We start from the raw sequence: 67409 nt of genomic DNA, 5'->3' as shown, positions 1-67409 counted from the left end.
ATCTGAATGCCTTTCTTCCCTTCTCCTTCACTCTCCCTCTTTCTCATCCCCCCCCTCTTGTTCCTCTCCTCATCCTAATCTCTTTCTCTCTCCCTTCTGTCTCCCACTCTCAGTCTCTCTCCCAATCTCTCCTTCTCTCTCTCTCCCTCCCTCTCTCTCTCTTTTCCTTCCTCTCTCCCTCCTTCCCCTCGACAGCCCAGACCTATATCCATCACACCCAACCGAGGCTGCTGCCAGGGGGAGCGGGAGCTAACAGGGTGTTAGCCGACTGAGCGATGTGTTCAGAAATCACTAAGCCTTTGAGCCTGCAGATTTCGCCAGTTAATTAAAGTACCCCAGACCCAAGGATATATGCGCTGGCACATTCTATCAACCACTTCCTTCTATTTATTTATTATTTCCTTCTTTTTTATTATTTTTCCATTTGGAACATCCCTTGATGTTTTTTTATGCGCTGTATGGGATCTGTTAGACACCACTCACAGGTTTTTGAAAAGATTAGTAGTTTCTTTTTTCTTTTCAATGACTACTGTTTCGATTCGCTGCAATTTAATAAAACTCTGTGCATAATACAGGTTTAAAAGGTGCCGCCACACCGCTCACCTCCCCAGTAATGCACTGGAAAATATTAAAGCAGACGCAAGCCGCCACTATTCACTCAGCTCCTACACAGCCACAGAGGGCCCCGGTGTTTCTTATGGGAAGAAAAAGAAACATTCTGAGCGTCTGAGAGAACTAATTTATCCGCAGGCCATCGGTAATGAAATGGGTGGGCAGGAAACAATCATCCTCATCTTCTGAGTCACAAAATGAGATCGAGTCACTAAAAGCTTTCTAGTGGGAGACAGGGACCACAGCAAATTTGCACCCATGCCTTTGAAAAATTGATGTATTTTTCTTTTTTTTTTTTTTGCACAATTTATTTTTATAATTCACCTGAGTAGTGCTTTTTTCACGCAATCCTTCCTCCTGTGTGTAGTTCACTTCTGAGGAGTGTGGAAGTTTTACTGCTGAGGTGTGTTGCCTATAACTGGATGAAACCTTCTGATATTGTGTGCCATATTGCAATATGCTGAGAGTGATGCTCGAGTGCACTGTGATGACTGGATTGAACTGGAATGCAATATATAGTGGCCTCTACATGTATTGGCATTCTTAGTAATGTTGACTATAACAGATATAAAAAAAGCATATTTTTAGTGACTTATTCTAATCACACAATGAAAACAATGAGAAAAAATCTAACCTTGTACTTGTAGGGAAATACATTTACTATGAGAGAAAAAATATATATATATATATATATCTCATAAAGAAATAAATATTTTCAACAAAAACATGTGCCACAATAATTGGCACCTCTAGAAAATCGTATAAATAAAATGTGACAGAAATGTTTTTCCAATTATATTCAGCATGTATAGGTCATCTGTGAGTGTCTGTGGACTTTCAGCATTAATCCATGACTTCCTGTTTCTCTAAGGTATTAAAGTTCATGACTTACTTTCTTTTCACTAAAGTATGAAAATAAAGTGACACATACAGTAGATCAAATGCCCTAGTCATGTTTCAACATGGGACAAGAGAATACGAGACAAGAGAATACAAGACAAGAGAATACGCTCAAGTTAAATAAAAGGAAAGTACAGTATGTGTACTGTAAGTCATGGAATGGCTATAAAAAGGTACTTGGTTGAAAATGCCCAAAATGCCCTTGGTTGAAAAATTAGTTAAATTTACAATTAAAACAATAATCAAAACATTCCACTCAACTGGAATGTGACAAACTTTGAAACTGAAACATGCACAGTGAGTCAACAATCTGTAAAAGAATATGTCATCTTGTGGTCACCGAAATCTCCAAAACAAATCTTCAAAAGTGACCTACCGTATGTGCTGATAGATTATTTAGAGGGCATGCCAGGTAGCCTCTCCTGCCAATTAATTACACATCTAAATGGAAGGAGTAAGGTGGGTTTACCGTACATAGAAGAATGACTATACTGAAAAGAACCCCATGCCTAATGATAAGTATAGTGGAAGGTCTGTAATACTGAATAGTGGGGTACAAATTGTATTTCCGTAGGATTTTTTTGCTTGATATTTTTGTTTTATTTGCTTTATTTGGGGTCATACTGTTGAAAAATGACGGGGTGCAAATTTTCTGACCCCGTTTGGCCAGGATACTGACCACACACGACATCTACTAATAATGATCACATTTTCACAATCTTGGTGTCAATTTAGGGGTTATTGAGGATGCTGAGTCCATTTATGACAGTTTCATTGTGATCAGAAATTGTTATGACTCATTTTTGCAGTAATGAAGGCAAATCTAATGGGGCAAAGTTGCCAAACAGTAAGTGAGCTCATATTTTGGGAACACTTTGATGTATCTTAACGAAACTTGGTCACATGACAACTGACCCCCTCCCAAGGGTACACAACAAATGTGTAATTCGGCCACTGGGGGCGCTATAATTAGCGAACCTGCGTTTAGGGGTTACAGTATATCATGATGACGTAGGTTTAGCAAAAAAATTCCAATGGCTAGTCATACTCTTCATTCTATTATTGATGATCATTCCAATTCATTTTCCCCACTCATTATAAACAATTGGCCATTTTGGATTTTCCTTAAAGAGAAACTAAATCATCAGCAGTCACAACTTTATTTGGCCCCCTCATTGCTGCTTGCCCATTTTTGTCAAAGATAACTATTTCAACACAAGATATATGTGTTTTAATTCTGTCTAATGACACAAAGCTGAGAATCACATTGCTAAGATACAGACAGAAGATACAAGAAGACAAAATTATTATTACTTGGACCAGTCTTTAAAGGACAAAACACGCAAGAAGAGGGCAGCAACATCAAGGAAGTTTGAAATTCATCTGGAGATGAAACTCACAATGTCTCTAAAGGAACTTTTGAAGAGGCAGATACACTTATTGCTCATCAAGCAATGGTGTGTTCAGCTGAGACTGGCTAGAGTGAAGTTAGAGTTTGGTCACCAGATACTGATGTCCTAATCCTTCTGCTTGATCTTGTTGCTGGTAAGCACCTTGGACCTCACACTCATCTCAAGTTTCTTACTGGTAAGGGCACAAAATATAGAGAAATTGATGTGGTAGAAAGAGTGCAGATTAAAATAAAAAATGTCAAGGCCTTATCGGTCTCCACAATTTCTCTGGTGCTGACTGGGGTGGTAAATTTGTGGGCGTCAGCAAAAAGACCTGGGTTGATGCCTACATGAAACTTGATGATGATGATCCTGTCATCATTTGCTTTAAGAAGCTTGGTGAAGGTCCATTGCCATCTAATCTCATCAATGGTGAACTTCCCCAACAAGTCAGAGGTCTAGAGCAGTTTGTCTGCAGTGTCCATAGGTCAACTGGTCACACAACTCTACCAAAACTGAGGTGGGAGCTATTTCGGACCAGGAACTTGGAGGGAGAAATGTTACCTCCGTCACAAGCTGCCTTGTTGCCTCATATCCTTCGTGCCAATTACATTGCCATGCGTGATAAATCCTACATTTCAAACTGTCCAGTTCTTCCTCAGATTGAAGAAAATGCTTGGACTTTCCAAGGAGTTTATGTTCCTGTGACATGTCTTACACTCCCTGCCCCTAGAGCTGTGTTAGAGTTGACAAAATGTGTGTGCAAATGTGATGGGGTCAGCCCACGTTCACTGGCTGACACCTACAGGTGCATGAGATGAGGAGTAATGAGTCCGTAACATCCGTTGATAAACTAGGAAATGATCCCAGAAATTGTTTGAGTTGCACGTTGCCGTCGCTGGTCGGAGTAAGACACAAGCCGGGGAGGGCACGCTATTTGAGACTGCCAAACTTTACATTGGGCATTAGGAGGTAAGCTGCTATGTTCGTTTGGTTTTCACTGTTTCTGGTTAGCCCTGTTGCTATTGTATGCCGTGCATATTACGCTCTGTGTTTGTTATTAGTCGTCGTATGGCTCACTAGTGTTTGTTTAACTCCTCGTAGCCCCTGGCTCGTTTCACTGTGGCGGTGCGAGACCCATAAGCCTACATGTAAAGTCTTTCCTGCTATTGGGATTAACAAGGGATGACCAGGTATGCAATACAGCATGGTTTTAAGCACGTTCGCCTAGGTAAAATCTGACCGTGACATAGGCCTATGTTATTAGTTAGCCATGCTACGTGTAATGTAATCATACTGCCTTATTCCTAATGCCCCCATAGTTGACGTGGGTCCTCTTCCATTCCAATTTCCTTCTGGAAACGGTGGTACTGTACAGCGGTCACAGCCAAGGTAGGCAGTTCACTGCCTTACTAATCCTTATTGTGTTCATGTGGTTAATGGGCTACTGCCCTATTTTAACTAGCTAATTGTTATTCTGTAGTTGTCATTCTCAATGTTGTCTTTCTGTGCGTATTAAAGGAATGATGATGTATTCATAGTGTATCTGGGAAAATGTGCAATACCTGTTAATAGGGATAGTCTTAATGATTTAAAGGGGTAGTGTATTTATAGTGTATCAGGCTCCTTATTGGGCCTACCCCTTTTGTCCTGGTCTTGTGGGCCTAACCAAGGGATAGCTTTATTGTGAGGGTATATCTGGCATTATTCTGCCCTTAAAAGCTTGCGGTGTGAACACTCTCTTGATGGTTGAGTTTCGATACAAAGTTCGTTCCTTGTGTGATTTCTCTTGATATCCACGTGTGGTTTTTGAGCGTTTTGCAGCTTGCAGTGCTACACTAGCGTGTGCATGAGTATACTAGTAATCACGTATGGCTGAAGATTTGTCAGTTGTACCTTAGCAGTACGACTAATTACTTGGGTTGGTCCTCTGGACCTATGTTATGTGTTTTGTTTTCTTGTCCCTCGTCATGATGTACTGTATGTTGATTAATCTACATCTTGTTACCCCTGCCAAGTACAAGCAACGAAACTAAATAAAATATTGACTGTTTGTAACTGCCTCTGGTTCTATCCATTTATTTGGGTAACCTGCAATCCAAACATACATGGTAGTTATAGAAGCTAGCACACGGTCACACAAAACCCAGTGCAAAATTTTTTTTTGCAAATGCTTTGCTGGTGACTGTGAAAATGCGACCAAGCATACTACAAATGAGGATGATGCTGATGAATGATCGATTTATGTAGAAGTGTATTTATAAGGTGTTTTATTTCCTGTTCAGGTTTATGCAACTTTACATTAATAATTAGTTAATTTATCAACTAGATGTACCACAGAGCGGTACAAAATATGACCGCCGCCCAGTCCAGTGCCATGCAATTCTGTCTCACTAAATTGCATTATCCACACTCAATTCTCACTGGTATCTGCTAGACAACAAGTACCAAAACATGATTAGTTCATAGATTTCACATGTAAAATTCATTTTATACAACCCCACCCCCATCTTGCCTGTTCATAATTCTGAGAAATTCTTGAATTGTGTGTATGTGTGCGTGCACACGTTTATGTTTATGTGTGTGTGTGTGTGTGTGTGTGTGTGTGGGTGTGTGTGTGCTTGTGTGTTTGTCTGCGTGTGTGTGTTTGTGCATGTGCATGCATGCGTACATATGTCTACTGTGTGAGTATGTGTCATACGTATGATTACTGTGAATGTATGTGAGTGCGTGTGTATCTGTTTATGCACATGTGTGCACATGGAATGGGTTAACATGACCCCTGGAGGCAAACATACAGAAAAAATTGGTCATCCTAGGCCCTACGGTTCTCAAGATATTCACAGAAAACTGTCTGCCCTACCCTCCTTTCAGGGGGTCCAGTCCAGTGGGAGGGTGGTGGCTACAGATCAAAACGAAAAACGATGGTTCCATGCTATCCATGTGGGGTTACATGCCCACCAAGTTTCGTGTATCCCGGTCTTTCAGTGTCCCAGGAATCCTTGTTGGTGTACGGTCACTAAATGTACACATCAATTATTTTATTGTATGGCCCCCCATGAACGAAAGTTCACGAAACTTGGCATGCATTCGGAGGGTGTCATGTCAGCCAGAGATATTGTGATTAAAACACCTAATTTTTTGCTTTTTCATTTTTAACTACAGTAGGTGGCGCTATACATAAAATAAGTGGAAATGGGATGGGTTGACATGGCCCCTTAAGTCCAACATACAAAAAAAAGGTGGTCCTCCTAGGCCCTACGGTTCTCGAGATATTCACAGAAAACTGTCTCCGGCCACCTACAGGCCAGTTGGGGTACAGTAACAAATTAATTTATTGTGTGGCCCCCCATGAACGGAATTCCACGAAACTTGGCGTGCATTCAGAGGGTGTCATAATGATCCTACACTTCCAATTTCGTGCATTTTTGAACATGTTAGGTCACAGATACCTGCGATTACAACACCTCATTTTTACTTTTTTGTTTTTAACTAGGTGGCGCTATACATGAAATGATTGGTTATGGAATGGGTTGACATGGCCCCTTAAGATCAACATACAAAAAAAAGGTGGTCCTCCTAAACCCTGGGGTTCTCGAGATATTCACAGAAAACTGTGTCTGCCCTACCCTCCTTTCGGGGGGTCCAGTCCAGCGGGGGGGCTACAGATGAAAACGAAAAACGATGGTTCCATGCTATCCGTGTGGGGCTACATGCCCACCAAGTTTCGTGTACCCCGGTCTTTCAGTGTCCCGGGAATCCTTGACGGAAATTTGGCCGTGTGAAAAAGAAAAAAAAAATCTGACTAAATAATTATTGACCATCTCTCAACAGGTTATTATTGTAAACTTATATCACACTTAATAGAGTGATTGGACCATCCAGCTTGATTGGATCATCCAGCAGGTCAATGAACCAAAACACATGTCCAGATGAACACAAAAATGGCTTTATGAACACTCACGTTTCTGCCATTGCTATCTAAACACAGGGCACAAGCGAGGACATAAGAATCTGGTGAGATTTTGTAAAGAGGAATAGCTTGCTTTGTATTTTCTAATTTATGGAATGTCAAAGGAGAAGATTGCAAGTTCTTCTAATGGCAAAGGCAGGCTTTACAATGTACTAAACACAGGGGTGTCAGATATTCTTACTTTATGAGGTACTTTTGATTGTGTGACGATGAAGATAATTGCCAAAGGTTTTCTCAACTGTACATTAACACACTGAGTACCAACAGTATTAAGGCCACAAATATGTGTCAGACAGATGTCACACAATGTTCTATGGCAATGCTAAGTGATGCTATAGCACATAGGAAGAGTGAGTCATTTTGATAATTAGTTGATGGATTTTTACAGTTCACAATGTCACATTCAAGCCGTGTGCCAGTTGTATTTAAGTATATGTATAAGTATATATACTTTTTTGATCCCGTGAAATTTGGTCTCTGCATTTAACCCAAATGGTGAATTGGTGAAACACAAACAGCACACAGTGAAGTGAAGCACACACTAATCCTGGCGCAGTGAGCTGCCTGCTTCAACGGCGGCGCTCGGGGAGCAGTGAGGGGTTAGGTGCCTTGCTCAAGGGCACTTCAGCCACGGCCCACTGGTCGGGGCTTGAACCGGCAACCCTACGGTTACAAGTCCAGAGTGCTAACCAGTGGGCCACGGCTGCCCCCAATTTAAGGTTATGTAACATCAGGACTAGTGGGAAAGGATCACTACAAAGAATATTGAGAAAGGTGAATGAATTGTTTACAAAACTGGATCAGAGTCCTTTCTTGGCTCCATCTGTAACAGGGAGAGACAGTGGTACAGTCACTGGCTATATTTCCTGCTATACTGACACGTTGACGTGTCGGCTTTTACATCAGCTTCACCCATTAAGCAACTTCTCCGCTAACCACTACCCGATTCTCTAAGCTAGCAACATCATTGTGGTGTTTGCGTCCACACACAATTTATTAACTTCTGGGGATTTCTTCTACTTTTACACCCTTCAAGGGGCACAAAAGATACACTGTACTCCCCAAGTGTCCAGTTTTACTGAAAGAAGTGTCATTACCTAGCCTGGTTAGCACACAGACCTTCTTGTAATTGAGAGTGGGTCTAGAAAAGGTTCATTGGCTTTCAATTTCCAGCAGGGGCATAACTAGCAATGAAATTAAACTTCAATTGGTGCATTAAATTCTTACCAAATTGATTCACAAGCGTAGCAATCTCGTCAACAAGGGTTTAAAATGCAGTTGTTTGCTCAATTCCAAAGGAATACACGTCCATGCCGGATTAGCGATTGTATTTGCATATTTGCGTTTTAGGGACATAGGAAATGGGCTTGAATGGCCTCTTGGCCAGGCGGACCTGCAGAGCAAATCTCAAATTTGCCAAAAGTTCGTATGGGTATTCCAAGGCTAGTCATGACCTAATAAACTGACAGAAATGCATCAAATCACACATCCATAAATTCACCCCCCCCCCCCCCCCCGTCTCTCTCTCTCTCATATTCCTTGTGTGTACTAACTCACTTGGCCATTTCAATCTGATTCTGATTCTCTCTCTCTCTCCGTATATCTCATTGGAGAGTAGGTCTGCCTCAGCAGTCTGTACATGGTTGCCTCTTGACCCATCTGGTCATGCAGCTCATCAGCCATGGGCTCTGCTTTGCTGAACGGACATATCCCATGCCCACCCCCCCATCACACACACACACACACACATTCACCCTTCACCCTCCTCCTCACCCATCCAATGATGCCCATATACCCAAATGATACTCATTTCAGATTCCGCCAGCATCAGACAAAAAAAAAAAAGGAGGCAAAGCAAGAAGGGAGAAAAAAAGCCCTGACAAACAGACGATCATCACCTCACAATACTAAAGCAATCATGTCTGTACAAGACAGATTGCACTGTTAAGGTGTTCTGTAATTTAATATCTTACCCCCTATCCCTCCCCCTTCAATCTCTCTCTCTCTCTCTGTCTTGCACCGCCTGAGAGACTTCTTTAGCGACTTCTTTAAGATCTATTAGATGATGATGTGTCATAAAACTCATTCTCTTGGAGGAGCGTGAATCACATGACGGATCCTCGCCTTGCCCTACCTTTTGACACTTTGTATGCACATTTCAGGAAGATAGATTAAAATTAGCCTCCATTCCTTAAATTATTGACCCTGTCTTGGATTTTGAGCTCCAGCCACCATCAGTTTAAACAGAGAACAGGAGACTGGAAAAAAAAGAGAAAGGTGGAATGGGGTCTGTTTGTCCTCTGGGCCTTGAGGAACTTGCTTCCATTCTATTAACGCCTATAAGGAAGGACCGGGAGGCAAATTTATCCAGCGGTATAATGTGACTTCCCTTTTTTGGTCACCACATCTCTCTTCACTGCAGGAGGATTTCTTCTGACTAATAACATAATAATCTTCGTGGGGTGGGCGGCCTGGTGTGACGGGGAGGAAAGGGGTGAGAAAGAAAAATGAGTTATTTTAAATTTTAACTGAAGCATTTATTATTAAGCAAATCCATATGAATTTTTTACTTGTTAATCATATTAGTGAAATTGAGTTATGTGACTTTTACTTACTATCTTAAGTTTTTCTCATTATAAATCAGAATTTTGGTCTCAAAAGCCTCTGACCCTATACAGTAGATCATTAACTTTTTACTCTTGTCCACCCCTCACAGGTTACGTTTTTATAACTGCAATGTAGGAACGTTAATGGGTCACATGATTGGGTCACGTGATTGACACCGTTCAGGCTATTGGACAAAAATCATTTGAGAAAAGTTGGTAGTGATTCTTTTTTAATCTAATTTTCTAAATCTTGTTAGCGTGAACGTAGTATCATTGTCAGTCCACCAAGGTCTTGGCATCAAGGTTCAGATGGTCCAGTTATACTATAGTCATATGAGTAATGCATCAAGGATGAAAGCAGTCTTTCCTTTGTTAGCAACAGAAGATATCTGATAGATTTTGTCAAAACCTCTGTTCTTCTGTCCAACAGGACAACCACAGTAGACATAAAACTAGAAAAACATCTGTGGGCAAGAGTGGACTACAGAACTGAGACACAGCTCCAAATGTGTGCTGTTTTGCTCTGTTGTTATTGCTGTCAGCGCATCAACAAGTGGACCAGTAGGCTAAGTTGTTCACCTCCTTTTTTGCCTTTTTTCTGCAGCAGCAAGAGCATTCAGTCCATTTGGCCAAGAACACGGCAACACAACAGGTGTGGTTAAGAGAACAAAAATAAACAGGATAAAGTTGGAAAAAATACCAGAGAAGAGCTATTTCATATTGCGTTCCAGAGCAGATGCTATACTGTATGGAGATACAGATGACATTTTCTGATACCCAGTCTCTGGCTCCGGTCTCCTGGCCTCTCGGCTGAGCAAACGCATGTGAGAGCAGGCAAGCGTGGAAAAACAGCTGGAAGCCTTCGCCCGACGGAGGAGGGTGGGTGGGTGGGTGGGTGTGGGTGGGATAAAGGTGGGCTTTGTGTCGTGTGTATTGCCTGCCGCCTGTTCATGTCACCGCCGCTCCCCCGCAGTGCCTTCTTCTGCATCTGCCGGGGACGCACAACGGACACGGCAGGGTGTGTGTGACAAGTGATGGCTGAGTACAGGCGCAGAAAAAAGTGTGGTTATAAACTCTTTGAGACTGTGTGTGTGTGTGTGTGTGTGTGTGTGTGAGCAAGAGATTAGGGGGTGTTTTGAAGGAGGTGGCTGATTGGAAATGTGCCTAATTAAACAAGAGCACACACTTCAGGAACTGACAGGTCTCTTTCAGGATGAGCTAAGTTGGAGCATGACCATGTGAGCCTGTGTGTGTGTGTGTGTGTGTGCCAACTGACACATTTTGTTGTTGTTGTGACAACACTCCAAAGTGTATCTGTCTCCAGCAGTCCAATATCCTCTGCTATGGAGGACAAGACACTCTAAACTAGGGCTAAAACCTACATTGATGCCATGTCAACTAATATTGTTAATATCAAAAAAGTTGCGAATGCCAACTCATTTCGATTATTATATATATGCTGTGCCTTTTGTGCGATGGTCACATCATTTATGTTGTGAAGCTAAAATACATCTGTGGTGGCAGTGGGAGCAGCTGTGGCCAGCCAAGGATGCAGCCATTTTATTTCCTGTCTTTTAAAGTGCTCGCTTTTATTTCAGTAATGCAGACCACCACTCAGCCTGGTGAATTCTAGCTCGATTTGTTTTGCTTTGTTTTCCCTTGTCGGTGTCACTACTTTAAAGTCGTATTTCATTCTGCCAGCAGAGACTCTTCTCTACCATTCCATGGAAGTCATCTTCTTTCACTCAAGGCAGTTTTTTTTGTTTAAAAGAAAAGAAAGAAATGTGCCCTCTGCCTTATCCAATGTGTCTTCTGGACCTGTTAAAGAACCATGAGAAAATAAACGACTACTCTTCCAATTATCTCAAACAACTGAGACCACTCACAGACGGAAAAAAAATCTGACAGTTACTTGTCGAGCTAGCAAATAAATCGATGTCAGTTCCTAATTCATCTTCAAACAAAGCAATGGGTTACACTTTACTTGACAGTATTGACATAAGAGTGACATGACACTGTCATGAACGTGTCATAAACAATCATAAATGTTTATGACATAACGCTTTTGTCATTAAGTGTCATTCGGTTTTTGTCATAACAAGTTAGGGTTAGGTTTAGGATTAGGGTTAGAGTTAGAGGTTAGGATTATGGTTTAGGGATTAGGGTCATGTGTCATGACAGTGTCATGTCACTCTTATGTCGATACTGTCAAGTAAAGTGTTATCAAGCAATGTTTTTTTTTCTTTTTGTTTTAAAGTCTGCAAATTTTACATGTCATGACTAATTAATGCAAGCAGGTGAAAATATGAGTCGCAGCCTTCATGCTGTTTATTTATTTTTAGTGTAAAAAACACAGAACACCTGAGTAGTGATTATTTCTTTGACTGGCAGCTGCAGTATAACAGTCGAACCTGCTTCTTCCATTGCCATGATTTAGCAAAGACAAGGCCAGTGATTCAGTCCACCTGAGCACAGTCCTTGAGATGGGAGTTTTTGAAAATGACTGTAGCAAACTCAAAAACACGAACCAAATGCCTCACAGAAAACCACTCCAAAAACCAATGATGATACTAATGTTTCACAGTATAGCTGATTGTGTGTCTGTCCACCATGTTTTGTTCTAGCCATCTTGAACTTACTAGGAATATGTATCCTCTATGTTCTATGGCTTAGTTGAGTAGAGGGATAATTGGATGGGTAAATCACCAGCCTCAACCCTGTGAATGCTATTAGATTTGATTCCTTAAGTAACAGGCCTTTAGTGATTTGAGGATGGTAAGATTCAATGTCACATACTGACATTACATTCAATTATAGAAGTGTAACTGAGGCAAGCTTGTCAAGGCTGTACAACTATGAATTTGTTTATTAATTGGGGCTGACAAATTAACAATATTTTGATTAATTAATTGAAAGAAAACTCTCAATCTTACTGTGGGTTTGTTTGAGATCTATTCATAAGCATGGTTACTCTTCCAAAGCGGTGGAGGAAAGCTCTACGAGGGGGAAAGCAAATTGCTTTGATTGAATGTAACTTAATGGAGGTTCACCTGCGTAAGTAGAGAAAAGACCTTATAAAGATTAAATCTTTAAGCAAACATGAAAAAAGAATAAAAGTAGGGTAAGGCTATTTGCACCCCTGGTACAATAAGAAGTGAATTCTATTCGTACCCCGGTTATTAGTACCTCATCTATTAGTACCTCGTCTGGTACAAATGCTATTCGTACCCCGGTGCACACAGCAATGTGTTCTATTATGTGTGTTACATGAGTACCTCGTCTGGTACAAATATCAGTGTATGCTATTTGCACCCCTGTGCATTTAATCTGGCATATTGATCACACAATGTAATATTTATTTATTTTAAAACAAGCAACATGTTTTTTGTTGTTGTTACATAACAGAGTGTGAATAGCTCAGCTGTGTAATAGACACTCTGAATAAGGTATGCTGTTTGCATCAATGTACAGTTAGAAGTGGATGCTATTCGTACCCTGGTGTTTATAGTACTGCATGCTATTTACACCCTGGTGCATGAACTAGCTAATTGTTGCAATCAAAACTTCCGTTTGAGAACCGATTTCTTGTTCAAATTGCGCGCCTTCTCTCCAGAGACGTTGGTACACATGCACACTCACTCAGCCAAAGCGCATTACACGGGAATCGAAACTCGGTCTCCCACGTGCCAGCCCTTGCCTGTGACCACTGCACTATCTGCTATCTGTTTCAAGGAGTTGAGGTTTGCAGGCAAACTTATAGTTTATAGGCCTGAACGTCATATTCACGAAATTTCTGTTAGCTAACAAACTGACGGTTGTATGTGTTCACTGAACAAAGATTATGAAAATAAAACACAACTTTTCCATCTCATATTTAATTTGAACAGATATTAGTGCTGAAACCGTTCAGAATTCTTCACTTTCTGCTGACGAAAAAACGAATGTCGGCCATGTTTTTTGGGCACGCGAGCAACATGTTTTTGTTGTTACAGTATGTAACAGGGTGTGAATAGCCCAGTTGTGTGGCCAAGGCTATTCGTACCAGGGGTACCAATAGACACTCCGATAAAAGTATGTACATTAGGGAAACTTTCCTCCCGATGCCTTCAGAGACGTACTAGTGAGAGAGCTAGCACCTTGGGGTTTTTGCTCGATTGCTAGCACATTCAAGTCCCGATCCAAGGTGCTGCAGTTTTTAAGTTCAAGTCAATTGGGGTGCTAGGTCTCAATTTTAAGGACATGTTTAGAATGCCACTCATGAAAAGCCTTTAGAGATGGCCACTTCAGCTACAGACAGAGTGGCAGACCATGACATCACTTATGTCAGAGACTGTTTTTGGAAAGTCACACTGTGGCAAATGTCATATGACGATGCATCATTCCACAAAAAGGTGTTTGTCTTCTCTATCATCAAGTTATTCAATTAAGTTAAACACAAAATAGCTGTTACTGTTAGGCCTATGTCCTTTAGATCTGTAACAAATGTAAAATGCAGTAATGCTTAATTATGCTCACTGCATGTTCATTATGAGCATTATTGAATGCTTAGTTGGAATTATGTTTTTTCCTACTATCATGCTATTTCTAAAGTAGGCCTACCTGCGGGTATGTAAAAGGGCTACAGGTCTTCTACAAGAATAGTATGTTTTGAACGGGCACCTCACTACTTGGATGAACATTTCAGATCTGTTCTTGGATGAACATTTCAGATCTGTTCTTGGAATAACCGTGTGCTGAACTGTGTTCTGGACATTAGGATACTCTTGTGGGGTTTTGGGTTTCTGTACCTTTGTTCACTGTCTAAAGTAAAGGACACTCACCTGCGCCTGAGACTTTACTTTATACTGTAACTTTCTCTCCCCCCCCCCCACACACACACACACACTCACATTAACTCACATATTGTTCTATACAGTGACACGCCAACATACAGCATACAGGAGAGTGCTTTGGCTGACAGTTTAGTCATGTGATGAAAAATAAGTTAAGTGTTAGAGTGTGTGAGAGACAGAAAAAATGGGTTGTTGAGAGGCAGACAAGCCGTGAGAGAACAAGGAGGGAGGGAGGGAGCGAAAAACATGAAAATTACACAGAGCACTCAAGATCGTTCCTCGAAATTAAGAGGTTATAAGCGTCACCATGACGACTGCTTCCTGTCCTCATGGGGGAGGTGGTGGTGGTGGATTTGATTGGTGCGGAGAGCGGTAAGGAGAGCCACAAACTACTTTCAGATCGCAGCAAAGAGCAAACAGCCGAGGATATTAGAAAGGCCACAAAGCCGAGCGCCCATGAAAGTATCACTCGGAACGCTTGCCCAATTTTCGACATGAATAAATACATAAATGTGGCTATGCTAATCACTCGCCAGGCACAGCTTTCAGCGAAGCATATGCTGCAAAAAGAGAGCTACAATTACCCCGCGAGCCAGCGACCACACAATAACGGGTGCATTTGGCATGAATTTTTTAAATCATCGTTAGCGGCTTGCTGTTCGCGCCCCCTTTGTCAGTGACAATGTTTGTGTGTGAATAAGAGAACAGAGGTTGGTACATTATAGAGATGTATACAATATAGCTGCCATTCTTTTCATCTATTTATGTTATTGTACACACACACACACACACACACACACACACAAACACATTAGTACAAAAATATAGCCTAACTGGAGCAAGCTGATTTCCCAAATACAGTATATGCAGCGGAAGCTTCTTTTCACTGGGCTTTCATCTACTGTAGGTGTGGGGGAAAAAATCAGGGTATGCAACAAAGCCTTTAAGTAAGCTGCCTTTCCCCCCTGAAAAGTCCATACCATCACATAAAACCCAAACATGGCAGGATTAATATAAATAGTTATATTTCGCAGAAAAAAATGAATTTGTAGAAAGAACAGTTCTGTGAATGTTTTCTTAAATTGCACAATTATAGCAAACAGTCTTGCATGGCTTCATCCTTCAAAAACCCCTGGCATATCCGTGGAGACTGCGGTTATTATTATAAATATGACAACACCTCCCTTAACTCCGGAGAGAACACTGTGTGGGGGAGAGAGAGCGGAGAGGGAGAGACCTTGTCACAACCTTCACACACACTCACGCACCTGGCCTACTTGTACTCGTCTCCCCAAAGATCCTCTCTCCCTCACTCTCTCTCTTTCTCTCTCGGTCTCTCTGTCTCCTGTGACAAACAAAAGGGGCCCCTCCAACATGGTGGTCCATGTAGCCCCCCCCCCCCCCTCTGTCTCTGTCGCACACATGTCCCACATTGCTTTGGCGAGTCCAGAGTTGGTGCGTGTGGCGTCTGTCTCGCGGCTCCGCTGCGCCGGTGGTGCTAGCTGACATTGATGGATCAGCCGCGGGTCCTTCTTAAGGCCCCTGCTCCTGCGCCACTCCTCTCTCCCCGGAACAGCGCTCCCTTTGGCCCCCTACTGGGAGCCATATTTCATCCTCCGCGCCACTGCTGAATTTATCTGGGTCGCGTGCACTCCCATGCATATATACGCACGGGGGCGTCTGATGAATTGGAAAGTGTCTGGAGCATTTACGCACGAAACACATCACCTTCAATTACCTGCAAAGGTGCCCAGCCAGAGCCACCAGTGTTTCTAAAGCAACTCGTATGTGACCCCCCCCCCCCACCCCCATCTCCCTTCTTGGCCTTCCCCAGTGTGGTGTGTTGGACACGGTTGTGCATGCAAAAGGGTGGAAAAGGTTACTTTTGAAGAATTAGCCAAGCTTTCGCTATTGGTGTTTACTTGCCATATTTTAATTGTATACCAAGTGATGGTGATTAATTTCAGCAAAATGTGACTGTGTGTGTGTGTGTGTGTGTGTGTGTGTGTGGGTGGGTGCGGAAAGGCAGCAGGGTGAAGGGCACTAATGTACCTTGGCCGTGCGGATGGCACCACCATCGCTCTCAGAGAACACTGTACTGTATGTGAGCTGTTCCAGAGCGTGCTAAAATAACTGAAGGACATGTACAGTACATAACTGTAAAAAAGCCAGCTGTTGAAATGGCACTTCATAGCTATCAAATTAGAACCCTACTTCACTTGTTTTCACGGCTAGGTGACAGCATGGTCATCGAGCCGTTTATATTTTTGAGCACTGCAGAGAGAGAGCATGGACGTGTGAAATATCTCACTTCCAAGAGTGCCTCCTACCTGCTACACCTCTGTCTGGTGCCAAAACATGCCGGCTGTGTGAGACATCTGAAGAGAGAGAAATATTGTGATGAAAAAAGGGACAACTAAATCTCTGAAAACTGCCATGGCAACTTATGGCACCTTCAATTAGTACATTTTAAAACTCATGTCACTGCTCTGGGGGCTGGTCAAACCAAAGTAGCAAGACTTATCAAATACCACTGGTGAATAAGTGGTCTCACCTAGTCAAGGACGTGTTTTTGGACGTGTCACAAGCATAACAACATTTAATGCCATTTAATGCCTTAATGCCTTACATTTATAAATTTGTTACACATTCATTATATTCATATTCAATTTGTCATGATCGTGTGGATTACTGTGCTGATGTGTCTGTGTAGTATCCTGGGTGAACCCAGACAAAGATGTTAGCAAATTTGAATTTACTGCATGTCTGTCTGGAAACATTCCCAAGCCGATATCCGCATCACCCAAAACCCAGGTACCAATCATAACCACTTATCCTGCACGTAGCGGTCTCTATATGATAACAGACAGAGGACTACAATTTGCTGTGCTGTTCAACACAAACAATGGCTACGCTGATAGCGCCAGTGTGAAACTACTTAGACGTGTATTTAATTTGGAATTGTGTAAACTTCAAAACCTTCGTTTACAAGAAAGACATGTTCACTGGTGTTCACTTGGAGATCAGAAGTGAATGAAAGGTCCCTAGACCCATTTTTAATCTCAACTGAGATTAGAGGGTCCGGTGTTAGCCTGTGCATGTAATCCATGTGGAATCTATGGAAACAATAGAAAGGTTTTTATGCTGCCTTCCATTAGTAACACTTTGAGTGTAATGATGAATGAGTCTGCAGATTATATGAAGCACAGGAGGGAGGGAGAGTTAGCAATTGTGACTATGGCCACACTGTTGGTTTTCGGGTTTCAATATGGTTCATATTAAATATCTATATTTATTCCGTTCTTCTGTAATATATTCTGTTTATACACTGCACATACATGTACCTATATATTGTTCTTACTACTAATATATATATGGTGCTGCCACTACATTGCACATATCTGTACATGTTGTTTATACATTGCTCATATTACTTAGCCATATTTATTCTGCTCTTATAAGGTTACTGCTAGTACACTGGACATACTTATATTTCATTTATACTACTCTAAACCACCTTCTGAAAACAACTGTACACTACACTATATATTTTGTCCTGTCTATGCACCAACTACTTTATATCACATTGCACTTTTCTGTTTTTTTGCACTTCTGGTTAGACACAAACTCTGCACAATGACAATAAAGTTGAATCTAATCTAACCAATATCACAGTGTTGCAGTTGGGCGGTTAGGTCACCACTGTAGCACTGTGGTGCAAACACAATTGTACACAACTCAACTGTACACAAATGTACAATTTCTTTCTATCTTTCAGAGCCTGGAGTTGACGCAGAGAGTACATACAATAAATATCAGTATCCCAGTGAACTAAATGTAGTGGATTTTTGAAGAATTTGTGGGTGCCCTTGTGTGTTGTGTTTGCTTGACTAAGGGTTGGGGCAACTGTCTACATCACAGCACTACATTACAGTGTGCTCTGTTCAGAGACAGGGGAGTGAGTGAGAGGAAGAGAGACAGGGGGAGGATGGGAAAGGACTTGGAAAGAGGGGGTTTAGAAGAAATGATAGAAACCTCATGGAGGAATATCAGACGTCATAGAGATAGGGATGAAAGGAAGTAATATCTTGGAATTAAGGTATCACAGCTAAAAGTAGACTGCCATTATGGCAATACCGCACCAATCTAAGCAAGCCTCAAAAAGTTCTAGCAGGTGCTTAGATGGGGAAATTCTCTACTGTTAAAAAATGAAAATATAAGATCATCTCTGAACGTTATCTCTAGCTAGTAAGTCACACTTCCACTAAATTCCACTCAGACTGTCTGTAGTTAAATGTTCCGTTGCCCTTAAAGGTATTGTAGTATCATGTATTGGCCCTAATATATGTATTTTGGCCCTTTGTGGGTCAATTTCTGGCGAGAGCGGCTCATTTCCCCATGCAGTGGCATTGATTGTTTATTGTGTAACAAGATCATTACAGCTGATTCAAAATGCTGGAGCACGCCTGGTCTTCAATCAGCCAAAGAGGACACATGTAACTCCTCTCCTAGTTACTCTCCATTGGCTCCCTATAGTAGCCAGAATTAAATTTAAATCTCTCACTTTGGCCTATAGGACACTAACTAGATCTGCTCCTAGTTATTTTAATTCAATAATCAAGCCTTACATCCCCAACCGCCCACTGCGGTCTTCTGGTGAGCGTATGTTGTGTCGACCAGTCATGAAAACTGGGTCTAATTCCAGACTCTTTTCTTCAGTGGTTCCATGTTGGTGGAATGAACTGCCCAGTGCTCTCCGTTCCTGTGGTAGTTTTGGGTCGTTTAAGAGGGGTCTAAAGACATTCCTATTCAACATATACTTAGTTGTTTAAGCGCTTATGTGTTATGGTTTATATAATGTTGTTTTATTTTAATTGGGCTGTTAATTAATTTGACATTATTGTTTATTATTGATATTCTCCTTAATGTAGTCTTAGCATGTCATTGTTTTTATATTATTGATTGAATTGACATTATTGTTTTATTATTGCCTTTCCCCTTTTTTACATTGCTTTTTATTAGGCTATTGCTTGAATTGATATTATTGTGTACTACAACTATTCTCCTTACTATATTTGACCTACATTTTAATCTGTTCCCTGTTCAATTTTAAATATTATTATGTTGTTTTGTATTTATGTGTCGCTTTGGACAAAGGCGTCTGCTAAATCCATAACCATAACCATTGTGGTCCGACATGTGGCACTACCCACAATGTTGTGGATTCTGGTCAACAACAATAAAAAGTCACATGAGATCGATAGCTTGGCAAAAATTGGAGAACTGAGGGAAAGATGAAAAGGAGTACAAGAAAAGGAGTACAAGAAGAATGAAGTGTTCGATATTCCCAGCATTTTCTGAGCGGTTGAGATCAATGGATTTTGCAATCAGTTGATCCATTGCTTGTCATTCACATGTTTTATGGGGTGCAGCACGTGTACCATAGGTGTATGTACACTCTAAAAACGAATGTGTTGAAAACAACACAACTTACATTGTTTTTTAACACATCTTTGTGTCCAGATATAGGACAACACATTTGTTTTAAGAGTGTAGTATTTGGAACACATTACTCCCAATCACCATACTGTCCCTTAAGGTAAACATCCTTAACAACAACCCAGATCTTAGCCTTATATGCACAACTCTGTTATTGTTTCTGCAATGTTGTAAGCATTTATTTATTTATTTATTTATTTCAAGCTAATTTCACTAATTGCTGCAATCCCTGTGCACCCAGCTCATACACTGTATTTTAATTGATTTAAGGAGGAACAACTTCAACTTGACATACTCAATGTCCCAGGGCAAGACCTATCCTGGCTGTTTTACCAGCCATTAGCAAATGAGCGTGTTGTTTAGACATGAGTGAGGCTATGCAGACTGAATGGAAAATTAGAAAGGAGGTACTCTAGCATTGCCTACTTGAGTCTGCACTGTCATAATAACATAACAATGGCCTTCTTGCTGAGGGCCACATGAGAAGGAATTAAATGATTTCCATACCAGGCTGCTAAGGGGGAATAAGCAGAGCTCTGGACAGAAATCCTTATATGCAATGGCAAATGTGTGCCCTGACACACACACACACCTCACATTTTCGAAAAGTAGTGAAGATCATGAAGATCAACAGAATCTTGTTTTTAATTTGAAGGTGAGAATTGACAGCATAATTCGATGTACATACTGTACACATAAATCCATACATTTTACCAGTCATCTACACAAAGCAGATGAACAGTTCATTCTTCTATTAGCTATGGACTCAAAATTAAAAAAAAAAAATGGAATCAAAATTGATATTACTTTTATTTTAATAATAGATTTGCTTCTCAAAATCCCAAGCCTCTACCCTCTCCACAAAGACGCCCGGGTATTATAATATATCAATTTAAATAAAGGGACTACATCTCCGCAGAGGAAGGTATTGCCCATTAATTAAGTGCTAAAGAAATACACACTAACCCTTATGTCATATCCGACAGGCAACCAGCTCTGCAACAGATCACGGCCTCTATACGTCTGTGTGCCATGGTGGCCAAGAATTACCACCATAATTGGCAATTTACCATTGACTGAATAGGGAGCAAGGAGGCTTACTGTCTATGCAAGATAAAAATGTACCGGTTTTAATGCCAAGATTTACTTCTTAAGTGCTTTCTTTTGAGAAAAAGGCTTGCAAATCAAGTTATGTGATTTAAGAGTTTAAGAGAGAGGGACTGAAAGAGAGAGAAAGTGCTGTCCCTGGGTTTTTCTTAAGAAGGCAACGGCGAGTTAGAAAGATATTTAAACCATTTTTTTTTAATAAATTGCTTAGTAGGTACTTCCGTGCAAGTCGCCATAGCTGAAGGACGACATCACTCAAGGGTGACTGGTGCTGTGGCTCATCTTAACACTGTGTCTTGCTCTTTCAAAAACATTGACACACATACACACACACACACACATACACACACACACACATTTTCAGACACTTTAAAATTATCAATTCAATCATGTCATTATCTATTCTTTCTTCAGAATTCATGCAATTGCCATTCCTTGTAAACATGATCAGTATCATCACTGAAAAAGAACTGTAAAAAGTGTAACTGCATATCTGAGGCTGCTGACAAAGTGCTCACAAACTAATTGATATGACCTGAAATGAGTAAGTTACATGTCTAATATTGTTGCTGTGTTTCTGGAGTGGTACTTGTTGATGTTTGTAACGTGTCCTTATCCATCATAAGTCACAAACCATCACCATTCATCACGGGATGCCAGACATCACTTGTCGAGTCCTCTGGAGGTGTTGTGGGCCTACTTCAACAAAACACCAATGAGAGAATGTGCCTGCTTGATAACCCAAGTGAAATGCTCTCGATAACTATTCTGTCCTTGATGGTTTTTTTGTCCTTGAAGGTTGCTTTGTATAACGTTCTTTAAACAAGAGCACTGTCACTGATGTTTTACAAGCATTATATGTCAAATGTGTAACCATTTAATTTAGTATTTAGTTTCAGTTCTCTCAGTTCCGCTCTCAGTTCTGAAAGATTCTTGCTTGAGTTTTGGCATGACTTTGACAGCAGGTGGGCGGGATGTATTGCCGGATGCTGAAGGGCGGATCTTGGTCTCATCAGTTTTTACTCTCAGATTCTGGGTTCTGATTCTCAGTATTAGGCATTACATTGATGCCATAATCCCCTACCTACTGCATAGCAATACCTATAAACCCCTAACTATAGCAATACATATAAACCCCTAACTATAGCAATACCTATAATCCCCTACCTATAGCAATACCTATAATCCCCTACCTATAGCAATACCTATAATCCCCTACCTATAGCAATACCTATAATCTCCTATAGCAATACCTATAATCCCCTACCTATAGCAATACCTATAATCTCCTATAGCAATACCTATAATCCCCTACCTATAGCAATACCTATAATCCCCTACCTATAGCAATACCTATAATCCCCTACCTATAGCAATACCTATAATCTCCTATAGCAATATCTATAATCCCCTACCTATAGCAATACCTATAATCCCCTACCTATAGCAATACCTATAATCTCCTATAGCAATACCTATAATCCCCTACCTATAGCAATACCTATAATCTCCTATAGCAATACCTATAATCCCCTACCTATAGCAATACCTATAATCCCCTAACTATAGCAATACCTATAATCTCCTATACCAATACCTATAATCCCCTACCTATAGCAATACCTATAATCTCCTATAGCAATACCTATAATCCCCTACCTATAGCAATAGGAATTTAACACCTCTGCTGTGATTCTGGGTTCTGATTCTCAGTATTAGGCATTACATTGATGCCATAATCCCCTACCTACTGTATAGCAATACCTATAAACCCCTACCTATAATCTCCTATAGCAATACCTATAATCCCCTACCTATAGCAATAGGAATTTAACACCTCTGCTCAGATTCTGGGTTCTGATTCTCAGTATTAGGCATTACATTGATGCCATAATCCCCTACCTACTGTATAGCAATACCTATAAACCCCTAACTATAGCAATACCTACAATCCCCTACCTATAGCAATACCTATAATCTCCTATAGCAATACCTATAATCCCCTACCTATAGCAATACCTATAATCTCCTATAGCAATATCTATAATCCCCTACCTATAGCAATACCTATAATCCCCTAACTATAGCAATACCTATAATCCCCTACCTATAGCAATACCTATAATCTCCTATAGCAATACCTATAATCCCCTACCTATAGCAATACCTATAATCTCCTATAGCAATACCTATAATCCCCTACCTATAGCAATACCTATAATCTCCTATAGCAATACCTATAATCCCCTACCTATAGCAATACCTATAATCTCCTATAGCAATACCTATAATCCCCTACCTATAGCAATAGGAATTTAACACCTCTGCTGTGTATATTTGAGATTACAACACAGGAAATAATTTTAACATTTAAATAATAATAAAAAAAAAACGTTTAACATTTAAAAAACACATTTAAACATCCATCTCACATCAGTCTGATTCTGTTTCTGGTGGCCCAGGACTTACTAAGAATATCATAACAATTAAAGACACAGACTAAGTATGTGGGGTCCAAGGTTCATAATACCCCAAGAAGTTCCACACAACAGAAACTACTTTGACATTAATTAGTTTGGAAGATCTTTTTTTCTTTTCTTTTTTTCTTTTTGTTCTTCTCTCTCGCTCTGTATCCACTCCTCCTGGTAACTGATGTCATTAATGTCGGCGAAACATTTTTCTCTCATTTAGATCAGTAAATAATGTACGTGTGGTGACAGCTTGGAGGGGGCGGCCGAGGGGGTGGGTGGGGGAGTCAAAACTTTAAACCAGCAGGAAGAGAGCAATTAACAGGATTTGACAACCTGCCGTACACACACACACACATGAACACTCACAAACACACCTCACTTCAGTTTTAATTGCTAGCATGTCACTGCCGCTTTGAAGCAAGGAAATAAAAAAAATGTCACTTTGTTTTTTTTTTTAACCTGTAATTCTGATATGGATGGCTTCACACAAGGTGTTCTGGCACAAACTTCATCATCTAGTAATGCAGGTGAAGGTGCGAAGAAGAAAGTTCAGCAGGAACAAACTATTTGCTTCCCATTTGTTTGGTTTTCTTCTTATCTTTGTTGATCTTATCATCATTTCTCCTTTGAGGTTCTAACCACCACAAATAAGTGATTTCATAACATAACAGCACAAAATCATAAAAATGAAAGTGTCTGGTGTTTAGCAGACACTTTTGTCCAAAGCAGCATAATCTAACAATGGCAGGATCCTAAGGATCCTTCAACCCCCCTCCACTACTGGCCAGAAAGAGAAATAACAAAAACCCTTTCATTCCCACTGTTATATGCATGGTAAACAAGGGGAAACCAGACTGCCACTACCTGATAATTGTAGTTTAGCACATTTATTTAATTATGTATGAGTGTTCTTTATGCTCTCCAACCCAAATCCGTCCAAACCTCTAACCCAAGAAAATGCTTTATTTCTACAGTATGTAGTGGACAATAAACCAAATACACAGAAATGTCTCATCATCCAAATACATTACACTACCTCCTATTATGCAAAGTAATTGGATGCACTGGGTGCTTGTACTGTAGCATTGAATTATTGAGATAATGGGAATTGGCCCCGGCGCGCAACCTACTTTTCCAACTCCTACGGTGGCGCATGCCACATAGCACAGACTGGATCAGGGCTAACCCACCTGCAAGGCTCCAGCCTCCGCCTCCTGCCCAAACAGATACCAGGCTGCGGCGTGTGGGGTTGCACGTGTCAAACAAGGACGTCTCCTCTGTGCATCTCTGTTATTCACAAAAGAGGCAGGAAAATAAAGCAAACAAGTTACGCCCTGAAGCCACTGCTGTGTTTTCCTGGACGGGAGGTGAAGGTCATGGCAGGACCATGCTGTAAACATCCATATCTAATGATTTTAATTGCGATCCTTTGGCCTCATATTTGATTAATGCGATGCATAAACCATGCGTTCGCTTCAGTTTTTGGTAACTGTAAGTTGTTTTATGTACCCAATTTGTGTTTTGGGGGCACTTTCTAATGATATTAATTAGGATGTAACAATCAATTATTTAATGAGGAGAACACAACAAAGGAATAAATCATGATGCACTGAACCTTGGTGCTCTGTTGTTCAGGGGAAAAAAGGGGAAATTTAAATGTTTTGAATATTTCATGTGTGTGATCTCACATTGATTTGATATGCTTGCAATGAATTCAATTTCCTCCGAAGTGGTTACATATTAAGTTTGACTTAAATGTCATTTCACCGCAGTAATAAAAATCATTTTGTCTGATTAATGAATCATTACTTTTTTCAAGCTTTTTTTCAATGAGGAGGCATTCTCTCTCTTCATCTCTCTCTCTCACTCTCTCTGAAAATCAAAAACTTAAGTGACTGCAGAGAGTGATTGCACGTTAGATTCATTTACATCTGAATTAACTTATCAAGTTCCTAATTGCAAAAGTACGCTTCATCATGGTGGAGGCCTAATCTAATTTTCAGTCACACTGAGGTATTAGTGTCAGTGACTCCAGAAGTCTGAAGTAGACTGCCAGGCTTTTAGGGTCCACCCCCCCCACCCTACACCTAACCCTCTGTCTGCAGCCTCATGAGTGGGGCTGTGTGCATATCGAATTCACTCAAATAAAGCCAAAAGGAATATTGATGAATTAAAGGTCATTTTGGGAAGGGCGTTGGTATGCATGGCATTTTGAAATAAACATTTAAAAACACTCATTTAACATTTTATAGTTAAAAAAAGTCTAACAGATACTGTTAAATGCCTAACCAGGCTTATAGCATCGCATAACAAGATGTAGACATTAGCATGATAAATTATGCACAGTCATCAATTAATATGACCTGTGAAGCTTTTGTATAGATCTTTAATGGATGAATAGAAAGTCACAGTATTGGATAGTAATTAGCAGAAATGGAAAGCCTCTCCTGTATCTTTGATAGTAATGCATGTTCATTAATAATGATTTTCAGATGTAATCCTATTTCCCAGTTTGACAGCTTCTCTGAGCATGTCCTCACAGAAAGAGAGAGAGAGAGAGAGAGAGAGAGAGAGAGAGAGAGAGAGGGAAATGAGAGCTGGGTAGTGTCTGAGTGATTTGAAAATGAACTGGTGACAAAATGCCACAGCTCTGAGCTAAGATTAGGTATCCATCCATCTTCAATGAAATATTCAAATACACAGTGCCAAGCCAGGGGATTACAGAACGAATGGTGCACGCCTGATTTAGATGAAACAATAAGGAGTTCTTTTGACCCAGAAATGGGCGCGAGCAGCGAGCTTCCTCGGGATAGCTTCTGGCTGGTGGCCCGAGGGATGCGCTGAAAATAGCTTTGCAAAATAAAGCGATTGTTGTTTCGGTCCCAGTGGAGGGTGATGGCTGGGGGATTCGAGTTAGGTAATCGATGAAACCATATACATCAGAGAGCTAACAAGCTCAAAAGGTATTAGCTTTTTTTTTAAAAATAAAAATAAAATAAAAAAGTCCCTCCATATTATCGTAAAGCTGTATAGAAGCATATGCATATGATGTAGGCCTATCAATTTATTTATCAGATGCCAAAGATCTCTCCAATTGATGCTGCTTCATCCATTGTTCAGGCCATCATTGCAGAGGAGTTGCAACTACATGCAGAGCTAGGTTAATATGTACAATATGTGGGTTTAGTTCAACGATCCAGGATTTGGTCAAAGGGCATTTTGAAACAAACCCAAGGAAAGTGTAAAAAGTGAAGGAGCCCCCAGTCTCAAGACCAGTTTTTTTTTTTTACAGAACCAAAAAAAGGACAGAGAGTCTGCCTCATTTGCACGCTCTAAAACAATTTAACACTGACCTTCAAGGCGTGAGGAGTGCGGGGGAAACAAATAAACGTCAGGAAATGTCAGGCCGACCACAGGAGACAGAGCCCCCCGATGAAGGAGTAACACGGTGTAGCCTTTCCATAATTCGCCAGAGATGGAAGTCCATCCCGTGAATCCTCCGCTTCATTATTGGCAAATGGACTGTGATGGGCCTCGGTCTCCAAAAATCAGGCCTTCTTTTTTTTTTTTGCACTTCGTCTGTTAATAATGGGAAGAGGCCTTAAGGTGGCTGTGGGGAGAGGGCACAGAGCGGGAAGGATGACCAACGAATGTAAATTGTTGCCAATTGGAAAAAAAAGTTTTTAAATGCCACTGAGCTAATCCTGTTAAGGAGCTTGTGAGGCGACAGGTGCTGAGAGGTGAAGAGCAAGTGCAGCTATGCGCCGGGGTCTTTGTGGAACAGCCTGAGATCCAGGGGCGCTGAAGTGGGACTGATTACCAGGGCCCCAATGGAGAGAGGGCCCTTGAAAAGTCTGGAATATACAGTATGCAGGGGGGGGGGGGGCATCAGGACTGGGGCATGATGCATCAGGGCATCACGCCCCTGCTGAGATCACTGGAGTTTGTGCAGCCAATGCTGTAGGTTAGCTGGTATTGTGACTTTGGACACGCACACACTCATGCACACACATTAACTCTTAATAGCCTATGTTAAATGTGGCGTTAGGTGACTGCGGGATAGTAGCCTACTGTATCTTCTGCTGTGAAATGTCACCAATCAGAGAACAATTTAATCGCGCGTGTGTTTGTTTGTAGACCAACGTTTAATCTCACGTGGGTTTGTTATATCATTTGTTCCGATATAAATGCTGCCATGTGAACACAAACGAAACCAGGGAACAATGGAGAAAAACTGTATCGATTCAGCCCGTGATTCGAAACAAAATAGGTATGAAAACGCTCTAAGAACAACAAGGTCATAGTAGCAGATGGGCTTAGCAACACACTATAGACATTGGTTCTATTCCAAGGGACAACACATACACTATATCGCTTTACATTGGCTATTTTGACTGTGGGAGTGTATGTGTATACTTACATCTATGTGAACATGTCCTACAGTATACATTTCAACCTCATGTGCAACATGAATTTAGTTGAATGGCTATTCTACTGTACTTCTCTGTTGCCTATATGAACAGGGCTTCTTTTTCATTCTCCTCATTCTACAGTGATGCGTTTGGCAGGTCAGAACTCCAAAGGCAATTCATGCGGATTAGAGAATGCCTCAGTCATCGGAGACGGTGGCCCATCAACCATGAAGCGAGCGCAGCACTCAAACAGCGCAGAGCTTTGTGTCAGTCGCTCTGGAGGAGCGAGTTTAACACAAGGTTAATGAGACCCAATGAAAGACAAACAAGTTGTCACTCGAATTCAGGACAGATTGAGTGGGCTGGAGATTCAGACATCAATTTTCCGTTAGTGGTAGAACTACCACTGAGTCATGCTTTTTGTCTGAGTTGTTGTTCCTTTTATAAAATGGAGGACTGAATTAGCCTTTATCTCTCTCATGGAGTGTGCCTGCTAGTGTTAACACAATTAGCCCAATCTGCCACAGCGAATCAGAGACATCGTTGAATTATGTCAAGGTGAGCAATTATCGCTTTGAGATGAATAAATTAGTGCACTTAAATTAAGCGAGGCAGGCCAAGCCATGAAGGAGGCTTGGACGCTGGCATTTTGGAGGTGAAGATGTAATCATGGCGGAGAGTGTGAGAGACTGCAGCACTCATTGTTTGTGACAACAGTGGAAGCAGATACCCAGTGGTGGTGGCGTGGGAGGGAGGGGTTGTGGGGTGCTGAGAAGATGGGGAGCTTGCGGGGAGTCTGGAGAACAAGGCCTAAATTACAGCCCAACTCACAAACACAAATGCACACACACACACACACACATACTGTACACACCACCATCACAAGCCCACTGTTCCCCTGATCCGAAAGTAGTTTAGACCGCAATCATTCATGGCTGTCCTAAGCCGGGTTCAATAGCTCTGTTCAAAGAGGGGCTTAAGAGTCACCCCTGCGACGAGGCGAACAGCACCACAGGCCCAACGGCACGCCAGCCCACTTTCCATCACGCAGAGCCCACGGCTCCGAGTGTCGCTAACACTGCTATGCCTCCTCAGTCAACCCTGCTATACTCTCAACCCTTCTCTGACTGAGTACAGTCAGACACAATATATGCAAGCTGAAAGAGGGCATGGGGATATATGCATAGTATGTGTTTTTTTTTTTTGTATTGTATGAATTAAATCAATTCTATGTTGAAAAAAGACCTTTTATTATTGCATTTTTTCTAATGTCATAAAATAAATTTGTTTAAGCCAACATAGTACACACCCAGGCTACGCTTGTTTTGTGTTTAATTTTTGTATTAAATCACCTCAGCTTGTTTATTTGTTTTAGGATTTATATTTTTTGTTGGGTCTGCCAAGCCAGCAGAGGCCCTCTGTGGTCTGTTCCTCTTTAGAGGGCTCTGTAGATCATTCTCGTTGCTAAGAGAATAATTTGGCCGTCAGATGGACTGAGCAGGAGGGTGGCACGAGGGGGGAAGGAGTGAAAGGTTTTTGGATTCTCTCTCTTTTGGGGGGTTGAGGAGAACAGGGGGAAGAGGAGAGAGAAGGCTGGTCGGTCCAGCTGAAAAGGGTCCATATCCATAAATCAGCCAGCTGACCATGTGTGGGGTACTCTCTCCCTCTCTTTCTCTCTCTGTCTTTACTCTCCATCACTCTCTCCTCCACCCCACAGTGCTCAGCAAAGAAAGAGAAAAATCATCGGCCAGCACTTCCAAACACTGGATTTGGAGCTATGCTCTGGAGAGAGGGAGAGAGAGAGAGAGAGAGAAAGAGAGAGAATGATAGAGAGAGACACGGATAGAGGGAGAGGGGGTACGAGAGCGAGGGAGGCAGTCACATCCAACTCGGAGGATGTTGATCACTTGCGGCTTATCGCGGCCGAAGCCAGGCCACCCCTTGTGAATTAAAGGAGAAATAGTATCGCAGCCGCTCATTTTTCAGCCGCGCCGAGATGCTCCGCTGCCTCCTTTCTTCCAACTTCTGCTCGGCAGAGATAATCCAGCTCCATTCCGGGCAGCCGAATCCATCTTTTCCCCCCGCTGGTGGACCATAGTCCTTGGCCACGCCGAGGTCATTGCCTCGGGAGCGAGCTAGAAAGCAGGAGAGCTCAAAGGAGGACTTTCTGTGTGTGTGTGTGTCTAAGGGAGAGAGACTGTGTGTGTATGAGTGTGTGTGTCTAAGGGAGAGAGACTGTGTGTGTGTGTGTCTAAGGGAGAGAGACTGTGTGTGTGTGTGTGTGTGAGTGTGAAGGGGAGGGAAAGAATGTGGTTCAAGTTGTGGTGGGTGTGTTTTTATTTTGTTTTGGGACAGTGGTGTTTCCTTCAGCCGCGCAGCCTTTACTTCTGTAGTTAGCTCCTCTAGTGCTGATTACATGGTTTTCTTTCTTTATTTCTAATTGATTTAATTAGATGCAACCAAACAGAATAGTAGAGTGCAGTGAAAGTGCATACACACCAAAAACTCTACAAACACATAAATAAATGAACACCCCTATCCACACACACACACACACGTACACACACACACACACACCATAAAGTATCACAGTATGTTGTTTCTATCCTCCTCTAACCCTGTCTCCGCATACTTTTCTGACACACACATATAGATATACACACACATACACACACACCCACATTCCCACACATACAGACACAAACACAGGCACACCCATAGACGCATGCAGCAGTTTGCCAAATGGGAGGCAGACAAATACCAGCTGTTATTGTGTTTCTCCTGCGAGCGCAGCTTGCACTGAACCCCGATGCTACTCTCCGGCAGCAGCATCTGCCTCGCCCTGCCTTCCCCCCCTCCCCGTCTCTCGCCGTGGGATTCATCTCCGGCAAATTGTCTGGCAACGCGCATACAGAATCAAAACTCATAACCCCAGCCCGTTGTGTAATTAAGCAGTCTTAGACGCCGCGCTGCCCGAAATAGCTGAGTAAAGCAGTCGACACTGTCACACACACACACACACACACACACAAGCATAGAGGCACATGTGCATACATGCACACACACACACACACACACACACACACACAAACACAGACAAAGTCACATGTGCACACACACACACACATACACACAGAGAGAGGCGCGCACACACACACCCACAGAGGCACACACACATAGAGGCGTACAGACACACACACAAACACACACGCACACACATACACACTCACAAACAAACAAGTTTACTCTGGATGTTCCACTTTCGCAGTGTAAGCGATGTAAAAGTTCACGGCCAATATCACAGTAGTGTCTGCTGCTTTATAGGTGTGCAGGAGAGGATGAAAGGAGGAGGAGGAGGTTCTCACGGAGCAAGATGGGGAGAGAGGCTGGGAGAGAGTGAGTTTGGGGAGGTCTCCTCACATCCCTGGCAGTAAATAAAACAAGCGCCGACATCCAGAGATCTGTGATATCGGGCTCGACGTCCAAGATGAAACACGAAGACAATGTGTGGGAGAGTGTGCGAAGGGAAAAGCAAACAAATATGATTACTCCCCACATCTCCACCACCTCCACCATCGCCACTCCCCCTCCGCACTCGTTCGGGATTTTCTGGTCCTCAAAGAAAAGCAGAAAAGAGGAAAAAAAAGGTATGAGAAGTTCCAATGCCCAATACAAAGTGTCTGGGAAAACAACAAGTGTTTCATACACCTGACTTCTATCTGAAGCACATTTACTTTTATTTATTTATTTAGCAGACACTTTTTTCCCAGCCCAGCTCCTTAGCCACTACACGCCACCCGTAACTTAGTAGTATCCTAGTAGTAACTTAAAAGTATATTTTCATTGGTACACTCCCTGGTAGCCTGGGTGAACCCAAACATCTGGCTATCCTCCCCAAATCACTAAACACTCAGGAACCAATCACAACCGCTTATCCAGCATGGGGCGGGCTTTATAGAATGTCATAGGAGTATGCTTGGGAGTATGCTTTATGCGACCCGCAAGCAAAGTGCCTAAAAACCCCCTTAGCTGTTGTAAATTCAGTATAACCTACGGACTTGAGTGGCTTATTGCTTTTCTAAAACAGTTACTACATATATCTGGCAAGATTTCATAAAATAACGGCACAGCAATGAGAAATGTAACGATGTATTCATAGATAATCATTCTTTAGCCAAGAAATATATTTCCTCTATCAGAATGGTTGCCAAGCAACTTCCAGACGCAGCTATTCTAACTTTGGTATCGAGTTGTGGTAGTGCAGTATTATAGAACGAAATGCGGCCAAGGTGTATGTTTTTGCTGGATTTTACAATGGCATCGAACACGATTCAGCTAATCACAATCAAGGACTGGAACTATCTGTTTTAGAAGAAACCATTTACACCTACATGTAGGCTAATGTTTAGTTAAGGTGTGGATAAATGTTTTATAAACCACTTCCTAATACTATAATTCATGATTAATTCAGGAGTTGCAAGTGGTTAGTTGAGGATATTTTGTGAGCTCATCTAAAGTGAGGACTTCCTATGCCTTTCAAAGCATTTACAAATGAGTTGTAAAGGTTACATTCATTAACTTAGCAGACAATTTTATCCATAGCGACTTACACATGTCAATTAAGTTAAGGTCCACAGGAATTGAACCCCCGACTTTTCAGGCCACTGCATGCTAGCCCAGCTCTGAATATCAGTGTGCTGAATATCAATCACTTTTACCTTTAGAGCTTTGCTCTACCAGTGGTGCTAAAAGATCTCAAAAATACTGCTCATGTAGGTATTCACAAATCATTCAGAAAATATTCAGAGCTTTTCAAATTTGATTTTTTTGCAGCTTTATGCTAAAAATGTGGAAATTAATGTTCACATTAATATATGTACTCTCTAGAGCGACGTAAAACATGATTGTAATTATCTTTGCCAATGTGTTAAAACGGCAAATCTGAAATAGCTCACTGACATTTAAGCATGGTTTTGCCAGACTCACTACTTCATTTCACTTATTGAAGAGAGTCTGGGTACTCTCCACTGGGAAATGTTTCATAATGGCCATAGACTATGAAATCATTGGCTTAGCCTAACCAATCACATTGATCAGGGATACGTAACATTCCTTCCTATTTCACCTAACCTTTACAAATTGTTAATAAACCAAATTGCCAGTCAGGTAGGGTTGGGTATCGTTTGGGTTTTATCTGATACCGGTGCTAAATCGATACTTTTAAAACGGTGCCGGTGCCGAAACGGTGCCTGAACCGGTACTTTGTTTTAAATTAAAATGTTCTAAAGCATGCATTGCTTTTTTTATTGATAAGACAAATTTGAATATGAAATTGAATTATATTCAATTTACTATCAATATCTCATTGCTCCTATGCATAATACATTTAAATGTTAAAACAGCTTGCCATGGATGCACACACAATGGTAAGCTCTGCTTTCAAGTTTACCCAGTGTAGGCGGTTTGCCATAAGGTATGTTAAAACCACTTGCCATAGAACTGCCAGGTCATGGACAACTACATTTGCAAGCAAGCTAATCTACTTTCCAGTTAATTCAGTGTGTTCCCAAATGCTTCAAGAAATTTCATGTCTTCCCCCATAACACACAATAGTTTTGAACATATTAGGCTACATTATGTCGGTGTTGAAGTGTTTAGATTCCCAGCGCTAGTAGCCTAGTAGGCATTTTAACAGCAACTATGGCTATGCGCTAACACCAGTCAGCTGAGTTTAATTAGCGATAATGTACGGAGATGGTTCTGTAGCCTCTTTGACAGCTCAGTGACATCAGGTATGTAACCTATTTATGTTTTTGCCAGCTAACTTTTAACATGATCTTCATATTCATTGTGATGCTACATGGGCCTCATGCACATGAAAGATTAATATCATGCCATTGTGTTGTTTAGAACACACCATGAAATAAAGTTTTCACCTTACAACTTTGCTGATAACATTTCAAATAAATGCCAGTTAGCGCATTAGCAAGGACATTGTGTAACATATACTGTTGATGTTGTTTCATAGCCTTTTGCTTGTGTGTAGTTAGGCCCACTGCTAGATTTTGACAGGAGCTTGTGATATCTTTAAAGTAAGCTACTTGGGCTCACGCAAGCTGTCAAACACTGTCCACTCGCCTATGTGGTGCACCCCTCTGGTTTATACATCCAGTGTTTATGTTAGATAGATTAGATTATGTATAAAAAAAAAAAAAAACGCATTTAAGCACCAAAATGAGGCACCAAAATCCACGTTATTCGATGCAGTTACTACCGTTTGCGTCGGCACCGGTGCCATATTAGAACCGTGTTTCGGTGCCCAACCCTACAGTCAGGACATTTTGTATTTATCTTTGCAATATAAATTCACACATTCTTCCGACTAAACCTTTTGATGTTTGCAGGCATTGCTACTAATGTTTACCACAACTGCTTTCGATTTAGAAAATAACGCCATATAGTCACCAACGCTGATTAACCCGCCATTGAGGAAAAGTAAACGCATTGAGAGGAGCCAGAGTCCTCTGTATTAAATTAAAATGAGGAGAGATACTAGGCGGGAGGGGCCTGGCTAGACATAAGTATTCTATTTGAATAATTTATAACACAGACATGCACAATGTTGAGAAGCTACAGTGCAAAGGTATTAGAGTATCAGATCCTAGCAAACTTGGGTGTTGAAGGTGAGCTCATCAGAGAAGTGATGCATCCTGGGAAGGCACAGCATCTCTGTTTCATTTAGGAGTCCTTGAGTTGCAGGCTGAGCCCTAAAACATGATCAAAGAGTCGTAATCCAAACCCAGTGACAAATGCTTTAAAAGCCTTTTGCACAAATTTCTGAGTTTTCAAAGGGGAAAAACCAAATAGTCCCATATACCAGTACCTCTTCTCATCCATTAGCTTTTTAACTCTGGCCATGAAGTCTTGAGTGTCTGTGTCCTTGCTCTTCCAGAGTAATGTATGTAATATTTTCCTCCCTTTTTGTATCCTCCCACTCCATTCTTTTTTTCTCTTGCATTTTTGTCTATTTCTCTCTTCCCTCTCTTTTTTTAAACTCCATCTGCACCTATGTACACAGTGGCACAAAAAGTGGGTATGCGCTATATGCGGCGCATAGGGGCGCCAAAGCGATGGTCAAAATAAAATTGGTATATTCTATATGTAGCTACTGTTGTACATTTCTAAATCATTTTATGCATTTCCTCAATGTTAAATACCCTATAGATTCTATCATAGAATTTTTACATAGAAAAGGGAGTGGGGCGCCGTGAGCGCTGAGTGAGCAGGTACGAGTAGTTAGTTATTGTCTATGGAAAAAGATGGATAAAGCATAAAAGCTGTCAGGGGCTAAAAATAGAAAAAGAAAGAGGGGAAATGAGATGGCATGTCAAGGGATGCGACAGTAGTTAAATAAGTGGATGGTGAAAAGTCCATGTTCATGGACATGCTTGGAGGCACGTTTCATGTTACCAGACTAACTAGCATTTGCTACTGTAAGCATAAGCCGATTGATACATAGCCTATTCCATTCAGATAGCTAGGTGGCTACCATGCTCATACTGCAAACAGAAATGTCACGCTAGCAACAACTCATTAGGCCTACATGTTTCCATTTCCTAACAATCCTAATATTAATAGCTTAATATTGTGCTGTCATTGTGGCGTAAACAAAGGAGTTGGATCAGCCATATATCTTTTGTGAGCAACAGCTGGCAAAAGGAAGTTATGAGAACAGTTTATACTCTCTTAAAGTGACAATGCACCATTTAACAATACTTCAAGTTGAAATTGGCAGAATTTCTTTAAAAAAATATATATATTTAATACACACTAATAGTGTAAACTAGAATGTAATGTCAGAGGAATTACAATAGTGGATGGAAAGCTGCTAAAGTTGGTGCGGAAATTCCTGGGAAAAAACCATTAAATTACTTAATCTTTGAGTTTATACAAACCCTCGTACCAAAAGACCTTGTGTGTCAAGGCGTTCTTGAGATATAACACGCAAGGTGTTTTTCACCTTGACATTTGACCTTTGACCTCCAACATCAATTCACTTCATCTTTGAATCCATACAAATACTCATACCAAATTTCAGGCATGTATGTCAAGGCATTCTTGAGATATCACACTCAGAGTGTTCATTGACTTGAGCTTTGACCTTTGACCTCCAACATCAACTCACTTCATCTTTGAGTCCATACAAACACTTGTACCAAATTTGAAGCACATGCGTCAAACCGTTCTGGAGATATAATGCGCAAAGCATGAGATATGGCTGTGACTTATATTGACACACGGGAAACACTTAAACAGGATGTGTAGTTTTAGGGAGCACCAGATTGTATGCATTAGAAGCTGAGACAGTTGATTTCACAGGTGACACCTGTGTCAGTGTTCTAAATAGCCCGGGAACTACTCTGGGAGCTTAACAAGCGCAGCTGCCTTTAGGCCATTATGACATCACAGCCTTTGAAGTCTAAGGGGGGAAAATTAGCTTTTTAACATTTTTAATCCCCTATTTCTCAAAAAGTATAAACCTTTTTAAAAATCTGAAAAAATAACTCTCTTGCCCCACTCCAGACCTTCACAACGGTTATTTCAACATGTCTGTACGTTAAGCGGTTAGAGTCGCATTAATTCTTGAAAAGGTAAAAAGAAAAGGTTATAATAATAACTAGAAATGCAATTCCAAGGAATTACCAGTGCATGAAAATGCTAAAGTTGTGATGTAAAATATCATGTATAGTTAAAACAGATAATACAGAGATAGTTACTACGGTGATGCTAGGATAGAGATGGTGGTTGCATAGCTTAATAAAAGTTGATAGTTTAAAAGTAGACTGTTTAAAAGCTGAATGTAGATAGTTTAAAAGTTGTTGATAGACAGTAGATAGTTTAAAAGTTGTTGATAGACAGCTAGTTTAATAGATAGTTTTATGATAGTTTAAAAGTTGACCGTTTAAAAGTTGAAGGTAAATAGTTTAAAAGGTAGATATTTGACGATAACTGAAAGTTGGAATGGCTCTGATGTTTGCTAGCAGTTATGCTAAGATTTTTAACTGCTAACCATGCTACTTAGCTAATGTTTTATAGCAGTGCTAGCAATGTTAACATGCTAACCATGCTACTTAGCTAACGCTTTCTAGCAGTTTTGATAAACATGCTAACTATGTTAGCAATGCTAACTATGTTAACCATGCTACTTAGCTAACTTAACTAACGTTTTCTAGCAGTTTTGCGAAACATGCTAACTATGTTAGCAATGCTAACATGTTAACTATGTTAACCATGTGACTTAGCTAACCTAGCTTATTATTTTTAGTAGTTATGCTAACTATGTTAACTAACATGTTAACAATGCTAATTATATGACTTAGCTAACCTAGCTAATCATTTTTAGTAGTTATGTTAACTATGCTAACCATGTGACTTAGGTAACCTAGCTAATCATTTTTAGCAGTTATGCTAACTATGCTAATTAGCATGCTAACTATGTTAACCATGTTACTTAGCTAATTTAGCTAATCATTTTTAGCAGTTTTGCTAAAAATGCTAACTAGCATGCTAACTATGCTAACCATGTTACTTAGCTAACTTAGCTAATCATTTTTAGCAGTTTTGCTAAAAATGCTAACAATGTTAGCTATGTTAACCATGCTAACTAGCTACAGTGGGTAGGAGTCATAGTTGATGACAAGTTACAATGGCTGAACAGTTAAAAAGTTCAGTAGTTTAAAGGGTTAAATTGTTTAATAGCGAAATATTGTAGTGAGGACTTTTATTTTGAAACAGTTTTTGGCAGAGGAAGCAGTTAAACAGGATGTTTAGTCTTAATAGGGCCAGTTTGTATGCTTAAAGCCTGAGACTGGCAGTTGATCCAGGTGGCCTGAACACCTGCCATAGGATTCTAATTGCTTAATGGCCGTATTATGATGTCATAATCGGCAATGTTAAGTCTATGGGGATTTTTAAAAAGTTTTTCTTTAATAGTTTAAAAAGTATAAACGTTTCAAAGTTGAAAAGACATAGCAACCCGATCTGTTTGAAGACCTACGTTACAAAGTTTGAATGAAGTTTCTAAGTTAAAATGTTCAAGAGAAATTGCGTGCGGAAAAAGTGGTAAGCGGAATAATAATAAGAAGCCTAGGAAGAACAGTACAGTGCATTTTCATGCACTGTAATAAGAAGAAGCCAGGAGATTTCAAGATAGTGGATTCCATCCACTATAATTATTGGGGGGGGGGGTTGCATACCCCTCAAAAAATGGGTAGCTGCACCCCTGTATGTACAGTATATCCCTTCTATGTCTTTCCATACTCTCTATCTCTCTTGTTACACTGGTTCAGTCACACAGAGAGACAGACAGAGCTCTCTCTTTCTCTCTCTCTGAAGTCGGCCTGCCAGGGAGGCTCCCGATGGCTGTCAGCTCCGGAGACAGCTGAGAAATGTGGCTGGGCCAGGCAGGCCCTTTGTGAGGTCCAGAAGTACAGGAGCTCCAGGCACACAGCAGACCAAAATAACCCGCCAGCTGTTTTGCTCTCCCTTCACTAAATAGTTTGCCTTCGTTTGAGCAGTTTTCATTTGAGCAGACTCACTCTACACCTCCTACAGAGCACTGAGACTTACTGTACGTACAGACCGCAGTCGACTTGAGCTGCAAAAGAAGCTCTGGCCGCCCTGTCAAGGACGCTTGTCAAAAAGTACGGGGAAGCTTTTGACGCTTTGGCCGCTCTGACGTGGAAGCATTCTATGTTGTTGGTCGTTTGCCACTGAACCGCGTCATAGCTCATTACCATAAAGTTGTCCAACTTTCAACTTTCTGCTTTGCCGCCGGCTTGAGTTTCAAAGTTACAGGGAGTCATTCATTTTCAATGGAAGCCGGCTAATTAGTTTAGTCAGACTTTACTTGGATAGTCCCCTTTAGTATGCCTACAGATGTTTAGATTATCCATAATATAACTCTGTTAACTACATTTTAAGGTGTTGTTTAGTAATTGCTGAACAACAATACTGAATTTGAAACTCAACAGTTGATCTATAGACAAACTACTTTGCAAGAAAAGATACAATTTACAGTGTACTGTACATGTGATGAATTCCCATTATTGCATCAGGGCAGTTCCAGCGTTATGGATGTGACAATTGGACTCATATTGGTAAACAAAATGCCTTAGAGTGGGGGCAAAATTAGTATCAGTGAATGAATTTGCATAACTTTTAATGCAACCTCTGAATACTGAGAAATCCTCAAATTTCATATAATCAATTTCATCCTAAGAATACAAGGCATTTTATCAGCGTTATGGATGTGACATGAAATGGACACACTTTTGTGAGAGATTACAGGTTTTCTACAAACTCTGTGAATTTTAAAGGAAACTGCCGAAACTATCATATACCATGAAGGAGACTTGAATGAACACAAAAAGTGTGTTTTTGAAACTATGCGTCATTTTCGTAATGCATTATGTAGGAAAAACTGGCGTTATGGATGGGACGTGACTGAACCAGTCCTCGACAAACTACATAAAACACATAATTAAGTAGTGAATTTTGATATGAAACAATTGAAATGGTAATCATGAAAAACTAGCGATGAAATTATTGCTTCCTCAGTGCCCACTAAGATCCACAGGAAGAATCAGGACAAGTCATTTAAAATATAAAAAAGAAATGTATTTGTTTTCAATTTTGGTCAGTGATTCCCTGGTTACTGAAACACCAGGGAACATGAAACTTGGTGGCCACTCCCCTAAATAACTAGCCCTACCTGAACCGTTGCACCCAAGATGACAAAATATTTATGGTATGTTAGTCTCAAGAGCCCGCATGAACCTAACCCATACCCACTCATTTGTGATTTGCACACATAAAGTACATGCACGCGCACGTGCACACACGCACATGCACACACACACACACACGCACGCAAGCACACATAAACACATACAGACAGGCAAGCAAGCACACACACACACATGCACAAACATCCAGCCACATGAATGCAGACACATAAACACACACACACAGGCACGCATACGCATGTGGGCATGCAAACACATACGCGCACACACACACACACACACACACACATACATAAACACACAAACACAGGCACGCATACGCACATGCACACACACACACACACACACACACTCTTATAAACAAAAGCAAACTCACATATGCACACACTCATTTACATGCACATGAGTTGCAGGAGTAGGAGATGGAGACAAATTGACAAGCGTGATTTATTTTTGCGAAGAGAATATGCAGGACTGAGAGGCGGTCATATTTTGTACCGCTATGCGGTACATCTAGTTTATTGCTGCCCTTACTCATGTTACTCTGTGGGTATTAGCTACAGAGGACCTGACACTTCAAATGCTGTCATATCGCGTCACATTTAAAATTAAACTGTGTTAAGCAGATGTGAACGGCAGGCTGAACAGATCTGCAACAGAAGGAGGTTGCTATGTTAACTCCAGCTGCAAAGTCAGCCATCTTCACCAGCCAACACGATAATCCAGTTACTGTACAACATTAGTATGACAGTTACAGGAAGATAATCGCTCAGATTTTCGTTATTAGGCCACTTGAAAATAGGCTATGGCTAAGCTAATCACTGGAGGTATTTTAATATTATGTTTGTTTTGCTAATGGTTAGGCAAGGCCTCCCTGTGGTTTTGATCAACCTAATAATCTTTGAAATGTCAGTTGTAAACACTAAGTTGAAATGCGTTGAAACTGACATGCCACCAGAACAGATGTTTTATCGGCTTTGAGGTATAATAAAGTCCCCAGTCTTGTAAATTCACATCATGTAACATCCATAACGTAACATCCATAACACACCATTAAAGGTTTTAAAAGTAAGAAAGGGGCACAATTTGGTCATCACACTTTACATTGATATAAATCAGCTTTGCACAGACACTATGGACATTGTCGCATCAACACTGTATATGTAGCATAAACTTTTCCTATAAAACGTTATGGATGTGACATGGCCATGGAACTTGCTGACTTAAAAACAAAAGCCTTACAAATGTAAGGAGTTGTGCTCTTAAAGGCAAGCTGAGCATAGACATTGCTCTACCATTCCCTTGTCAATCTGGAATTTGTCAAATAACACAATTTGTTTAAACATTGGGTCCATTTATCCACTTTTGAAATATGTATAATATTACCATGTAAAAAAAGTTGTTTCTGTATGGTTGCACACCATATTTATGATGTAAAAAGAGTGTCATTCTCCATCAAATTCAATCAGATCAGTTACAAACAATAAAATATAGACCTAAATGAAGATTTTAACAATTTCTATTGAATTCTATTTGCGTATGCACAACTTTTTTTTTCCATGGTAAGGATGACCTTTGCATGGAATTGCCCATCAACAATAAGTGACTACATGTTCCCTGATCATAAACTTTAAGGCAGATCATACTGAAATCCACATTCTCCACCCAAACATCTAGCCAAATGGCCCCTCTCATCTCCCCACACAAAGACTCATTGTGTGGCCACCAAACAGCAGGTCCATTACAATACAGTTACCTCCATTATGCATTAATAGTATTAATTATTACTATAAATTAATACCATTATGCATTACTAATAGGCTTAATGTGGACTATTTCAACTTAATATGTAAATGTTAATAATAAATAATAAAATAATAATAACAGTAATAATGTAGTGTTTATATATTGCAAGTCACTTTAGACAAATACCATAACCACACCTGGGCCTTTCCTCTCACTCCCCTCCATTGTAACAAAGACAACCTCTGGTTGTGATTCTCAATATGGTCTAGAATTGATCCTTATGATGTGGGCTGAAGGGGTTCAATCTAAAGGTTGTGCGTAGTTGTAGATCAGGAACTCCACTGTGGTATGCTCTTTAACTTCAATCACACACCTGTCTTCTTTTCACACTAGCTGACCAATTACAGGCCAGTTGGGTAGGAGGACATTGTCATTGGTTTGAAGTGTATGCATATGGGTTTCAGCAGGATATAAGATCTGCATCTGGAGAGATTGGGCTCTTCTCTTGTCTCTTGCTTTCCATTGTTGGAGAGGGCCACTCTGCCTCTTCTCTCTTGATTCTTTGCTCTTGCCTCTCTCTCTCCCCCTCTCCTCTCTTTTCCTTCATTTTGGCATCTAACTAGTTTTGGGTTATTTGGCTATGTGGTTTATCTGTTTTATTGGAGGTCAACTTTATAAAGTTTATGGAGTCAGATTAATTGTAGTTTCTTGCAATATTTACCACTGATGCACTAGCCGTTCTATGTTCTCTTAGTGCGGCAGATTAGTGAAACCATCGTTCACTTTGTGATACAAGCATCAAACTTGGCACAAATATTCTTTGGGACCCACTTTATCCAAAAAGCACATTAGCCACGCAAAAAATCCAATATGGCCACCATTTTCCAAGATGGCCACCACTGAAAGCCATTATACTTGGTTTTTGACTTGGATTGGGATTGGATAATCACATTTTGATGATCTTGATATTTAAATATAGGTAAAAGGGTCTAGACTTTCCAATTCTACGATAAAATGTCAAAGAATGTGTTAAATTGTGAAGATAGATGCAATTAATGGGGAAAAATTACATTTTAGTACTAATTTTAGCATAATTAAATAGTTTTTTGTTAATAAAACATATGTTGGTTCGGTTACTTCAGCAGGGGCATGTGCATGTTCTTTTTTCAGTTTAATATATATAATTTCAATATAATAGTGCAGATTGACAAGAAATTAGCAGGAAAGAGAGACAGGGCTTGATCGGGAAATTATTACTAGTTTAAACTGAACTTCAGAGGGGGCAGGGGGACTAAGTAAATGCATAAATGCATGTGTTTGTTTAAATATATATATATATGTGTGTGTGTGTGTGTGTACCATGTATTACCACAATAGAACAGCAAAGACTAACAGGAAATGTGTGGGAAAGAGACAGGGCCCCAGTAACATCTAGTGACACCTCTGCTCTGTAGCTAGCCATATCAGAATGTCTGCATTACAAATGAATGTAATCATTGCATTTGCAGGCACACAAAGGAGTACACTCAAGACTAATGCTGTAGCATTTACATCTTCCCAGACATTCAGTCTTGACACATTTAGTCAATTGTTGACAGCTCTCAGCAATTGGTGGGAGTGTCATCCACACTACTTGCCAAATGTCACCTTCTTTCCTCCAACCCAGGACATATTAATTTGATATATACTTGCCTGGCCCCAGATATAGACAGCTTGATAGGTTGCACACTTCACATGCTTAGCAAGAGATGCCCTTGTTGGTGGAATGGCATCATAGGACCTCTGCTTCTGTGCAAACAGGTCAAGTCTTGTTTCATCAACTCCATTAGCAGTGCTGTTCTTGTTGTACATTGCTATGACAAACTTCAAGTGTGCTAAGATCCACATCATCCATTACTGGTGGGTATTGACTGAGCTTCTCAAAGACATTAGACACTTCAGGGCACACTTCTCAGGATTGCCAGGCAGTCCACTTCCCTCTACCACGAAAGGCTAACACATCACAACCAGTGAGGGCATGGACAAAAAGCATGCCATCTGACAGACTTACCATGACCAAATTCAATCCACAGCTCCTCTAAGCCTGCATCCCATAGAGTCCCAAAAACACTGAGTGCAATAGCAAGAATATCCGTGTCACAGGCCTTAACCCTTTAGCCGCCAGGGTTTAAAAAATATAAATTGGATTTTTACATCAAAATTTCAAAAGGCCATGGCTTGCAAGTGGTCAGAGATAAAGTCCTACTGTGAAAATCATTGAGTATGACCAGAAGTTTATGAAGGGGGTAAATTTACTCATCTAATTTGCATATTATGACGTCACTGGATGGCAACCACCGTGAATTATGCACATTTCAGTAAATACTAGATGTTGAACATATTTGAGCAGTTTTACTTTCTTTTTTTGTGATTTCACCGACATAACAAATGAACAGGAACACAGTCACATGTAAACCAACAATCACAAACCCTATGCTACTATACAATAAAGTAGCCTGGTCAAATCAGTTCCATATCGTGGGTGACTTTGAAGTTCTTCAGAGCCCTATTTTTACAACCCCTGCTGTCTATACCATGTCCATTACGGACACTATCATCACTATTGTCACTGGCACCTCCAGCTATGTTGGGCAGAGGGTCGAAATAAGCATGGTATGCTTAGTGAACACTGTTGAAAAAGACGCACCTCCATTCACAGACGCTCCGTGACTATCAGTCAATAGACGATCGATCATATTCTCCAAAAGGCAGATATTCTCCTTCAGAATCAGAATAGGTGAATAACAGACCCAAGACTTCATCACACGTGAATTTTTTTTTCAACATTTGGTGTATTTCTGCTTCAATTTGTGCAAAACTAAGGCCCGCATCGCTTCCGCGTTATGGAGGAAATGCACGTCTTCTTTGTGTGTTTCTCGCGTGTTTTCGCAAGCTTCCTGAAAACTTTGGAAAAAAAAGGTTGAGTTTGAATCGAAGCTCTGGGTGTCTGCCAACTAGTGGTCAAGAGTACAAATGAGATTTTACACTGTACTCGCGTCTATCGTCTGTTTTATTCAGTAATGACGCTTGTCGCAATATTGCGACATGGGCGGTTAGAGGGTTAATCAACACAGATTTCTTCTGTTGCGCATGTAGCTTAGCTGTGTGTGTGGAACGTTGGTAAACCTCACTCCCTGACACCTCAAGAGTGCTGCTGGCATGCAAGCTAGTAGCCTGGGCTTTTAGCTCGATTGTCAGCACGCTTGACTCCCAATCCAAGGTGCTGCTGTTCACGGGTTCGAGTCCGGGCATGTGCAGGGCTGAATCGCACAGGTTCAACACAATGCAGGTTACACGCAACTGCATGAAGGGCATGCAGAAAGATTCTAGTGTCAGCCTCTTCATGGTTGCAAGGACTTAGGCCTTCCAGGCTGTCAGGTTTATGCAAAGAACATTTTCTTCTTTGGTCACAATCACCACATTGTCTGGACACCAAGTCACAATTAGGTAAGCTAGAAACCCAAAACGTTCAGTCTTGTTGTCATTGTCTTGCAGAAAGCTTTTCCAGTTAGGTGGTACTTTGGTTTTGTCAGACACACATTAGGGCTGATGGGTTCTCAGTTATTCCAATGGCACCACCATCACCTTTGATAATTGCATTGGCCTGTTCATGGGCTTGATCAAAAGCCAATCCGGAAAACTCTGTGGGTCTTGTGGACCACAAAGTTCCCTTGCTGAAATTCATTGCTCAACTGAGGATGTGTTTGTTAAGAGACCAGGTCTCTAAGGTGTATGGAAAGCCATTTAGCATAGTTGACATTATTGTTTGCAAAGAAGAAGGGGATGAGTGCAGACAATGATTGACAATACAAAGTGAAGTTTGCTTCTCTGAAAGACCTGATCAAAGAGAACATCACCAATTGCATTGACATCGCAAGCTCCCAGAATGGACTCTTCATCTGCCTTTTCTCACACCAGTCTTCCCAACTTAAGTATGATCCCAACAAGAAGTATGGCCTTGATCGATATTCGAGAGAGAGAATAAATGATATTCGAGTGAGAAAGAGGATCAACGATATTCGAGAGTGAGCTTCGATAAACGATTTTTGAGTGCAGTCCAACTATTTCTGGCCACCATCTTGGAAACTAGCCTTGAAATAGATTTCTTTCTTTGCACCATTTATTTTGCCATGTTAAAAAACATACAAATTGATGTCTAGATCATGTAAATATGCCCAGCCATTAAAGTTCTACAGCAGAAAACGTTTTTCTTACATTTGATGTGGCGGCCATCTTGAAAAATGGCCACCATGTTGGATTTTCAGGTGGCTGGAATATGGACTTAACCTGCCGCACTATCTGTCCTGTAATGTTCAAGGACAAGATAGATAGATAGATGATAGATAGATCCTTTATTGAATTGGGAGCTATTGCTTTTAGACAGTGAAGTATAAACAATTGTAAAATGCTCAATGTGTTTATGATCAGCCAATGTTTATGCCATAAATAACCGGTTATATTTGACTAACATTTGCTAGGCTGTCCTCTCTTAGTGAAGTGATTTTGTAAACAGGACCTGCTTTCAAAGCTATTACTCTTTAAGAGTTCATTACACTCTCTCCCTCATTCTCCATAACTATGTTCTATGTCATTTGGTCTTCTGGTGAGATTTCCCATCTGATGTGGTCTCTTAAATCCAGTGGCCTACAAGGTGGATGTGTTTTTGAGCATGAACAAACAACAAGGTTAAGCCAGGTTGAACCAGGGTTATGCAGGAACATCAATTGGATTTATACTTTGACCTCTTTACAGAGGTTCTGTACTGAAATGCTTGGATGAGTTCTACTATATATATATACCTCTTACACAGCACCTGCACTAACAGTGAGCCCCTTGTGTGTAGAATTTCAATAAAAAAAAATGGAACTACAGCTGCAATTGTTACCATTGACCACCATTCATTGACCATTTTAACCTTCCGCTCATATATTCAGGATCTGTCCTCCAGGTTTACGCACTTTTCCAATTGCAATTTCTGGACACAATTATCCTGGTGTCTTTCCAATACTCTTGCCATCACACTGGAACAGATAGCACTGGAGTGCGCACGCGATGGAAGGTCAAAGGTGAGAGCCTTGTTTCTATGTCAACTGGAGACACTATTAGGCACGGACAAGCTCTATAAAGCCCCTGATGCATTAAGACTAGAATGAGGTTGAGTAGGCACAGAGATGAAAGAGACATTATGGACGAGGCCACTATAGCTCATCCCATCCCTTAGTGCCCTACATAAGTAAAAAGGAAGAAAGAGAGAGGGAGGAAAAGCCCTCCATGAGAGCATGAAGGAGCCCTACCTACACCCACCCACTCTCACCCATGTACATATACAGTATGCACTTACATATTCTCCTCTGTTAATGTCCCCTGAATGGAATTTTAAGAGAGGCACTTGCCATATCACCGTCAAAGTAAAGGGAGCGCTTTCACCCCAAAGTTAATTTCAGTCCCAGGCAAAGCAGAGACACCATGGAACTAGAGAGAGAGAGAGAGAGAGAGAATAAAGACATCATAAAAGTATCCAAACACAAGTGAATTTGGAACCTACAACATGAAGATATGGCTGGGTTGCTGAGGGCTATAAAGGGTGGGGAGTGTGGGAGAATATGGGGGGGGGGGGGAATCAAGTGGAGACATTAATTGATGCTACAGATAACAACTTTTCCATTTGAATGGTCAAACAAACATTAATCATATTATTTTGGCCGCAACACCCACTGGAGGAGATCAGAATGCTAGTCTGAGCACTGGTCAGACTGAACCTGGCAGAATAGAGAGGTGGAGAGAGAGAGATCTAAAAGTGTGGCATTTGCTCAGCATTGAGTGTACAGAAATGAAACAAATTCATGACTTCAATAGTTCTCAGATGGAATATAGGATTTTTTGGATGATGATGACGATGGTGCTTTTTGAGTTATACTTTCGGTCAAGAGCTTCACCCAACACACAAATAAAGCCTATAACACACACACAAACACACACACACATTACAGAAAATTAGTTTTCTTTTTTTTTTTTTCATTTCAAGCATTTCATTTTAGAAGATAGCTTCAGGATATTATTACTTAGATTTTTTGTTTATCCAATTGTTTGCATTATTACAGTTTGTGCCAATAAGGGAGTTGTATCTGATGAAAAGGTGTCATCACAGCTCCTTAAAGCACTTATCCCTCCGCAAATGACCCATCACTTTTCATCTTGATTTTACTAAAATAGGCCCCACTTGTCTATGGCATATTTGGCCTTTCTATTCAAGTGTGTATCAAACTGTTATCAAACAGTGGCCTTTACTAGTAACTGAATGTAATTTCTTCCAGAGAGGTGTTTATCATCTTATTGGGGGGGGTCTGTCTGTCTTGTGTGAATGTAAATTATTGCTCTGGACTTACTAACAACAGAGACATTAAAGAAGGAGACCAATTACTGGGTAAAAATAAATGGGGAGACCACAGGGGATTGTAATGGCTAGCACCAACAGCTAGCATGCTGCGAGAATGAGAGTATGGCATGACATGAAGTCATACAGTATGATCATTACAAATTTGGCATTCTATTTGACATTTTGGGAGGAAAGGAAATCAGACATTTTCAAATTTCTTTCAAATTGCTCTAGCTGTTGGATACATCAACTCAAGATAGGTAGCACAGATTTTGTGTCATACCAACAGTACTCTGAGACCTCCAGAAAAACAGATATATGTGTGAAAAATGGCCAGAGTTCTCCTTTAACACCACATAGAAGCACAGAGAAGCTGATGATCTTGCTACTGTGCTACTAAACAGTCCCTTTAAACCAAAAGGGAATAACAGAAGCACTTTCTGTAGCTTTGAACATACATTTTTGTTGTATGTTGATTTTTGTTTGCTTGTTTTGTTTGTTTTGTTAGAGCTAAATGTATTCCTGATCAGTGCCAAGCAGCATGATGTCAGAGCTTACCAGTTTGTTCATCTCTCACAGTCCTAGTAATATGCAGTGATGTAGGGTTCAGAACAAAATAATTTTTTGTTTGTTTGTTGATCCCTTGCAATAGGAAATGGCATGACAACCCAAGTGAACGCAAACAACCGCAAAGATAAAAAAAATGAAAGGAAAGAGTTGTCTGTTTTAGTATGGAAATTTATGTAAAACTTGCAAAAATTGTCTAATTTTTTTCTCTTTCACAGACACACAAATTCACACTTCAGATCCACACATCTACTGTATGAACATAAACAAGAAAGTTAGGCTTTTGAAATAAAACACTTCCACACTCTCTGAACACACACACACGCACAAACTTCAACACAACTTTAGCCCAAAATCTGAGCCCACTTCCTTCATGTTCGCATCAAGTAGAATATGCAATGCATCGTGGGCTGTTGGTGGAGGGAGGAGGCAAAGCTCCTCTACCTCTGTAGCGGCCTTTCAAAGGTACCAACCACACTGACGCTAACTCACCTGTTTCCAGATGAGCATGATGATCCTGGCAGAGGTGCTGTTGACTGCAGGGAAGAGATAGAGGCTGGAATAGGGGTGTAAAGGCCCATTCACACCAATAACGATAACTATAAATAAATATCGTTCTTGTTAATATGAATGACGACGTTCACACATAAACTATAACGATAACGACATGAAGAACGATATCGTTGGGGATCACTTTCAGAGCGATTTTCACAATGATAAAATGCTAATAGCCAATCAGAACCCATCGAATCTAGCCCTCACATTTATTAACACAATGAGAGACTTTGTTTATCGTTGTTCAGTGTGAACGCTTTTATCGTTATGGTTATAGTTATAGTTATCATTATCGTTCTTGGTGTGAATGGGCCTTTAGGCAGGTCTTTGTTTTGGAGACCCACCACCACCATCAAAAAAGAGGAGAAAGAATCAGATGAGGGGCGTTAAGCCGTCAGAGAAGGAGAGACCTGATCCCACCGCGATTCGGACCACGGAGTCATCAACTGTAAGGGAGCCAGCAAGAAGTGTTGAGAGAAGGAAGTCTTCATTCATTCTGGTTGACTAACTGACAGCCCATATATACATACACACACTATGTGCACACATCTAGACAGACACTCACATGCAGACTTTCACGTATGAAGCTATGTACAATCAAGTCAACTGAGATGTACTATACTGTCACTCATATCTAACATACATTGACGTGTAGAACATACTGTAGAACATACTCACAAACATACACACACACTCACTCTTACACACACACACACATAAATACTTCTACATACATTCACAGTATAGAACAAATACAGAACAAATGGAACAAATAAAGACACATGCATTCACTCTCTCTCTTTCTCACAAACACACACACACACAAAACAACACATCACACTGCAGAGTTCCCCCATGTTGTGTCAGATAGAGTGGAGCAGAACTACAGACTGTGGGCTGGAGTGTTTCTGTGTGTGTATGTATGTGAGTTGGTGTGTGTGTGTGTGCCTCTGCGGTTCACTGTTTCCTGTGTTCATTCATTTGCCTCCCAGCCTCGGTTTGTTCTTGTCATCCGCGGGTCCTGCTCCCCAAATCGATCTCTGTCATTTCACCCTCTCAAATAGCATTGCTCAGCTTGCCGCACACGGACACACGCACACACACACACACAAACAAACATGCACATTGCTGAGGCGAGGCAGAGCGGTCACTTTTGTTTTGACGAGGCCTCTCACAATACATCACACACTTGCACTTACACACCCATACACACATCAACACTGACGTTCTGACATTCCTAGCATACATTTTTCCCCAAGGATACGAGACCCCCCTCCAACAACTCGCGCTGTGCCCACATACACACACACACACACACACACACAAACTCATACACTCACACTATATGACAGCTTCAGTTAAAGAACAGCACAGACACGTTCCGCATGACGCGGCACGATTGACGACACCACCCAAACTCCCCTCCATCCCATGCCTCAGTCTCAGCCAAGCAGGACTCCCATCTCATCACATGCTGCTCCAATCCCCCCACCTTCTGTCAACCGACCTCCATTCCACCAACCCCCACCCCCCATACACACCCTCTTCTACCTCCACTATCCAGACACACACACACACACACAAAATATATAGTCACACACATAGTGCACACACAGCAACAACGTCGCATCCATTTCCCATTTTTATTTTTTTCTTAAATGGCAAAAACTGACCATGAATCCCATATTGCTTTGTTAATAACAGACTGTGTTCATCTGTGTTTTTTCTGTGGTCATCATATAATATATGATATGCCAATGCTCACCTGAAGTTGAAGGTTCTTTATATATACAGTAGAGTTGATGTCACACACACACACAAAGTGTGTTGTCATGGACAATGTAACTACAATATTATGACTACCTTTACCTTTACATTTCTTTGTGTCTTCTCTGTCTCCCCTATTAGCTCAAACCTGTGCTCCATCATCAGCAGTAAGTGTTGCGACCTAGAAGTATTATTTTATGATATTTTATTCATAATTTCCTACAATAGGGATATGCTTAGATTTTGTAGGGGAAATAATTGTAATTTCATTTTATAATTATTCTGAAATGATTCTGTTAATTCTATGATTTGTGTTACTGAAAGGTAAAAGTTCAGTTGCGATGATGTCATCAGCCAGTGCAGTAGCCTAGTAGCTGAGCCAAAGTCCTTTTAGGCAAGTCCCTCCACTATACCAACGTTTTATGGGCACTCATCGGGCACAGTCTTTGGGTCGAACTGAGGCTTCACGACACCAATCTTGCTCCAGCGGCGAGATCACAACACATGATTGGCACGATGTCTTCACAACACACCATATGATTGGCTCAATGTATTCACATGTCGACGTTTTGCTGAGGAAGGGGTGGGATATGTGTAGACACCGGCCATATTGGCGTGACAAACTAGCCCCATGCATTTCTATGGAGTATTTTGCTGTGTCTCCTCATTAGACAGTCTCTAAAGAAAATGTGGGCTATGTTGCTGCGGTTAGAACATTGCAAAGATTGTGTGTTGCTTCGTGTAAAAATATAATTCCAACAGAACTGGCAAAATAAAGTTGCTAAAGAGAAGACGGAGTCTGTCTTAAGAGTGCAACTTAAACTTGTGTTCCACCCAGTTTGGAGTTCATAACGATGCAAGCACGACGAGTCACAAGTTACTAGCCACAGCACCGTAAGAGCTAGCTGCTAGCTAAGCCTACCAACGTCGTCAATACTGCAGTGCTCCAGACGAAGCAGTGAAGGTAACATTTTCTATCATGTCAAACGTGCAACAGATGTCGTCTGAGTGGGAAACTCTTGTGGCGGAGATAGAAGAAAAGTTACTGACACTGACAGCACCAAAGTTGAATTATTTATGCTGGGCACTCAGTCTAACTGTGGAAGAAAGTGATAAAGACTTACCTCGTAAGTTGAGGAGGCATATTCTCCAGTATCTAGAAGGGGAAGATGTTATTTCACTAGAGGATAAAGGGATGTCTCTATTGCTGCAAGTAAATTAAAAAATTGACGAAATCAAAGGAGAAAATTATGGTAATAGCGTATCCCAGCCCCAACAAATAGTGCAAGAGCTCCGCCCTGTGGTCGAAAATAATATCGCACCCAGTAATCCAAATGAACAAGGAGAAAATGTTTCTGTCCTGAATGCAAGAGGAACAGCCTCTCAAAATGTTTCTCTACAGAAGAGATTTAAAAATAATTGGACAAATTGGAGAACCAAATCAAAAGGATAAATTAGCGTACACTAGTTTGGAAAGACCAATTCAAAGAGCACTGAAAAAAGGATATGATGAGGGAGAAGTCGTAGAAGCTGTCATTCAAGCTATAGCTCCAGGAACAAAACTGAAGAGTTATCTTAAAAGTAGAGTTGATTTGTCATTGCAAGCTCTCAGACAGATATTACGGACTCACTACATTGAGAAGGATGCTACAGACTTGTACCACTCCCTCACGTGCGCTGTTCAAGATTCAAAAGAAACACCCATTCAGTTTTTAGTGCGAGCCATGGATCTGAGACAACAAATTGTCTTTGCTTCAGAGAGTTAAATCTGGTTTGAAGTACAGTGCAGAGCTAATCCAAAATCAATTCCTCCAAACGGTACTCACTGGCCTTCATGATGACGCCATTCATGCAGACATAAAGCCATACTTACAAAATCCGAAAGTTAAAGATGAAATCCTTTTGGAGAAAATGACAGCTGCATACACTCTGGAAATGGAAAGAAAAAATAAGTTGTCAACTACATCAAAAACAAAGATTATCAAAATTGCAGCGGTTGTGAGGAAAATGAGGAATGTGAAAAGGAAAGCTATATGCACAAATCAAACAGTACGAATAAACACTGTGAGACGAACAAACGTGATACACTGATGGAAAAGGTTGACCAAGGTAATAAGGCTATATGTGAAGCTATTCAGAACCTCACCACTCAAACCTGACCTCAAAGCCTCAACCAATGAGAGTGAGTGAACAGCCAAACCGAAAATATCGACCACAACCAAAGACTGTAAATAGTAAACAGTGTCAACAGTGTCAATTGTCCAACCCGGATGGAAGGTGTAGTCACTGTTATAAGTGTGGAAGCGCAGGACATTGGGCATCAGGTTGTAGAATGAGAAATACCTCAGCCAGTACAAATAAAATTGAATTACTGATTCATCCTGCTGAAAACACAGAGAAAAGTGAATCTGTTCAGCTTAAGAGCACCACTCACTGGTAAGCAGCGACAAACAGCCAAGCTGGTAGGAAAGAGATGTCTAGTTCGAGCCTCCCTAGGGGGAGTTGACACTTCAATACTGTGGGACACTGGTTCACAGGTATCAATAGCGGGAACGAACTGGAAAAGAAAATACCTGCCAGATGTTAAGGTGAGACCAGTGAAGGAGCTGCTTGAGGAAGGAGCATTGGAGCTTTCAGCTGCAAATGGAACAGACATTCCGTATGATGGGTGGATGGAAATTGAATTCACCTTGTCTAAGAACGCTGTGGCTGGGATGAGTGACAAACGTGTCATGGTCCCAATCCTGGTTGCCAGCAGTGACATTGAACGCCCCATCATTGGCTTTAATGTGATTGAAAAACTAGCACTGACGAACGACACCTGTGGAGACTGTGCTCCTTCGGGTCACATGGTGAAAAGGCTGTGCTCAGCATTTGAGGTAGGGCGCAAAACAGCGAGAGCTGTCTTGTCTGTTTTAAAGAAACAAAAGCCTGAAAACCAACCCCACATAGCCAGAATAGGCAGACAACCAGTGACCATCCCGAAAAACAAAGTGGTTGCGGTACAATGTGGCCGGCTAAATAAGAGAGTGTTGAGTGCGTCACATGTAATGTTGGAGCCGAACCATGAGATACCATGGCCAACAGGCCTAGTCATCAGAGAGCAGTTAATCCAGCTCCCTTCAGAAGATAACGGTAAAATAGAGGTTACAGTTGAAAATGTGACTGACAATGACATCATGCTGTGTAGTCGCACTACACTTGGATGGTTGCACAGTGTTGATGCCATCTACCCGTCGCAGACAAAGTCTACATTTGGTCAAAGACCTGAGGCACTAGACAACAGTATCACCTCACTTGCACAGCAGTCCAGCCGGATGCCACAAGCTGAGCCCTGGGACCCACCTGTACACCTGAGCCATCTGACAGATGATCAACGGCTGCAGGTGCAACAAATGCTCAGAGAGGAATGTGATGTTTTCGCAAAGGATGATTGGGACACAGGGTGTATCAAAGATTTGCAAATGGACATACAATTAAAAGACAATGTGCCTGTGCAAAGAACATACAATGCAATCCCTAGACATCTGTACCAAGAAGTGAAAACTCACATACAGGACTTACGAGGCTGGATCCAGAAGTCTTGTTCTTCATATTATTCACCTGTAGTATGCGTCAGGAAGAAAGATGGAGGTCTACGCTTGTGCATAGACTACAGACTGCTGAACGGGAAAACACAGCCGGACCGTCAGGATACAGGAGATCCTGGAAAACCTGGGGGGCAACTCCTGGTTCACGGTGTTGGATCAGGGCAAGGCGTACCACCAGGGCTTCATGAGTGAGAAAAGCAGACCCTGCACCGCATTCATAACACCATGGGGACTGTATGAATGGGTGAGGATCCCGTTTGGACTTACTAATGCGCCCGCAGCCTTTCAGCGCTACATGGAGGGATGCCTGGGAGATCTGAGAGATGAAGCGTGTGTCCCGTATTTAGATGATGTGTTAGTATTTAGCTCCAGCTTTGAACAACACATCCAGAATGTGAGACAGGTACTGCGATGACAAAGAGAGTGTGGTATAAAACTAAGTCCGAAAAAATGTGACTTTTTCAAAAGTGAGGTCTGTTATGTGGGTCGTAATCTCTGCAGAGGGTTACAAGATGAATCCCAAAGAGGTGGAAGCAGTTCAAGCACTGAAGCATGAGATACCAACCACTGTGCGAGAGGTGAGAAAGCTGATGGGTTTCCTCAGTTACTATAGATCCTATATACCAGACTTCTCCAGGATAGCCAAACCTCTTTACGAACTGTTAGCAAAGCCTAAGTCTGAACAGACGCAAAGCCAAAAGAGAAAGAATGTGAGCCGTAAGTCTGCTCAGTTGCCACCATCCCATCCTGTCCAGTGGACAATGATTCACCAAGAAATACTGAACAGAATGGTAGATCAGCTGACAAATCCACCAGTGATGGCATATCCGGACTTGGAGAAACCCTTTGTACTAGGGCTGTAACGATATACGATTCGAAACCGAAATCGCGACATTCATATCCACGATACTGTGTCGCGGTGTGAAAAGGCAGAATCGCGACACACCCTTTCTAGTGTTTCACGCAGTGCTTTGCAGCTTACACGGCCGTTCATTGTAGACTATGTGTGCAACTTTACCAAACAGTATAGAAGTAAACCCCCTCTCCTTGCCCCGCTCTCTCTCGTGCTCCCTCCCTCTCCTGCTCAATGAACACGCGCGACATAAATAAAACATTCACAATCGTGAAAGCAAGGACGCATAGACGACTAGCTAAATTACTATTAAATCCGCTTAGCATCATTAGCATACTGCACATATTTGTTTAAAACTCTTGCATTGAAGTTGACTGATCATCTCAATACCAACGTTTCCCAAAAGGGCCTGTCCCAAGGAGAACAAGTATTACCTTGAAACTTAAACACACATGGGGAAACTGAACAGTCCAATCAGTAGACTATGATAGGCTAAGCTAGCCAACTATGCTACTTTGTTAACAATATTTCCAGGCTTCAACCAGCTGAATTAGAGGTAGAGTTGTAATAAAATATAGTAGGCCTAGGCTATAGGCTAATCTGCATAAAGTGTGCTGTCATAAATATCAGTCATTCAGAAAAATATTTTTATATCAGGATATAAAATAATAGATATATTATATTGTAATCCTCTGGTGTTCTAATCTAAGGGAGGCTATTAAAATGTTATTTAATAAAACATTTTAAAAAAAGCTCAATGCAGCAGGACACCGCTGGGTGGCAGAGCTGGCGGATTATAGATTCACATTGAAGTATAGACCCGGAACAGCAAACAGAGATGCGGATTTCTTGTCACGAAGACAAAAGCCCATTGAAGAGATCATGCAAGAGTGTATAGAGGAATGCCCTCAGGAAGCTATTGAATGCATCGGAAAAGCTTTGGAAAGAGATAAAACCCAAAATGTTGATTGGATCTCTGCTGTCACATGTAACATCGATGCATTGCCAGAGGGGTGTAACATCTCAGAGCCAATCCAGCCGCTTGCAGTGGAAGACATCAGAGTTGCCCAGAGTGCAGACTTAGTCATTAGCAGAGCTCTGACTTTGAAAAGAACACATGCATTCTTGAAACATAAAGACAAGCTGGCCGAAAGTGAAGCAGTGAGACAACTTCTCCGAGAGTGGCCCCGTCTAAAGATTGATGGAGATGGCATCCTCAGAAGAGAGACTGCAGCGAGAAAGCAGTTAGTTGTTACTGAGTCCCTGAAGCCTGTTGTGTACAAGCATCTCCACGAGGAAATGGGACACTTGGGTGCTGATTGAATGGTGGCTCTCGCACGAGAACGGTTCTTCTGGCCAAAAATGAGACAGGAAATGGAACACTACGTTACCCAGGTGTGTCGCTGCATAAAAAGGAAAAAACCTAACAGAATAATCAGGACACCTATCCAGAGCATTGAGACCTCTGCACCGTTTGAGATGATCTCTATTGACTACCTACACTTGGACAAGTGTAAAGGAGGTGAGGAGTATATACTTGTAGTTGTGGATCATTTTACCAAATACGCACAGGCCTACGCAACGAAAGACAAGTCTGGGAAGACTGCGGCCAGAAAACTCTTTGATGATTTTATTATGCGTTTTGGTTTCCCATCCAAGATACATCACGATCAGGGAAAAGAGTTTGAAAATACTCTCTTTCGCAAGCTACAAGACTACTGCGGTATTCGCCATTCACGCACATTCCCATATCACCCTCAAGCTAATCCTGCAGAGCGCTTCAATAGAACGCTGCTGGGTATGTTGCGCACGCTTCATGTTGTCAAGGGAAGAAAAGGCCCCGATAGTCCAGTGTACGTGATTAAACCATTACAAGGACCAGGGAGAAGACGTGTGTTACATCGTAACCTACTTCTACCATGCCCTTACCTGGTTGAAGAGCCAGAAGGTCATGAACCCAACCTGGAAGAGAAAAACAACAGAAGAAAAGCAAAACAGACAGTAAGAAGGGATCATACAGCCAGACATTAGGGGTGGGCGATATAGACAAAAAATAATATCTCGATATTTTTTGTGATTTTGACGATAACGATAATTAGTCGATATCCTTTTAAAAAAAAAATTTAAAGTCTGAGTTACTTTACAGCTCATTATTTCTGAATAGCATCATTACAATAATAACCAATAACCTAACCTGTGACTTTTTAACCAAATCAACCAATGCATTGTCACTCTATGACACATTTCCAATTCTGCCACTTGTGTGTGTGGCAATGACATGGTCTAGCCAGCTACATTAAAGATGAATAGGCAGTTTCCCAAGAGAAAGTCTGAAGCTGAAGTTCCTTTCAAACCTTTACATAGGATTCACTGTAAAACTAAGCAGACCAACAGAGTACATCTCAGTTATTTCCTTCGATGTTTTGTTTAAGAGTAATCATGTAGGCTCGCATTCCAAGTTACAGAATAGAAACGAATGCGTTAGCTTATGGCTAATGAGAAATCCCATAGAGATGCTAACGGTTAGCATAATCAGTAAACGTAGATATTTAGAGCGAACTTCAGTCCATTTACAAAAGAGTTACATGAGAATAATTCTTTGTTTACAACTGACTATTAAAATACTCAAAGGCTAATGTTTTCTCTCCATATAATACCGTGTAGGAAAAAAACGTGACTGTCAATGCTACTTGAACAGAAGTAGCCGCATAGGCAACTCTCGCTGCACAAAATAAACATTAGGCGTGCGTGTGACAAAGTTGTGACCCACTAGTGATTAGTGTTGTCACGATACCAAAATTATGACTTCGATACGATACCTGCCATAAATATCACGATGCTCGAAACTGAAATGATACTACGGCAAAATCCTAAGATATCTGGAAAAGAAAGGACTCATACCTCCTCCAAGTGTATTGAGGCATTTGTGTTGAATTCGGTGCACTTTTGTAGTGTGCAGGTCAATTCTGGGTTCTAAACTTCTAAACTTCCTACATAATTTTTAATTTTTATAGTCAGTAAAATAGTAGGCCTACTTTGTATGACTAAGTCCTTTTTTGTTTGTTATAGTTCATTTACATTGTGTTGTGTTTTGGCAATAAAGTAGCTTTAAATAGCCAAACTAGGCTAGATTAAGGTCAGTGTTGAAATTACTGTATGCAAATCACTGAATGCTATGCAGAGGGGGCTAATCTTGTACAGTATAGTCTACCCTAGGCCTTCCTGATTTCCTTGACAGTTGCAACTTTAGGGAAAAAATGTGAGGATAGTCTTCTTTGCGCCCAGTGTACAAGTACGACGTTCCAACCACTCAGGTCTTTGTTAGATAGACACCATTACCTGTTGCAATATATATGTGTGCATTCCTACATTAGGTCTATTTCTTTGATAACATGATTTGCTCACGTAACAATAACCTAGCCTGGCTAGCGCCACCACTTCTCAATGAGACGTGGTCTGGGAACCAAACGTTCATTTTCTCGTATTTGAAAAAAATGCCCAGATCCGTTTATTGGGTGCCACGGATGTCTATCAAATGCGTCTGTGCATAGCTCATCATCGTCTTGCTTTCCCACCTGTTCTGTGATTGGTTCCCTATCTCAGGCGAAAATTTGCTTCATGGTCTCCAGGCTGCCTTTGCAGCGTGAATCAAATCGCACAAGGCAGCATGGGAACACCCAGGCTAACAATAACCCGCTATTATTATTAGGACTCAACACGCTTTGGTGGTATTATATGCTGTGGGCTTTAATTAGCGCATTTCGGGTAGCCTATCCTACATCTGGGCAATAATTATTGAACAAATTGCAGTCTACATGCCATGACAAATATTACCAATAGTACTGACCGAACATGAAATAGATTGTTTACAAGTTATGGTAATGTTATTCTGGCGTGAACATTGCGCTTTCATCACGTTAGCACCCTATGATTACAGCTCGTTATGTCACGTCAAAATTCATTGATGAAGGATGGTTCGCTTTATCCCAGAGAACCATACTCGTTTCACTTAGGCTAGACTAAAACAGAAGAGAAGAACTTGGCACTAACCATGGAGTTGTGTTTTCTATATTCGTTAACCTGTCGTTCTTTGAACTCTTTAACATTTTTGGGATATGTCTGCGAGGTGTTTAGCCAAGTTCCATGCGTAGCCTACTACTTTTAAATGACTTTGAAACATATTTTACAAACGGGCCTCTGTGTACCTGATGGCTTGCCTTCACTATTCGTGATGTAGGCTATCCGACATAGTTCCAGATTTCACCTTTTGTTTTATCCACAAGGCCGAAGACTGTCGGGAAAGACTATGTTGATGTTGCCTGCGCACTCACTCACTCAGAGCTGCCTGCTTGACACGCCCACTTGCCTAGATGCGTGCAAGGAGCAGTGAGGGCAGCAGTTCACGGACACAGAACGTTATTATTTTAACAAAGTATCGATTCTAAAAACGTCGGAAATCGTATCGTTTTTTGCGTGAAGGCATCGTGATACCTTTTTAGTATCGATACACCGTCCAACACTACTAGTGATCACGTGACACTTGCTCTGCTGCAGCCAGGGGCTTCTCCCGCATACACCTCCTGGAAATGTATGAGTCTTATATGCGTGATTGAGTGTTTTTTTCCCCATAAGTAATTTAAATACTCGATAATGTCAATTTGCACATCGTTAAAACAACAATCACGATATTATCGCAGATGATATATATCGCCCACCCCTACCAGACATGATACTTACCGAACAGATACAGACAGTTCCAGTGAAGAAGAGTGTCGTTTCTGGACAGCAGTGAGACAGATGCAGAAGCAGAAGAGTTCTGTCCGAGAACAGAGACACCCCTAGACAGGCCTGTGAGGGCGCTTGAATAGGTATAAAAAAAACACACAGAGAAAATCTTATTCATTAGTTTGGATTTAATGTTTATCTATTACAAGTTACAGTTCATGGCAGTAGCTAAGTCATAATACAGAACAGGTAATCTGGATAGTTATTTAAGTAATAAATACAGAAATAAGTTATTATCTTAGTATATGGGAGTTAAGACAGTAGTGTAATATACAAACAGTAGTTACAGGCACAGTTGTGTGTACACTTAGAGATTACAAAGTGCATGGCGTTGAAATATGTAGACACATATATGGTATTTTCCTTGTCCCTTTGTGAAGATTGGGGGGCCCACCAATACTTCAATGGATTATTCACTCTTTGATACTAATGGACTATGGACACTTAGTCTTGTATTGTTGCCATGAGAGACTTTCCAAAGAAAAAAAAAGAATGCTGAGAGATAATATGTTATAACCACCCTGTAATGTATCATGATGTACTTACCTGTTTACTTACCTTCCACCATGTGTTCCGTTGTGGAGACATTGTAAAATAATATTGTGAAGATAGGAGAGAAAATGTTTGGGACACATTTTTTTTAGTGGGGGAGGGTGTTGCGACCTAGAAGTATTATTTTATGATTTCATAATTTCCTACAGGGTGCTTGCGCAAGTCTTGAAAGTCTTAATAAGTATGGAATTTTGAAACACTGTTTTCCAGACCTTGAAAAGTCTTGAATTTTGTGTGAAAGTCTTAATATTGTGTTGTCAATGTGGTGCAAACAAACAAGGCTAGAGTGCATATCAGCCTTATCCATTGTGAGCAATAGCTGGCAAAAAGGACATATGAGAACCGTTTAGACTCTCTTAAAGTGGCAATGCACCATTTATCAATACTTATCAAGTATAACATCAAGTTAAACATCAAATTGGCAGCATTTCTTTAAAAACATATTCAATAGACACTAATGCACAGTAATAGTGTAAATTATTGGCCTTTTGTTTTGCTTTAGTTGTTTGTGTTTTTTTGGGGGGGTATGCAACCAATATTGTTGTTGCATACCCCTCAAAAATGGGTAGCTGCGCCCCTGCTGAGGTCTATTGACACATAGCTAGCCTAGTGGTCAACAGAAATGGGTTGTTGCGTGTTTTCGAATTTATGGCTACAACACCCGAAATTTAAAGACTTGATTGCACCGGACCCTAAATCAAACACAAAAGCATATTGCAAATATTGTGCTAAAAACATTGACATTGTCAGCATGGGAGAGGCAGCACTGGTGAGCCATCTTCAAAGCAAGAAACACCCAAGTCTGGCAGCCAGTGTATTGACATCACCACCAGCATCCAGCTTTTTTCAGTCAAGAACTGCTCCACAGTCCAGGTAAGAGAGCTTGTAAATGCACGTAGTCAAAATACTGTCGTCAAAATATCCAGAGCTTGTTTATTATGGTTCTCTGGTGTAACGTGTGTGACTAGCTGAACATACTAAGCGGCTATGCTAGCTGTAACGTAGCCGTTAGCTATAACTTAGCAGTTAACTGTATGGTAATATTTCAGTTACTAGTTCATTAGTAATACGGTTTTTGCAAATAGAACGATATTGTTCAGTGACATAAGCTTATCTTTTTGCCACCCAGTTTCAAATGGTGAGGACTGGTTTGATCAGAAATATTTTTAGGCTATTTTGAATTCACCAGGGTTTAATCAGAAATGGAGGATCTAGTGTTAGCAAAGGAGACTAGCTATACTGTCCTAGATTGTTACTATCAGTGAAATTGTTAGTGAGATTGTTACTATCTTTTCAAATATGATGTGCCATTTTAGCACTATGATTCTGTAGAATTCATTTGTTTTGGTGTGTGTAGTTTCAGTGATTCTGAAAAGTCAAGTCTAATTTCGCAGAATAATCAAGTTGTGGTCTCTGGTGCCATCTTGTGGATTAGTAGGAATGCTTCATGCAAGTAATTTCACAACATCACAACAGTAATGTTGATTTCTGTAGACACAGGAATTCATATGAGAATAATATTGATGTAATAAAATATTTGCAAAATGAATTAATACCAAACGTAATGTTAAATTACATGTTATGATTATTATTATGAATACCAATCTTTTTTTATTTGGATTTATTGATTTGTTTGCAGACCAAGCAGGAACAGGAACCAGTGATCATTTTTGTTGTTATGTTGACGGATGCAATTTTAGTTTCATTCGGTTTCCGTTTTGTTGGCTGGCAAGTGTTGTATTTGCGGAATATAAAGTAACTGCAAAGCTGATAATTAACATTAAAAATGTTGCCTGGTTTGCAGTGTTGTATTTGCGGATTATAAAGTAACTGCAAAGCTGATAATTAACATTAAAAATGTTGCCTGGTTTGCCTCCAATACAGTTCATTCATTTGGTATTGTTTAGATTGCTTTAACTTATATTAGAATTGTTTTATTTTTGTAAACATCATAGTGTAATTCTTACTGCGATTTACTGGGTACTGGAGCTGGTAACCAAACACAACTCATTCAAGAGCTGCAATGGAGTCAGCAATGTCTTTCAGTTGCGAAGAAATTGCGGGAGGAAGTGAAAATTGCAAAAATAGTTGCGAGTTTTTTTTATTATTATTTTTTAATTGAGGGCAATTAAGGTTAGTAGGGTAAGACCAAAATCACACTGATCATCTTGATGTTTATTAAAAAGGATAAGTTAAGGTAAATAGTAAGGGTTACAGAAAATCAAAGTAGGCCTACTTTATTTGTGTAAATACTTTGACTGGGGTAATTCACAAAGCAGTAACCTTTTGTAGAACTGTCCAAAAAAGACAGCCCCCTAAAGAGATGGCATCATGTCATGTTTCAATACATTCATATATGTTGTAATTCATATTAAGTTCATATATTTTTAATAATTCATATTCTGTGATTTGCATAATTACTAATAGCAAACTAAGTATCTAGTAATTTCATATTGATTTAAACTATTAGACTACACTTTTCTTTAATGTTATTAGGCTACATTGGTGGTGTGTAAGTCTAATTGACTGCCTGCCACTTTAAGGACGTGAGAGTAGCGTAATTACATTTCTACATGTAAGTGGATTAAGGCTTGCATCTCAATGTGTTCGGCTACGAGTGGAACTTTTTGCATAGTGCATTACGATATGTGGATGGAATTCGGGATGTTGTCTATGCCATTAGTTAAAATAAATGTTAAAAAAATAACTGTGAATGAAATCATTCTTGGATCACAGAAGAGGTAAATGTCTTAAATTGTTATTAATTTCTATGATTTTGGTAGCACTACACAAACTGAGCAAACATGACTCGAGCTAAAAGGAGAGGTGTAAACGTTTGCCAAATGGGTTGCATACTGTAGCCTACTCAAATGTCGGTAAAGTAGGCCTTAATTCACTTACTTTCATAGTCTAGGTAGGTTAGTAACACCAGGTTGAGAGATGCAAGTAAAGCAGATCATTAACGTTAGCCTTCTATTTATTGTCATCAAAACTGCAGAGGAGTGAACAAACAAGTTATAGGGCAGTCTCTGGTGTCTGTAGAAGAGAGTGTGGCATCTGACTCAATATTCTGCGCGAGGGACTGTTGTGGTAGGCCTAGTTGAAATTTCACGGGGAAACCATGATGATTGGTGAAATTTGTGAAAAAGTTGCGGTGTTTGGACAAAATTGCGAAGTCGCCCAGAATTCACGAGGATTTGCTGAATTTGCGTTAATTGTTGCGATCGCAACATCGCGAATTCCTGGAGGGACTGTTCAGTTGATGTTTCCAGACAGTGGTATTGCAAAAAAATTCACATGTGCTGAATCAAAGGCAGCATATCTATCCTCTTTTGGAATTGCCCCACACTTCAGGTCGATTTTAAAAGCAAAGATTAGAGCTTCAGATAAATATGTTCTCTTATTTGATGAAAGTTTAAATGACAATCTTCAGAAAAAGCTGGTGGATATCCACATTCGCTTTTGGGATGGTGATGAAGTTAGGTCAAGATACTTTGACTCACAGTTTATAGGACATGCCACTGCAACAGAGTTGCACACGTTCCTTCAAAAGTCCTGTGAGGCAGTTGGAACACATGGAATCCTTCAGCTATCAATGGACGGTCCAGCTGTCAACTGGAAGGTGCATGACATGTTAACAGAAAACATTGAGCAGGAAACAGGCAGCAAATTGGTGAATATTGGTAGCTGTGGCCTTCATGTTATGCATAATGCGTTTAAGGCTGGAAGTGCAAAAACCAAATGGGGGGGTCGAGCAGACACTCAGTTCTCTTTTTTGGCTCTTCAAGGATTCACCAGCGAGGCGTGAAGACTACTCAAAAGTCACTGGCAGCGATGTCATCCCAAAGCAGTACTGCCAACATCGCTGGCTTGAGAATTTGCCTGTAACAGAAAGGACAATAGAGATTTGGCCACACGTTCAGAAGTATGTGGCTAGTGTTAGGGCTAAACAACTCCCAGAGCCTAAAAAAATCTTTCTCTGTCGCTGCAGAAAGCTGTGATGATCCATTGTTTGTCACCAAGGCCAACATATTCCTCTCAATTGCTAAAGAGTTTCAACCCATTTTGGAGAAATACCAGACTGACAGGCCAGTATTGCCCTTTTTTGGACAGGACCTTTTCAAACTCATTACAGATCTTATGGACAGATTTATCAAAGAGGATGTGATGGAGCAGGTACAGTAACCTCTGCTGATAAGCTCTTCAGTGTTGATGTGACTGACTGTGGAAACCACAAAGAAGCAGCAAAAGTGAACTTGGGATTTGTGGCTGATCGCATGCTCAAGGACTTAAGAACCAAGAAAAAGGTGTCAGAGAAGCAGGTATTCACCCTTCGCTCTAATACAAAGACATTCGTTCAGGCTGCAGTTGCAAAATTACTTGAGAAATGCCCACTCAGATATTCTCTTGTTCGAAATCTGGGGTGGATGGACCCTACACAAATTGTTCAGAATCCGGACAAGTGCAAACGAAAATTAAAGGTCTGTCTAGAGCACCTCGTGAGTGCCAAACAAATGAAAGAGGGAAACTGTGATGACATCCTTAAACAGTTCAGTGACTTCTCTACATACTGTAGAGCTGATGAGGAGTTTGTGACTTATGATCCTCAGCCAGACTGGATTGCCTGATGTACAAACATATGGGAAATAAACCTGAGTGGAAAAACTTGTGGGATTTGGTGAGAAAGGTCCTCTTGCTGTCTCATGGACAAGCATCAGTTGAGTGTGGCTTCTCTGTGAACAGAGAAATAGAGGTAGAAAATATGAAGGCGAGAACACTTGTCACACAGAGGATCATCAGTGATCACGTCTCTTATGTTGGAGGTTTGACAAATGTCTCCATTACAAAAGAACTTCTCCTCTCAGCATCATCTGCTAGACAGAAGTACCAGTCTTTCTTAGAAGATGAAAAAAGCAAAGAGAAGACGTGCAGTGTGGAGAAAAGAGAAAGGCCCTCTTAGAAGAGGTTGATGACCTAAAGAAAACAAAAGAACGAATTGAGTTGAACATCAGTGGCCTCTTGTCCTCCGCTGATGATTTGGCTGCCAAAGCGGAGCAGCTTGGTCAAGTACCATTGATAGCCCAGTCAAATGCTATGAGGAAGGCTGCCAAAGAAAAAGGAGGGAAGCTGAATGATATCCAGAAGAAACTGGATTTGAAGTTAAATGAAATTAAAAATTAGAGTCTTTGCCATACTGTGCAGTTTATTTTTTGTTCTAACCAAGTGCGCTAGGTCAAATGTATGCACTTTTGTGAGTGTTGTTGTGATACAGCTTGTTCAGAAGTTAAAATGAGATAACAGAAAAACAAGTTCAGTCATGTCAAGGACAGAAAAAATTAGATGTGAGTGAGACTGAATTCTACATACATTCATCCATCCATTCATGTTTTTTTATAGTTTTTGTGACACTTGTTTGATGTGAAATTCATGTACTTGTGATTTTCATGTTTTGAAATGTTTTCATCAGTAAAAGCATAATTTACTGTGAATAATGCATTTGTTCATTGAATACTAGCCTATAAAAATTAACATTTATAATAAACACAGTTGGTACAATCTCAACCAATGAAGTAAGCAGTAGGCACACAAGTATACAAGTACATAAAGTTAAGGTCTTGGGAAAAAAAATATCAGTTTTTAAAAAGTCTGGAAAAAAAAACCCCTGTTCCTAGAATAGGGATATGCTTAGATTTTGTAGGGGAAATAATTGTAATTTCATTTTATAATTATTCTGAAATTATTCTGTTAATTCTATGATTTGTGTTACTGAAAGGTAAAAGTTCAGTTACGATGATGTCATCAGCCAGCGCAGTAGCCTAGTAGAGAGCTGAGCCCAGTAAAGAAAACGCATGCAACTATGGATCTGTGAGACCGAGGGATGACCGTCACTACGGTCTAAAAAAGGAATGATCACCTTCGTTCTGCCTATCACCGAGACCATATGTCAACAAAGTCATGCTCATGACCTCCGGAAGCAGAACGACTCGAGCTTGTAAATAGCGGAGATTGCTCCCGGTTCAGTCTCCTACCTTGAGTGCCTCAGGATGGTCCGAGCGACAAGGATAGTGACGGTCATCCCTCGGTCTCACAGATCCATAGTTACATGCGTAACTTACGATCTGTTTCGACCTCACTCTGACCGTCACTACGGTCTAAAAAAGGGATGACACATACCAAAAAAGTTGTGAGGAGCTCTAAGCTAACCATTAAAGCCTCGCTCGGTCACGGACATGAGGGCAGCGTCACCAACCGGAGCTGGGCGAGTGACGTCCACCCTATAAAACCTGGTAAAAGTGCAAGGCGTTGCCCATGAAGCTGCTGCACAGATATCGCTTGCTGGTATCCCCTTCAGGGCAGCCCAAGACGTAGCCATACTGGTGGAGTGAGCCCTTGTACCCAAAGGGACTGGCATTCCCAGAGCCCGGTAGGCATGGGAAATAACCTCAACCAGCCAATGTGACAGCCGCTGTTTGGAAAGCGGTAGCCCCTGCTTCGCCGCTCCATAACAGACAAAAAGTTGAGTGTGTTCCCTCCTCAACGACTGTGTACGGGCCAGATAAGCTCTCAAAGCCCTGACTGGGCACAGAGTGAGCAACTTGTCGCGCTCTGCCTGTGAGGCAGCAGACGGCTGGAATTGGGTCAGCTCCAGAAACTGGTTGATAGACTGCTGATTTAGAACCTTAGGCAGGAAGGCTGGATTAGGCCAAAGTGACACGCCAGTGCCCCCTGCCTGCCACCTTAGGCAGTATTCACTGACGGAGAGGGCGCACAGCTCCCCGACGCACTTGGCCGAACAAAGAGCCAGGAGAAAGCAAGTTTTAAGAGACAAAGATCGCAGATCTGCATCTAAAATGGGCTCATACGGGCCTTCAGTAAGTGACCTTAAAACAGTGGGCAAATCCCAGTTCGGTGCCCGCAAAGTGTGCACTGGACGCATCCGGCAGGCCCCTTTTAAAAACTGACCAATCA

General features: G+C 41.0%; 1 long non-coding RNA gene across 1 annotated transcript; it reads right to left on the bottom strand.

Annotated features, from left to right (window-relative positions):
* Positions 1-14065: 14065 nt before the first annotated feature.
* LOC121690072 lies at positions 14066-35133 on the bottom strand. Its single transcript, XR_006024983.1, has 3 exons — positions 35021-35133; positions 26130-26131; positions 14066-14077 (listed from the first exon to the last, which is right to left on the bottom strand). It is a non-coding gene; the product is annotated as an uncharacterized LOC121690072 (long non-coding RNA).
* Between the last annotated feature and the right edge of the window lie 32276 nt (positions 35134-67409).

The sequence above is a fragment of the Alosa sapidissima genome, chromosome 18 (genome assembly GCF_018492685.1).
Source record: "Alosa sapidissima isolate fAloSap1 chromosome 18, fAloSap1.pri, whole genome shotgun sequence".
NCBI lineage: Eukaryota > Metazoa > Chordata > Actinopteri > Clupeiformes > Clupeidae > Alosa > Alosa sapidissima.
Note: the sequence above shows the minus strand (reverse complement) of the source record. Positions and strands in the feature narration are given on the sequence as shown.